This window comes from Sylvia atricapilla, chromosome 2, assembly GCF_009819655.1.
Source record: "Sylvia atricapilla isolate bSylAtr1 chromosome 2, bSylAtr1.pri, whole genome shotgun sequence".
NCBI lineage: Eukaryota > Metazoa > Chordata > Aves > Passeriformes > Sylviidae > Sylvia > Sylvia atricapilla.
The window spans coordinates 53,967,683-54,021,744 of record NC_089141.1 but is presented as its reverse complement, the minus strand read 5'-3'; the positions used below and the strand labels follow the sequence as shown (position 1 = coordinate 54,021,744).

Below are 54,062 nucleotides of genomic sequence, written 5' to 3'. Positions count from 1 at the left end.
AGGCTATACATTAACAGCATCCCACAATTGTTTTGACGAGGAAAAAAAATCACCTAAAAGTGCCAACCACAGGCTGCATCTGTGTGATTCCATTTGTTGCTTGGATGCCTTTTATTTTTGGTGCCTGTCCTAGCAAGCAATCTCCCCCTATCCTATTTCTACCCCAACCTTTCGGCACAAACTGTGAGGACAGTCAGGCCATGAGTACAAACAAGCCTTTACTTAGAATCTGAGATGTGAGCGAGGCCAGGTCACTGGAGAGGCTATATTTTCCTGAAATACTAAAAGATACTTCAGTGGTCCCTGGGACAATCAGGAATTGCCATTTCAGTCCTGCAGGGCTGGGTCTGCAGGTTTGCGCCTCACAGAAGGGCTGGGTGGGGAGACACGTGGCCTCACTGCCACTGGGCACACCTCACCTCCTCTAAGGCAAGCCTGGGCCCCTCAGCTGGGCTCTGCAGGGTACAGGCAACACTGCCTCGTGCTAAATTCAGGTCAGGTCTCTAGTCTTTGCTGTTTCGTCCATTTTGATTTTAGTGGAAATACCCCCATGTTGTTACACTGGTAAAATCGTGTCAGATAACATTCATCATTGTTACTTCCACAGGATTAAAGCATGGGTACTTTCTGTTATTTAAGACTTTTCCATATATTACAATTTGTATAGTTTATCCATTTCTCTTCAGCAATAAAGTAAAACACACACAGACATTAGCAAGACATACCAGGAACAAACTTACTCAGGAGCATTTCTGCAGGCAAAGCACAAGTACCTCCTTTGATTTTAAGTAAATGTATCTTAGAGACATTTTATTGTGTGGGGAAAAAATCTACCTCTTAACCTCTTAGGTTCCATAAGTTCTGTCCATTTCTCATTTGGAGCCATAATCCTTTCCAGTGGCAACTAGCTGGGATGTTACAAACAAAGGATTATATCTTCAGGTGAGGCAGAGCTTCTTATGAGCTTACTGCTTAGCTATTATAGATCCTATTCTCATGCACAAATTACACACACATAAGGACGTGTGCATTATTTAAGATGGAGCAGCAAGACTGCAGATGGATGGCTCTTTGAGCTCAGGAAATTCTGATTATTGTTCCCCCTGTGTAGCCATCCAGCGCTGCAGTGGGGGAAATGATGGCATCAGATGGTCTCACAGACACACTTCTAAAACACATTGCTCAGCAGGGAAGTAGAAGTTATTACCAGGATATATCTCTCATAGTTAAGTGACCAATGCTGGATTTAGGTTGATGTTTTGACAGGTTGCAGCTGTTAACCCCACAGTCAGGTTATTCCATTTGGATATTTCTGGCATGTTGCAAGATTTCAGGAAGAAAGTGCACTTACATTTTTAATGTGCATCCTGCTGACACCCCACCTTTCCCTGTGGGAGAAGAAGTGCTTGAGGAGGGAGGACTAAGAAAGAAAGTAAGTAATTCCTCTCAGTTGGATAACTCATTGATTTCATGTGCACAAGGTTAAAAAAATAAGTTGAAGTCCTTGCTGTAATGTGTTTATTATTTCAACAAGTAGCAAAATATCCTTCTAAAAATAATATCAATTTACCATGGGAAGCCATATCATTTTTATCAGGATAATTGACAAATCAGACCTCTATCTAATGCTTCCCCTCATAGAAAATTATAGCCTTGAAGAAGAACATTTATTGCAGAGAAAGAGTACACACTAAAGAGCTGACATCCCAGGCTGGAGACAGAGATCACTTTTCATGGACAGAACAATGTTTTACCAGCACTAAACTGATTTGAACTGCATGAAAATCAAAGTAACAACTTCAACAGAGCTCAATCTGCCATACAACCCGAAGAGTTACAAGAAGATTGCCCTTTCACCACACTTATCACTGAAACATGTAATATATATATATAAAAACACTAACTTAGAGAGAGTCTCCAATAATCCCTGCTTTTCCATCCTCTCTCTCCTGGATAAGAAGGGTCTGTTGCTCTGACACCAGATGAGCCATTCCTGGCTCTTGTTTTCTTGCATCACCTGGGCAGAAAGCCCACTGCGGCGGGTCTGCAGCCGCTTCCAACAGCCTCGCTCATGGCTCCCGTTTTCCATTTCCTCCCTCCAAAAGGGAAGACAGGCAGCTGTTTAGGCAGCCTTGAAAGAAATCCTGAGCAAAAATTTAAAAGAAGAAGGACACAGTGTGAGAGTGTGATAGTGTGTGTGTGGGGGTGTGTATCCAGGTGTTGGCCCATCTCCAGCTGGCTGACGGTATGGCACTCGCTTTCTTCTTTGTTTCCAAGATGCAACAACAGCCATAAAACCCCCAAAACCTAAATAATGCATTAATGGCTTGATTAATTTAACTTTTGTTCATGTATCCAGTACGTGTGCAGCTCTGGAGATGTTACTCTAAATAAAGGAGTTCTGTAACTGGATGAAAACAGAAGCCCTGGTGTGAGTTCACCACAGCAAATAACACTCTGCTCTTCTACACCTACAGCTTGTAAAAAAAAATAGAGACATTTCATTTCAGGGAGAATTAAGTGTTCTCTGATTTTTTTTTTTTTTTCCTGAGTGCCTGAGAGCAAAGTAAAATGCAAACAAGCATTTCCAGGAACACCTGAGAAAATGAGTATATGCTGCCTTGGATTCCCAAGCACACTCCTGTTTCTTCACAGTCCTGGATGTTGCACAGTAGAAGAAGAGATTAATTTTTACTGTTTCTGTTGATCTTAGGGTAGTCATTCTGAAGGTCAGGACAGCTTTTGAGAAAGTATTTTCTTAAAAAGCAAGTCCCAAGGAAGGCAGTAAGGAGTAGTTTTTGTTTTGCTCCATTGCTTAGCTGAACTCTGTTTAATATTTAAAAAGATCAATCCAGAATCACTCAAAATTAATGTCACTGCTCTTCACAAGGCAACATGAATGTTGTATCTTGTCCTTGACCTGCTACATTGTGAATTCCCCACAAATTTACAAAACTGCATGCACACAGCATTCTCAGTGACACAAGAAGCCACTACCACAACTGTGATAGGCACCACAGGCAAATATCTTTCAATGATGCTTTTATTTCTTCTGCTTGCAAATGATCACTTCTCATGTGCATTCCCTACATCTTACTCATATCCTGTCACCAAGCTGCAAGAAGTCATCTGTCTTCTTTCAGAAGAAGTCTGCAAAGGAAGACAGACAACCTAAATCCTGACTCTGGTCCTCCCACAGAGAGTGGCTGTGTTAAAGAAGTGTGGTCTGACATAGCCTACCATCCAGCTGTATTTTGTGTTTTGCTAGCCTTATTGGTAGTGAAATGTCCATACAGAGGCAAAACACCCTCCCAAGGACTTCATTTACTTTGCTGTTAGTTTTTTATTCTGCAGAAGACCAAATGTAGAGCAATGCTAGATAAGCTCCTCAGTCTTTCTCAAGACATATTCTTAGCACTTCCACTTTCCTAGTCTGCAAGAGCAGCATGATGCCCTTGCCTTTTAATTAGTTCAAGCCAGAGGGAACTAAGATCTGAGGTCTGGGGCTATACCAGAGAGAATGTGAGCTGAAGAGCTGAGGCACAGCTGCTTCCACCTGCCATAACCCTCCCTCACCATCAAGTGCCCATCACTATGAAAATCAATGTGTTTACTTCCCATCAGTGTGTGAATCAGAACCCTCATGTAATTTCTATCAACAACTACTTGATCATCCTATTTTTGTGCAGATCTAGTGATTGTAGTGCTGTCAGGGGAAGGGTGAGAGGTTGGAAGGGATCAACCTATTGTTTAAAAACAGAGTGCAACAGCTTGAACAACTGCATTTTTGCAGAGCTTTTTCATTCACAGACTAAAATTGTTTCACATTAAACAAGCTAGGCTAATAGAGGTGGCAAATTAAATGCTAAGTCAAGCCTGCCTTGACCCGCCACTGCAGCTGTGAATCTGATTTTTGCAGCCACCAGCTTGCTGGGCAGTATGAACACAGTTTGCTGGATGCTCTCATGGCTGGTGGTGCAATGTAAGCACAACACTTGGAATACAATCTACCAGTGTCTCCATGCCAGATCCCAAAACCTACTTCCTAGGCCTGCTGCCAGTGTTGTGCTATGAGTCACGGAGAGAAACAAACACAAGGAATGTCAAATTAAATAGGACGAAACGCTTTCGCAGGATTTAAAAGCAGAGCAGTTGTGCTGTGGAGTACAAACCTCCCTGGACTCCTCTTGGACTGCTTCTCATCTTGGTAATAAGAAACATCCCTTTAATTAGTTCCATCTAATGAAATTCATGAGTCAGGGAGTGGGAGTTTTGCTCCTGGGTAGAAACCGAAAACTTCTCTTCACTTGATCTGCCTATTTTCTGCAGCAGTCATTAGCAAATTTTATCAAATCTCTGCATTAAACAGTAACAACTATTGTTCACTCAGAACACAAGTCCATTTATGAGCTGCAATATGACACATCTTGGAAACCCCAGACTGAAAGGCACTTCTGAAAAAAAAAAAAAAAACAAAGATTAGGACTAGCAAGAAAAAGTAGTTTCAAATTGTCAAGAAGAAACAATAGAGAAACTTCTACCTGATCTTTCTGGCTGCTGAGATCAGAGAAGTTCCTTTACTTTTCTGAGTCTGGGTAAAATAATTTATAAAATTTATTTGTCTTTCCTTACATTTAAGGGGTACCCATTCCCTCTCCAGCTGAACCTCTGGGTGCTTCATTCTCCTTGCACTGGGTTCAAAATAATACTAGGAAGCCTCAAGCTGTTCATTTGCTCCTATGGAAATACTGACCCGCAAACATCTGTTTAAATTCATTTTGGTTATGTGTCTCTCAAGACAAAGCAATATCCATGACAACAAACAATTTCACTGCAGAAGAGGGAGCACATCCAGAAAGAGTGTGTAATCAGCCTGCTTATTGATGACAAGGTTTGGGATCTCAGGCACAACACCAGTACTCTGCAGCAGGCCTGGGCCTTTATCAGGACACTTTTGCAAATGTCTGTCATAGAGGACAGAGGGAAGCTGAAGCCTTGCCTGCTGTTTCATTTTCCAATTTTTTTTGCAAAGAGACATGGCTCACTGTGCAGTTGTTGCAATCGCCCTCTGAGAGGTTTACAGAGGAGAATGAGACAGAGAGAGATGATGCTCTCCTACATTTGGAGACAGCAAAAATGAAAATCACCACCAAGACAAACTGTTAGGGCAGTCTGGATTTTGGTACAAGCTGTTTTCAGCACCTATGGGGGCCCCTTGGTACATCTGTATGTTTTCCTCCAAGTGGCTGCTGACCAATACATTCATCCTGCTACTCCACACTGGGCCCCATAATTACAGAGCTGATTTGCAGGGTTGGTTATAGCTGCTATTACGGGAAGGTACAATGTTGGACACAACTGCAGTGCTGATGGGGGAAGGAAGGAGGAAGGTGGCACGTGGCGGCTCTTGCATGAATGTTTGCTGCACTAGAAAGTGTCAGCAGACAAAAAGGAGGAGGAAGCCACAGCCCTCCTAGGGTCTTCCCAAGAATCCTTCCCACTTATAAAGCTATCTTTGATTTGGGCTGCATGGAGTAGTTTTTTAGTTTAACAGCCCGGGGCAATAGCTTGAACCACTTCTGCTCTCAGGGCCTCCTAGAGAAAGGTGCTGGTGCAGAGTGTACCTTGCTATGGCCCTGCAGGAGCTCATGGACTGCTTTGCAGGCTCAGTGCATTCTAAGCCAGGAGTGTTTTTCCCTGCCCAAATCCCTTCCCCTCCAAATCTGGCTGTCTGATAGCATTCTCTGTTCTCCAATGTCCCCTACCTCGAGAGAAAAACCTCCCACCAGCATTGATCAAGGCCTTCAAGACAGTTTCCTGAGCTTTTGGGATCCTGCTACCTGCAAAGCAGACCCAGCACTCAGTTTTAGCCTTAAACTTCTGTGGAAGGCAATATAAGTGTGCTTGGAAGACACTGCTGTGGAGACACCCAGAAAGAGACCCAAGGATAGATTTTTCAAGCAAAGTCTCAGTGCCATAACCCATGTAAATGCTACACAGCCACTTGCAAATGATGTGATTGATTACAAATCACATCAACACCATCCCATCAGACCTTCTTGTCTACAGTGGTGCTGACAGAGCACTCAGCAGCTTAATTTCTGAGAACCCATAAATGCAAGAGCTCTAAGGTCGTAACACTCACAGGCAAAAGAAGGAACCCTTGTTTTGGGAGCCAAAGTAGCTCTATTAGGAATTCAAGGTCAAGGTACTCAAAGGGGCACACACTGTCCCCTGAAAGTGTATCCGAGCTGAGCATACCTCCCATGGAAAACACAAAGTGTGACACTTGCTTTGCCAGAGAGAAAGGACAAGGCTAATGGTTTCTTTCAGGGAGCTGCCTTCTTACACTGGGGCTTCCTGTCCCAAAGAGAAACAGCTCCTACTTCTGGAGTCCAAACTTCATCCATTGAGGGCAGCAAATTATTTGAAGGTCAATACTGAACTCAGTGTCTCTAGTTGAGATCAGGAGATGATTTTAGGGATTAGCTTCACCTGAGTGAAAAAATTGCAGAGGCACTGCCTCCCCCACCCATGCACTTGCAGGTACCTACAATTCACCCTCCCGTATCTACTTGCCCCCCACCTCCCACCATCCCTGCAGGGGTTTCCATTTCATCTGCAATAGAGGGTGGCCTCTCTCTCTGCAGCAGTGGTGATGTATTACCCACCCAGGTACTGACCAGGCTCCATGCATCAGCTTATCTGCCAAGGTCTGCTGCCATGACCCTTTGTCCCTGTTTGCCTGCTGAATTTATGCTCCTCCTCTGATGTACTGCTACATGTAGCTGAAACAATGATGAAGGAGGTGCAGCTAAAACCATGGGGGAAAAAAAAAAACAACTGTCTCACTTTACCAAGATCAGGTGGGATGCAACCTTACTCTGGTTTTTGGAATGCAGCAAATATCAGTTGATCAAAATGGGTTCAGGCACAGAATTTTAAATACAAATTTGAAAAAGCTATAAGAAAACATCCACACTATCTCAGGAGGATGCTGGCCTGAATTTAAAGAGACCTCCAAGTGAAATGAACTCAGCTACACAGGCCAGAGTGAAACTCTCTTCTTCAGTGACTCTCAGTGGAAAGATACAGAGCCAAGCTAGGGTTTTATTATAGTTAACCCTTTTGATGCTTACTGCTGGAGCTACGGATTCAGACACACATTTAGATGCATCTTCTTGAGTCCAGAAACTGATGGCTGGTCGCACAACTGTCTCTTGGGTCTTTTCTCCCAAGATACAGTGGGTATTTATAAGTCATGGCTCTTCCATTCACTTGCCCTTAACAGGGCAACACATTCCCAAAGCCATCTATCAGAGCTGGACTGGCTCTGGAGACTGTGCCATCTCCTTATCTTCCCTCCCCTCTTCCACATCATGCCCTATAATGCTTCTCTTAGCGGTGGCCAAGATGTTGCTGAAGGTGACCAAATTTCAGGCTAGTCAGCAATCCCAGCTCCCAGGGGAGCACAAGACACAGGCTGGAGAATCATTTTCTGTCATTATTTCCCAGAACTGTTAACAGCCAAGGAGTGTTTTTGCTGGATCTCAGCTCCTCTCCAGTTACATCCCCATCACCCATGACCCTAAACAGAAATCCCAGGCTTATAAAATTAAACAGGCCTTTCCCATGAGTCACCCTGGGACTCCATGCTTGGATGGGATCACAGAAAAGAGCAGAGACACGTCTGCTCTGGGAGCAGTGCAGAAAAAGCAGTGTACAAATACAGACTCCAAGACTCCCTAGTCCCAGTTTTTCTCATAGCTGCAAGTCAAACTGGACACAGATATAGTACAGTGACCTATTGAACCAGATCTTGTTAGCTATCTACAGAGATGTCTATCAGACCATTAAAATTAAACTAAATATAGGCACACATCAAAAAACAGTGACTCTAAAGCTCAGTGCCTAATTCATCAGGGAGCAGAACACCCCAGCACATGGGATGTTCTTCAGATGATGCAACTGCAGCTCTAGTGAGACAGGAAGCTTTAAGCAGATCTCCCCAGGACCACAGGGAGGATGCTGTGCCTCTGCTTTGCTGCCGAGAAGACCCAGCTTCCTGCATGCCTGCTTATTTTCCACACTCAGATGTGTGCAAGTTCACACAGCATCCTAGGGATGTGCTACTCTTTCCACTCTCTGGAGTCTCACTCCTGCTTTCATGGCTGGCTAGCCCAAAGGATAGCCCAAAGGACAGAACAGTTCATTTCCCTGGAGACCAGGTGTGTGTTGGTGGCAGTCAGGGATGAGCAGGATAGGCAGCCATGGACAGCTTTTGAACGGCTGATGTCACCAGGACAACCTGCTGGTCTAACCTTGTGAAGCCACTGATGTCACTCCTGCTTTTGGCTCTCACTGAGGCAGTAAGGACACCTGACTAACAGTGAAGGCATCTTTTAACTGAGAGTGTTGTGCACTGGTCTAAGCACAGGGTTTGGCAGCAAGAGCGTCCCCACCTACAGCTTTTGGCTTTTATCAGGCTCTCATGGGGGCAGAATGAAGGAAGGAGACTGAGGAAAGACTCTACCAGAAATAAAACAGAACCTTCACAGTGGTCCCACGAGGTTAAATTAGTTTGTGTGAAGACTTTGGAATCACAGATAATCTCCTGGTTCAAATCCCCAACATTACACGAGACACAGTGCTTTGACAAAGGCTGAATTACTCCAGGAAACTTCAAAGTCATCAAAGAACTCATGCTTGGTGACATTTGTGTGCAGTGCTTTGAGTGAGTTTTCTCTGTTTTCCCCAGTCACCACGCAACAGTCAATTAAAAGCGCTGCTCTCTTTGTAGCCTTCACTGCAGCACCAGGTTTATTGTCCTATTTATCACCATTGAACTGCCTTGGGCTGAATTATTTATAGCACTGGAGAAGATGAATTAAGTGGTAAATCCAAAGTGGGTCAGAGGGATGTTGACTTGGCCTTGAGACACAGATGGGTCAGTGGGCTGATGTCTTGGGCTGCTTTGCTTAATGGGATGGAGCATCATCATCTGCACTCCCATCAAAACCTTGAACGGCCTGCATGCAGCCAGTGCTCCCATCCCCTTGAACCAGAGAGGCTGGAGGCAGATACCAGTAGCCTGCATTTTCCTCCACAGAGGACTTGCCCTCACTGTTTTTATCTCTGCATGCCGTGGTACTCCAATTAAGAACACCATTGCAGCACCCTCATTGAGAAACTTCAACACAGAGCTGCATTTTTAGCCCTTGATGTGGCACGTCAGTACATCACACTGCCGTTGACGCGATGCAGGGTGAGCCAAAACACTCCAAAAATTCAGAAAGTGGCCCACTAGCCCGAGGGTTTTAGTTTTTAGTGTAGCAACAAAACAGCTACTCAAGCACATGGCTTTTTAAAGGAAATCCTGTGTGTATTTCCGTCCCTAAATCCCAACAGAATCTTGTAATCCTCCACCAAGAACAGCCTGTGCTCCACATTGCCTCTAGCCTTAATGATGACAATGAATCAGTTGTTTCCCAAAGAGGGAACTCAACTTCTCACATTACTGCTGTTTTTATGCCACATCTGATTGTATAGCAGAGGTTCCAGCAAGATGCTTATGCCAGGGTTCCCCCAATATTTTCCATGACAGAAAGTGAGGAGCACTCCTACAGGCAAAGAGGATGGGGATTCCTCTGGGAATGGCATGGCCCTGGAACCACCAATATGAGGATATTAATCTCATAAATATCACAAATTTACATTATTTTACCAATATCTCTGTTCAAATACAATACCCAAACACTATTAATATCTGACTAAAAAAAAAAACAAAACCAAACCATGCAGGAAGAAAAATACTGGTCCCTCCACACACCCTTGTTCTTGGAGAGCACCAGACATTGGTCATCTTGGAGTTTTCTCAGGGGGTGTCACAGGAGCTCAGACACCAGCTCTGAGCTCTCATGTGCGGATGTAAGTCATGGGCTCACAGACACCAAGTTCTCTGAAAGGGTCATCTGAAACTGAAATTGTGCTCTTGGCCATGAAACCAAAGGGCAATAAAAGAAGACACTCTTCCCTGTATTATTTTTTCTCCATGGTGCAGGGGCAGACAAATTTCATTTTCTCTTGTAAGAAAGTATCTAACAGTATCACCTGATAACACAAAAACCCGGATAGGCACCCAAATTCAGAATGGATTTTAGAAGGATGGGGAGAATAGCTCTACTTTTCAAAATCCGCAATAACATTTTTCCACTATATGAGGCAATCAGCTCCCCTCCAATGTTGCCTGATACAATACTGACATCTTGCCCTTGAAAGTCAAAATCTCTTTGCTAAGGGACCAAAAGAAAATAAAGAGGGTTTAGATTTAAGCACAGCAGAATTAAGAGTGCTATAAACAGAAAAGTTGCTGAGGAATGTGGTTTTAAGTAATCCCACAATTATTTTCCAGTTCAGGTTGGGTTTACTTAGTAGCTATAGCAAATGAGAGAGATTGTGGACTACACTCTCCATCCCTGGCAGAAGAGGACCAGGAGGAGGAGGAGGATGTGAAGGAAGCAGACAGCTTTGATTAACAAGAAAATTAACAAAAGTACTTGCTTGGGAGGTGGGCATCTCAATGACATGAAGCCTCCATGTGTCCCTGACCAGGAATACTCCAACCACCACCTTGCCTCTCTCCAGAATCCTCTGGCTTTGATTTTGTAAAATTCCATTTTGCTGAGGTCTAGCCTCCTGGGCAAGAGATGCATCCCCTCAGCAAAGCAGCCTGGTTCTCTCTCCATCAGGAGACAAACTTTCTGGGCCAAGTGGAGCCACAGAGAGGCAGGAGATGGGATCAGCCAGCCCTGCATGCTTCAAGAGGGATGGTCCAAGCAGCCCTCTCTTGGGAGCCTGGGAATGGGGAGTCACCTTCTCCCATGCTAAGGAGGGTCTGCTCTGGTTTCCTCATTTCTGTTTTAATAGAAACAAAATGCTTTTGTCCCAAGTGAAATGAAAGGTTTCACCAACCTAGAACCAATGTTTCATAAATGATATATTCTAGACAAACATAACAAAGAAATCTCTTCTGAAATAGTTACAAACAGGTGCACTTTGGCACGTTTTGGACCATTTCTGGAACTGAAAAAATACCCTTTTTGCCCAGATCCATCCACAAGCCAGCCCAGTGGGAAATCTCTTATTTCACCACAACAATTTTCCAAGGAAACAGAGTTCAAAAGGCACCCAGCTCTGAACAGATATCCACTAGTCAGGAGAGCGTGGATCAGTGCAGACAAATATTGATGTAATTTTCTTTTGACTTCCCCATTATATACAGTATATAATCGGCTTTCCCATTATATACAGTATATAATCCCCAATTATATACTTCCACCATTCAAGCACCTCAGCCCATGTTTAGAAAGCAAGGTGGTGATACTGGAGTGAGGGAAACAGGTTTAACAACTCAGTACGTGGCTTGCTGTGACAAATAGAAAATAAACTTGAAAGTCAACCTGAAAGAAAATTATATCCACATTGGATTTCCCCTCACCCAAAACAACTGCTCCTATGACCATTTAGGGCTTTCGATGTGTCAGATACTCATCAGTACAAGTTTTATTTTACTGAGCTGGTATTGCTTTCATACAAGAGCCCATGCTCATACACAGTCTATACAGCTTCTTTTATGTATACAAAAAAGATGGAAAAATTATGCCCTGCCAAGAAAGCTGTCTTGCCAAACAAGAGCCACCCCCTGAAGGGTATATTTAGAATTCAGAGGACAATTTAGGAAGAGAGTCACACAACATGAGCCAGAAGAGTAATGAAAACTAGGGAGAGTGGGAGTTTCTTTCAGGTACTGAGCACTCCCAGACTACGCCAGTGAATATCCAGACCAACATGACTCTTTTTCACCTCACCAAGTAACAGCAAAACCCAACACTTACACAGCATTTTTCATTCATCCATCTCAAATTGCACTGCAAGCAGAGTTAAAGTGTTGGATTTAGCAACCCTCTCTGCAAATTGATGCACAGAGCTGAAGTTCAAGGTTGCACAAGGGCAAACACTGGGGACAAATGTAGGCCATGAAATCGTGTCAGCTGTCATGGGTGCTGAGTTTGGACCTTCTCTTCAATACTTGATGCAGTTTATCAGCCTTGTGCAGGCAGGCTAGCCTGTGGGGTCTCTCTGCTCTGCCACTTCATTAGGGCCAGTGCCTTCACAGCAAGTGTTTTGCACCAGCAAGTGAATTTGAGCAGCACATCCACGCCAACCTGCAGAGAGTCCCAGTGCAGCTGAGGCTGGTGAGCACCTCTGGAGATCATCCCTCCCAACTCTCACTCACAGCAGCCTGCTCAGGGCTGCATCCTGTCAGGTTTTGAATACCCCCAAGGATGGAAATGCTACATCTCTGGGCAATTTGTGTCAGTGTTTGACTCCTCTCACAGTGAAAACGTTTCTTCTGATATTTAAAAGAAATTTCCTGTATTTTCATTAGGGATGCTTTTCTTAAGTCTTGTCCATGAGCACTACTGAGGAAAACCTGGCTACACCTTTACTTCCCCCATCAGGTGTCTATCCACATGGATAAAAGCCCTCTGAACCTTGTCTTCTCCAGGCACTCTCAGCATCTCCCCATTATGAAGGTGCTCCAATCCCTTCATCACCTTTGTGGCCCTGCACTGGACTTGCAATATATCCGTGTCTCTCCTACACTGTGCAGTCCAGCACTGGACTCAGCGCTCCAGATGGACATCACTAGTGCTGAACAGAGGGAAAGGATCACTTCTTTCAACCTGCGGAGGACTGATCATAACCCTTTGAGACTGGCACTTCAGCAACTGTTCAATCTACCTCATCATCCACCTACCCACACCACACCAATACGCATTTTATAGGACACAGTGTCTAAAGCCTTGCCAAATCTACAGTGAACAATATCCACTGCCCTCTCCTCAGCCAATCAAGCAAATAATCTCTCTCCACAAAGACTAGCCAATTGGTAAAGCATTCCCCCTTTATAAAACACTGCTGACTAAACCCAAACGCTTTCTTGTGTGATAGTAGGAAGAAATTCTTTACTGTGAGGTTGTTGTGAATTAGAATAGTTTGCACAGAAGAGCTGGATGCTGGAAATGCTCAAGACCAGGTTGGATGGTGCTTTGAACAATCTGATGTAGTGGAAGGTGTCCCTGTCTATGGCAGAGGGTTGAACCAGATGAGCTTTAAGGCCCCTTCCAACCTAAACTATTCTATGGTTCTATTACTGTCTCTATTATGTCTGGAAATAGCTTCTAGGCTCAATCTGTTCCACCTTCTGTGGGGTCAAGCTGAAGCTGATGAGCCTGTAGGGCCTGAGATCCTCCTGAACTGATACTTCTTTCTAGTCCTCATGAACTTTCTTCGTCTCATGCTTTCACAGGTAACAGAATGATGCATTATGCCTGATAGACAGCTTGGGGATGCAGCATTCCAGTGCAGACTTCAGCCTTTGACAGAAAAAACAGCCCAAAGAGCCTCTCTTTATTCCTCAGCATTTTTCAAACATCCAACGTCTGCTAGGACTGCATGACTGTCGTTCTGAATAATGACCGCACCACATGACTTGGATTAGCAGTCACAGGAACAAGGGGAAACACGAGGAACACCCAGTTGTGACACAGAGGACCAGAGTGTTGGCAGCAGGGACTGCACCTCCCTCTGCTGCTAATCAAACCACCCCCTCTCCTGTGCTGTCAGTGCAAGGGCTGCAACATAACATGTAAAATCAGCTGCAAAAGCCCTCACTGACCAAGGAGTCACACAGATTTAGAAACGCACACCACTTGTTTCCCTTACCCTCCCAGGAGCAGCTGTGCTGTAGCACAAATGATTTTGTTCACAGACAAGCCTACATTGCCTAAGCTGCACCTCCACAAATGAGTAGTCTTGATTTTTTCTTCCCTCTCTCAACTCCTCTAGCTCAGTAGGTGAGATGGGTTTAAAACAAACAAAAAACCAGCAAAACCCAAGGGAACTGAATTTAAACTAGACGCCTACAACTACATTTTCAGTAGCTAAGATATAAAAGAAGAAAGATAAAAATTTCAAAAGCATGAAGGTTGTCACTGGAATATTTTTATCTAAATTGAGTCACAACGACTCAGCAGTAGGATTCTTTTTTTCTTAATAACACTGCAAAAAAAACTTTAAGAAACTACCACCCCAAATCAAGACAACGACAAAGTTAAAAGCTACACAAAGCTTACTAAAGGCACGGGCTCCAGCAGCATGCCAGAAACAATAGGCTCTTCTTACAGACACAGAGAGGTATTTTATTCGAGTGAACAAAACACACCTCTGCTAACCCAGAGTAGATAAACTGCAGAAATGCCTGCAGGCATTTGACAGTACCAGAGGAGGTCATTATGGCACTTTTCCTATACAAAGGCTGAATCCAAAGTGCTAAGAAAGCATATCCTTGATGAGCAGGAAGGGGTTTGTTCTGGAAGAACAGGAAAGGAAAAGTGGGGGAGAGGAAGGGGCAGGGTCCTGCTACCATTGACCAAGACTGCAATTCAGGGTTTGACATCACTGCAGTGTTCTGTCTCCACATGGCTGCTATGAGTTGGCAGAAATGGCTTGTTATGAGAAAAACAGCAGTTATTTATTTATGCAACAAGTCCTAGATTAAAATTTCTGGTTTATGACATATACAGATCTCCCTAAAAATAAACCTACCTCTATCTGTATGAAACAGACTTTTAAAAAGATTTTTTCTGACAGTTTTTGGTTTTCTGTGAAAATTTAATATTCTTAAGTCATAATGACAACAGTATAAAGAAATCATGGTAAACGTTCTGTCTTTTTAAACACAAGGTCAAAGGTTACAGTCAAAGCTCTGCCATCACCTTGATAGGACACAGGGTTGTTTTAAAGTGCAATTTAATAGCAAATTTAAGACATCCATTTCTTTTTCTACAGCTGTTACTTATGCTTTCAACAGCACTGGTACCACTCCACTCTGAAACCAGGTTCTGCTCGAGTGCCAGATCTCTGTGGCTGAGTGTTCTTCATTGGTATTTTCATTGCAGTAAAACTGTAAGAGCCAGAGGCAAGTCAGTGAGATTGAGATGGCTCGTGAGATCATCATGGGAAGAATGAATCATCTGCCTTGGAAATATAAATGTTTATGATCACTGCTTCTATTCTGCACATATATCCTTGAGACACACAACTTTTACAAGGGTATTGGTATTTATATAATTCCATAAATTTAGACAGTGCATTACAAACACAATATGCAGTTGTAGTTATAAATAGTGGAACAGGAGGATAGAATTTTCAACTACTTCTTGTTTCCTATACTCCACAAATGAGATGTGTGGCACAAGTTAAGGAGCTAAAGGAAAGAAAATACAGCTATAATGCAATTAAAAAACCCATGTGAGTCTCCCTATTTCAGATAGTGGAACAGAAGGCTAGACTTCTACCAAAGAAAAAGAAAATAAAGCCAGTCCCTGAGAGTTAACTGCAACATTTAACCATGGCTAAAAGACAAAGAGCAGATTCTGAAGTGGAGGCTTTGAGAACAAATTATTTTTGTGGCATGCTTTCAGTGTCAGTGTGACAAACTAACACCTGCCCTTGACAAAAAGCATTCTGGCAAACAAATGCACAATATAGTCAAAAGAATAAATTTGTTTCTAAACCTTGGCTTATACTTCCTTTTTACTGCTCACAACACTATGGATGTACGCACAAACCCATGAACAACACCAATCTCTGGGTGCTGTAGGAGCATCGTAACAACGTACCAAGGTATTCTTCCAGAAGGCCAACTAATGAATTCCCAACCTACATGCAAAAGGCAATTAGTAACTCTTGGTAAGCTTTCTAAACTTTGATAATGATATTGAGGGTTTGTTTCAGCAGTTAATTTGTCAGGCAATAACTGTAACAGCAGTTAAAGCTCAGTACTGTGTACCTGAGGTCAACCAGCAACCCAGCACTGACGCAGTTATGGTATCTTCATTTATTTATTTTTTAAATAAATAAAACCTGCACCCTCGTTTCCATTTCTCTGCTCAATTAACAACTTAATTCAGGGAGGAAGAGGCTCCTGGTACAAGCAGTACTTTTTGAGCCAGGTCAGTTATATCTTCCAGTTTAGACTGGATATATTAGATTTATATTGGATAGATCTTATAAGAACTGAAGGAGAAACAATGTATGCGCTTTTTTGAAAAATTGCCATTTTGAAACCACACTGAAATACTTCTGGATGCTCAAGATACTCCCCACACACTGGACCATGACTTCACATGAGGAAGATCCATCCTACTTGGCTCTGGGGATGGACTCACACACGCATAAGGTAAGACACTCAGAACTCTAAAGCCCTAGACCAGGGATCAGCACCTACTCTAGGGAAGATCTGTGCCACTGCTGCCTTTGTGCCATGTGGAAATGGAATTACTTGACGTGTTTTCCAAGGAAATGGCCACCTAGGGCAGAACAGATCAGGAAAGTGGTTTTAACAGCTCTTTGTATGTGCTTTAATGATTTTTTGTTACACTGATGTCTTTCAAAAAACATCAGCTGGGTAGGAAATGTGAGCCTTTGCTTTACTGTCCGTAACAGACATCCTCTATGGTGCTCCTTCACACTGAATCGATGGCGTTTCCCACGTGTCCTCATCTGCCAACTGAGCTGTCTGTGAAGTCTGATCCACAGGTTCTTTCTCACCCTGGGCTATTAATAATGCATCTTCTTGTCCTTCTTCTAACTGAAGGTCAGAGCTACAAGAACAATTAGATTCACTGGGTTTGTCCATGGAAGGCTCTGCTGTAGGTGTAGAGGACTGTTCAGTTTCTGCTTCAGCCTGTGGATCTGTTTTAAGATGAAGTCCAAACATGTTATTTCTGACGAGGTATCGAACACACTGCAAAATCACATTCCTTTCATGTCGGATGTCCTGGGCCAGTAACTGGAAATTGAAAAAAAGAGAAGATGATGCATATTTCCCTCTATTGCTCTGTAGCTGATACGTGCAGAGTAAGATATACTGATCTACTCAGTAATTTCTAACATCTTTCAAGTTAAACAGTTGGCTCTCTCACACAGGTCCTGGACACATGGGGCTGGAGACTGCCATACCAGAGACAGTGATGCTCTCATTCCATGGACTCTAATACCAGGCCATGCATTCCAGTACATCAGGGTAGCAGGTCTATTATAATTTTTCACACTTTCTGAGCTATACTGTATCTGCAATTTAATATCCCATGCATTTTTAATTTAAATCCCCTATGAGTAAAAGATAAATACAAGGAAAGGGCATCTTTCATCAGGTACCAGACCATGGATTTAAACAGCAGTAACTGGTTTGGGCTATAGTACATACACCAATCTCATTCTAGTAGCTTAATCAAAGTGCTAGAGGCCTTCCTCATCAACTTTAACCGCATTGAAGTTCACTTTGGTAGCAGGAAAAAGAAACCTATCAGCCAGAGAGCTGAATGAACCTTTTTCATTGTGAGTGTCAGCAGAACTAGTAGTATGAACAAACACAAAGTCTGAGCCAAGTGGCTAAATCTGTAACTACCTGATCATTTGCAGGAGAGCCGTGTTAGACACTTCAGGAGATTTGGCTAACTTCGGCTCGTAATGTCACCAAGGAGCTTTTTTTTGTGGTTACAATTTTCAATAGTGGTTTAACTGGCCACTTTTAAGTCTGAATATTTCTACTTAGATCAGGGCTAAGAGGTGTTACAAGCAGCTGACACTTAAAGTGAGCCTTCAGGCACCTTCCGTCTGAACCAGGTGATGTACTTCAGGGTAGACAAGGGACAGCATAGTGATGTTCTCTTTGTTCAACTGGGAGAAACTGGTGAACTCCCAAATGGCCAAATTAGGGCCCAGTTGGGCTGCAGAAATCACCTTATCAAAGACTGTACCTTTGTATTTCATTTTTTAATGCAGGGATGGGCATCAGTGGAGTAACAGTAAACAAGGTTTTGATTTGGTCAGCATAGAGAATTACTAAATACATAATAGTCTACAATAAACATGTTTTAGTAGTGCTCATCTCACTGCTGGATGACTGCCAAGAAATACCTGCAGCTACTCTCCTACCTCTCTTTTTTCAAAAAAAAAAAATCATTTCGTTGATACAACCACCTTTTTTTTAGCATTCTAATCCACTTTCTTGATCCATTTTGTAAAATTTCAACCTTGCTCTCTCTCAAGGTTTTTACACACTGACCATTTCTAATGACAGTGGAAGCCCACTTGCAAACCTCAGCCCCTCCTCTGTGATTCACAGCCACAGTACACATTCTCTAAAAACAACTCTGAGCAATTTGAAAAGGCAAAAAAACCTCACTAAAATGCAATTTTAAAAATGGACCATACTGGCAAGCTTCAACTCAGGTTTTCTATGTACTGCCAGCTTCTCTCAGCGTGTGGGACTTCATCTGACTTTCTTCCAGAGTCGTCAGTGCTTTGATCACAAACAACTTTGAAGAGCAAGTGATAAAGGCAACTGCATGCTTAGGGAGCTACACAAAGGACAAACACTTCCTTTTCAGTCCCTAGGAACTTCAATTCTTGGCAGCAATGGTACTATGTGCTAAAAAGACCACAGAGGGATTTCTTCCACTTCGGCAGCTTGGGATGTACCTTATCAGGTATCTCTTGCTGAAGCATCCTGTGCTACTTCAGAGCTCTGATGTCAATGGCACCCTGCTTTCTCCTGTGTTTTACTCACTGCAAGTTCTCCTTTGATGGAGGAGCTTTATGCTATTTATAGAATCACAAGGGTAGTACCACTTTTGAGTAATAAATACAAGCTTCAAGGTTCTGGTGCAGCTTTCTAAAGAAAGACACCAAGCTCTCTGGCCAAGTGGGTTGCTTTGCATTGCTACTGGGAATACCTTGGACTCAACCCTATGAACCTCCTTCTACCTTCTGAGACACCACTGCTCTTCAAGGCGCTGTCCCTTCCTCAGATTGATCTAAACATGCCTAGAGAAGAAACCCCTCTGCAAGCAGGCTGTAGCTCAACACCACTCTGTAGTTTAAGTCACCAACACACTTCTCAACAAGATCTCTTTGCATGTGCAAAAAGAACTGTGTGCTCCTCCAGCAGAGGAAGGTGGCTGAACAGCAAAGCTGGGAGCAAAAAGATCAGATCATGGCTGCAGGGATCATACACAAACAAAACCTACTGGATACTGCCACTGGGAAGGGTAGAGAGAGGAACAAAGGGCTTGTTCCTTGTGCACCTCACTTCAGGCACATGATTCAGTCGTCATCTCTTGTTTACCAAGGTCAGTCATCACCTGAATGCATGCCAGGGTATTTCTATTTGTCTATTAAAGCATCTTTACCTTGTCCAAGTGAAATGCTCACTTTACTATTCCTAAGCCAGGCCCTGTGCTAACAGACTGCTCTAACTTCCTGCAGGGAAGAGGAGAAACACTCACAAATAGTTCTACTCTTGCACAGGAGGCATTATTTTAGCCTCTTACCATTTCCAGCAGAGTTGGACGGCGCTTGGGAAGGCGAGGTAATGTTTTCCTGCCCCGCTTATCAGGCCCTCGGCGGGGACGCGCATTTGAATTCGAGCTCCTTAACGTTGTGCCTGCACACTCCGGGCGGATTTGATTTGGTTTCTGACTCTGAGGAGCTGGAGTAGCTTGAGGTGTATTTCTGAGCACAGCCTGGCTTCTCTCAGCTTTTGTTGCAGTCTTGACAGGGATTTCTTAAAGAAAAAGAACACACTTTCATCTCAAACTTAAAAGTCTCTTCAACGTGCTCATATCCCCATGCACTGGCAGTTTGTTAGTCTTGCTCACACAACCTGATGTGAAGATGTTCAAGGTTTACTTGAAGGAAGGGAGGGCTTTGTTTGGCTTGGGTTTTCTTTTTAAATACAAAGGATAATCTCTAAACATTCACAGAAAAGAAAACAAGGTATTTAAACTCCACAGCACAAAAAAGAAAAATAAAAGGAGTAAGACCTGACCGAGAACACTTAAGTACATTGCTTCACATTATAGCTTTCTGTAAATTTGACTGCTGAGAAAATCATGATACATTTATGGCAGAGGATGCCCAAGTTCAATTCACTGTCTGCTAGATGCTCTCCAACTTTGGATAGGCCAAACAGGACAAGTAAGGCATACTAAATATTCACAAAAACAAGCAGCAGCAGCAATTCCTCATCACACACTGATGCATACACTTGGAGAAGTACAAAATCCAAGTAACAGAGAGTTCAAGTCCTACTGTAACACCCAGCAGCCTTCTATGGAAAAAGGCCTTAAGGATGTGAAAATTAGTTCACGGAGTGACAACAACAACTTTTTTCCTGGCACTATTCAAACACGATTTGAAGCAGGACTGAAAACAGGTTCCTTACTTTCCCCCAACTAGGAGAGAAAAGTCTAGGGAAATTGATGACACACAATCTAATTGAAGACATTTTATGCCTCTCTCTCAAGCCAAGACACGGTGCTGAGAAAAAGACAGCAGAAAAAAGCCAAAGTCCCGCTTGCAGTCCCCAGCACTGCAATGTGACACAGGGTAGAAGGGGAGAGGAGAAGGGCAGAGGTTGTTTGTACACACCTTCGGGCTCGCTGTCGGATCCACTGCCATAGTTGACTGACAGCGCGCTAAGGGCAGAGGTCACCTGCCTGGGGACAACTGTCATTCCCAGTCTCCCATCTTCCTCAGCTGCCTCATCCTTGTCAGATTCTGCAGGGAAAGAAAAAGCAAGAGGGGTTTTTCCCAGCAATCCTGCCAACAGCCAGCCTTGCTGCTAAATCCCCGTCTCAGCAGCACATAGAGCTGATGTTGAGCATCACTGCTCAGTGGGCTGATAGAAAACCCCCCACACTTGCCTGCCCTCTACAGACAGGTGGTGGCAAACCAGTGCCTCCACTGGTTAATAGTCCTGCCAGCAATGCCACTGAAACAAAAGCCTTCCTGAACAAAGCCTGAGCTTTCTGCTTCTTCTTTGCATACCAAATATAATTATAGGTTTTGTTATCAAGTGTAGGTAAAGAGAGAGAATTTCATAATATATTTTGAAGTCTTGCTGGATTTAGAAGCCAATCAGGGGGAATTTAAAAAAAAAAAATGTACCTATACAGTAAAATAATGGATTTGGGCTGTATTTTTTTTTTTTTTAATTCTACTTAGTCATATTGTGATTGCTATTATTTTTTCTGGCTATATTTCTCACTTGTATAAAAAGTTGTAACTAGCTTTAATAATGTGTAATAAGAAAGTACCACGTTCCTTTTCTACCTACTATAACAGAAGTCACTAGCTGTATTTCGGCATAATTAGACCTTTTATCATTAAGTAAAACACAGATGCTGCAGGGAAATACAGATATATTTAAGCATACTCAAGTTTCCCAACATGCAAACATTAATGGAATAAACAAATTGCATAGGGATGCTGAGTTCTTGTTCTGACTAATTGAAGATTATGTTTTCAGGAGGAAAAACTCAGCATCAGACATCTTTCCAGGGAATGTATTTTACCCTTGTTGCTAAAAATAGCCAGTTATATATGTCAGCTTACATGCCATATTCTAGGAGTACTGCATCACTGTTGACTATATTATAAATAATTAGATCTGAAGAACTTATACTGCTGCCAGCATGAGGAAAAAGACAAAAAAAAAAAAAAAAAACCCCAACAAAAAAACAACCCCCAAAAAACCTAAGCAGCAATACTTCAGACACATATGGAGAATGTCAAGAGTAATAATACAGCAAAGAACAGAAATAAAAGTAAAATACTGACATTTTAAGTAATTTACTTATACAAGGAAATCCATTTGTTTTCACTTTCTAAATACTGTTATTTTCAAAACCACAGAGGGATATTTAACAGTCTTTAAAAATAATTTGGCTATTGAAGTACTTCATTCTTCTTCTGGTTTTATAAATATTTTCTTATGTCACATGCTAATTTAGCAACCAAAGCTTGTGCCGCATGCTTTAGACTACTGTATAATATTTACCTCAGAACATGTAAAGCTGCACACAAACTTCATGTCAGACTTACAAAATGGTGACTAGGAAGCACAAAGTCCCAGCATCTAAACTTAAAACAACTATTCAAAATAAAACTTCTTCAAGTTCCTTCATCTTACCAACATCACCATTTGCCAGAAGACCAAGAGGGTCCATGTCTTTTTCATATGCTTGGCCCACCAAAGCATTTTGCTTTCCATTTTCCTTTTCACTTGTGCCATTTTCTGGTCCATTGGCTTCATTTTGAGTTCCATGTCCATGATAATCACCACCATTTTTCCTAAATTTTTTCCAGAACGGGCGCCATTGTCTTCTCCTGTGTCTTCGTTGATGCCCAAGAGCCTCTCCATTTTCTGGAGGCTTCCACATCCCCTTCATTTTGCTGGAGAATAGAAAGAGAAAGCTCACACAGATGATAAGCTATGAGAATAAAAACAACTCATGTAACCAAATGGTTCAGGCCCTTGTTTAAGGTTCAGCAACACAGAACGACGCCAGGACTTACACCAGTTCAGCTGATATGAGGTGACATACCCTAAAATCAGTCACACTTCATATCAGGCAGGGGAACGGGACAAAGCTGGAATCTGAATGAACAGTTCATGACTTCTAGTTTCCAACAAGGCCAAGGGTACATGGGCTAAGAAAGTTTCTCGATAACCAGCAGTGTGAGTACGCGGCGTTTCCATTTCAGATAAAGTCAACAAATACTCTCTTGACTTAAGCATGAAAGTCATTCAAAACAGTGGCAACATGCAGTCAAAAGGAAAGCATCTACTATAAGCATTCTTTCACTCCTGAAGTCTCCTTTTTCTAGTTACAGCTCTGAGACGCATCTTGCTGCACCAAATCCATTCAGCCATCTGACACCATCAGCTGCAATGACTACCTACTCCCGCCTCCAACTAACATGCCATTCATCTTTTCCATTCCAAGGAAAAGGAATAAAAGAAATGTCCATCAGGATAATGCATTTCTTAAAACCTGAAACAAAATAACAAGGGACAACTGAAGCTTCTTGAAAATACTCATTTCCAAGCAACAGAAACTTAATTCAGCAAAACAAGACTGCAACTAACCATCAGTACATTACAACAGCAAAAACTGCACAAGATCTCCTGTCCTGAATGAGCCTCATGGTTGGTTCTGATCAGTCCCCCCTGCCTCAGCCTCACCTACAGCATGGCTGAGGACCTATTATCCCCAGTCAACCACAGGACTCATGATGTGGGATGGTGTGTTCATGTCTGGCATCCCTGAAATCTTGCAGCAAGGTGTTAGTATTTTGTGACAAAGGACCTTTTGTTTGCCTTCGATCTGAGGCTTAAACAAGTCATTTAGTGTCCCATCCTCCTTGAGTTACAAGAAACAGTGTATAATCCCACTTTATTCACCTCTTCTACTTATGCAATTTTTTTAGGCCTCCATCACACAGCCCTTTCAAGCCACCCACTACTCTGCTTGTTCAGAAACGTTCCTGTTACCAGCATTCCTCTCTTCCATGCTTTTCTGGCCTTATTAAGTTCTTCTTGAGAAGAGAAGAAAACAAGGCATGTCACAGCACTCAAAATTACTTTATATCGCAACAAAACAGGTTTAATTTCATTCTCCAGTCATTTCACTCTAGTGTTCAACACTGATTGCTCATCCCTGATGGCATCACCCACCACAGTGCTCCTGTGGCACAAGTGGCAAGCCACTGCCTTCCTGTGCATCAGTCCCTCACCCACAAAAGAAGGCTAATATTATCTCCTATGATTCAACTCCAACAAGAGAGAAAACCACATTTCTGAATTTCCACAACCATGCTCTAAAGTCAGCACATTGTACAACCTAGAAGATATTAAGCAAATACAGGCTCAAATAAAACTGTTGTCCTTAACCTTAAAGCTGTTGTCCTTGACAAAGGGTTAAAAACAACTTTCTAAATTCTCTTGTGCTTCAAACACCCATAAAGAAACCTCGAAGTCAAAAACATGTCCCAACAAATATCAACCTGGCACCTGCCTTCTGCCATTCCCTCGTGGAAGATATCCTGCTCCTCACTCTCTATTCAGAAGGCATGGAGAGCTGTGCACTATTACTCAGTGTTGTGAGACACCAGACAGGCTTCCAAAGCTGTCCTTCTGCATCTCTGATCTCACACACAGGGATGCTGAGACTTAGGAGTTGCAAAGCACTTCAGAGAATCACAAATGGAAAGCACCATGGAAGTGTTAAGCATCTAATCCTTTCTAATATTACTTAGCTATTTGCTTTAATAGCACAGCTTGCAGGGAACAAGCTGTATTCTATTTTTGACTCACACACCAGTAAATTTGCCAGATAAGCTCCAATTCCTGAATCTTTACTGCTGATATACAAAGCAGAAAGGACAGTTTATGGACAGTTCACCAAGTCTAGCATGCTACTAGCTCAGGGAAGGGAGAGGAGAAAAAGAAGAGATTTCCAGAATCAACTAGAATAAGTAGTTGCTATGCAGAAGTAAACAATCTGCAATTTTGAGGGCTTTTTTTTTTCCAAACAGTTTTCCAGATATAAAGCTACTAGGAGCATGTAACAGCATACAATTGCTGATGGACATGTAAGACTACTCCATGCATCTGACTCACAGTCACAGAAAGTTAGCAAATAAAACTGGTAGACATCAAACAGTTTGTTACTGTGACAAAGAAAATCCACCTTTGCTCCTAAGAATCTCCAAACATAATATCATATATGTTTGCAACTTTATAGTTTCAATGCCCAGGTTTAGTTCCTGGGGTGCAAAGCACTTCTGCAATTCTGTATCCTTTGAAGGAAGTTTTACTTCAGTCTTCTATAAATATTTCCTTTCAGTCATGAAAGGCAACTGGTTGGGTGGGGGCAGGCAAGTGCTGGATCTTCTGAAGCATATGCTGCAACAAGGTAACTTCCACTGTTCACATTAAAAAAATTACACTAACTTCTTATTCTGCACTAGCTCAAACATTTTTACCATGGTTCACGTTTTGCGTGCTGTCATCCCCTATACAAAAAGCTAGGCAAACTCCAGCTTCACTTCCATGCAGCAGAAAATGGCATTTAGCAAGAGCCCCTTAGGACTGAGTCTGCTCCTGTCCTCTAGCTCAGTCATTCTAGTCTAAACAAGTGATATTTTAGGAGTGTGGCTCATTATAACTTTTTTTTAAAAAAAACAATCTTCCCACAAGTCCTAAAGCAGAGCTAATGAAGTTAGCTGATTCCACCTAGCTAGATGAGAGAGAAGAACAAAACCATGCTGGAAAACAATTTATAAGGCAGAGAACAGATAAAAATTCAACATGAGTAAGTACTAAGTCAGAACAATGGAAGCAGATAGATTTAACTTTATTTTCATATAGTTTCCATCATAACTTAAGTAGTGCTGCTTCTTTTTTCTACCCTCCACATATTTATCTTTTTCCCCTCTTCACTGATTTATCATCAGAAGGAGAGAGAAAGAATAAAATCTCTGTTGGCCATTTTCAGGCAATAAAGGATTAAACCATGTGGAATCATTACATTCCATGACTTTTGTCCCCATTACTACTCTTTCAGAGACCAAGGTTAAGCTGATCTAATGATCTGCCACTAGAAAGTGGTTTTCTCAAACAAGTAAGAATACCAGATTTTTAATGTAGTTATTGTTGCATTTAACTGAAGTGGACTTTGGAGCACTATGAAGTAAACAAAAGAATATTATATCAGCAGTTTGTCAAATGGCCTGTCCCCTCTTAAAGGGTAGCCAGATTCTGTACACAGGGGATCAGTAAGTGCTGGGAGACCAGAGTAAGAGAGCATACTTTTGACCTCAGTGGGAGGAAAGCAACAAGCTTGGTTCAAAACACTTACCCAAACTGCTGGGTAGTCAGCACTTCTCCCCTTTCCTCCTTCTGCATCTGCACTTCTTTCTTCCTTTCAATATTTGCCAACGTAGGAAAATTTCTAGGAGAAAAAAAATAGTTTCACTGGCTCTTAAATGATTCACTGTAGTTTCCCAATTCCCCCTTTACCAAACCACTTTCCTCTACAAACACTACAGATTTAAAAAAAAAAAAATTCAAGAAAGTTTAACAGACTGTTTCTTTCTTAAAAGGGCATTAGTGAGGAAAAGAAACCTGAGTGCATTTATGATTTCATATCTAGATGCAACATACGCTTACATATCCAGATGCAATGAACAAAACAAACCAAAACAATTTAAAAATCTATCACATTAGCATACTTAGATTTAGCAAACCATCAAGAAAGGTAGAGACAAAGTCTGGAAATAGTCATAGACCCTCTCTTTGCCCCAACACATAATTTAGCATGATTCAGTCCTCCTATTTTATTTCTGTGGAGCTTCAACTGGATTACTTGAATGACGTGCCTTTAGCAAACTAACTGCTAAGTTCTTCTGTAAACTTAAAAAAAGGTTATGTGAACAGTTTCTGAGTGCACAAGATTCCTTTAATGTGACAGGGAAAAGCACACAAGTTCCTTCCTGAGCAGTATTCAGCAATGTGCTTGCACACTGACCTCAAGTTCACCAGAATTACTGCCCGTTTAATTCTAGGTTCAATAAAAATTGCCAAATCATGCAGATGAAAAGAAATTTACTGTTACAACCATCTCCCAAACCATCCAGTCTCTGCCATTCCCCACCTCCCTTAACATCCTTCTCTCCAGACAAATGCCTTGCTGGTTCTAACAAGCAGGCTTTTTACCAGCAAAGCCCAAAAATGGCTACACTACTTGCTCTGCAAATATTAGTTAGCTAAATGCCAGTGCTTTGAGATAAAGGTGGTAAATGAGAAACACAAGCACATGCTCTCCTCCAGCTTCTGGATAGAAACACAAAGCATAAATATTTGATGTCTATTAAAATGGAGTAAAGAGAAACGTAGAACAGCTTCTCACTAAAAATAGCTATCAAAAGACATGTATCTTTCTTTAAATATTTAATCTTATCACATGCATTTCCCCCATATTACAGCATGAATGCTAAGTGTCACATTGATTCAAGACAGCTTCAACCACATACCAAGGGAAAATGAGAAGCATTTTCTACAAGACAAACCTAAACACACTACAGAGCTTGTCTCCTTTAAGAGGATTTGAACATGAGCTGTCAACATCTATTTTCTTTGGATTTCTCCCAGAAATCTGCCATACAGCTCAAGTGAGCATAGGGATATGATCCCTGCTCTTCCCTGTTAGTTAGATTTGTTCATTCATGTTACAACACTCCCAGCACACAGCAAATGTGCAATGAAGTCTTTAAACTCAAAAGCTTCACATTGACAAAGACCCCTGTGCTCTGCAGTTTTAGAAGAAGGTGCTTTCCTTCAAACACAAAGGCTTCCAAGAGGAGAGCAAACTCTAAAACAAGTAGTTATGCTCAAAAAATCCCCAAGCTAATGTAGAGATTGGGGGAGGAGGGGGAGGCGGCGGGGGATGGTGGTGTTTTAAATAGAAGGGAAGACCCTAAATATTAGAGCAAAGGAGCCTTCAAATGCTCCAGCACTTATGCTGATTAAGAACATATTCAGACACGCTCCCACAGCACGATTTGAGACATGAATGCCTCCCACTTTCATTCCTGTGTGTTACCACTCCCTCCACGAGCCACCGTAATGGACTGCACCAAGGCTTTCGGTTCCATTCACTGCCAAGACTGACAGATTCCTCCTAACCCACCCTTCCAGCTGACACAGGCTGTAACTGACAGCTGGCCACAGCTCAAGTCACAAGTCCCAGTATGCCTGCAGAAGCACATCTGAAGGCATCTGTAGTGGCTGTGTTTATTTCCTCCAGCTCTTCTCTAATGTTAAATGGCATTTTACTCACTGCCTTTACCTCATGCCTCTACTGAAGGAGTCTCTCCATATGCTTAAATCCCAGGACCTGACTTGGGTTTGCACCCTTCTAAGATGGCAAGCCCTCCTCTGCTAAGAAAAGGATGTTCCTAAAATGTTACCTACAAACACCACTGAAGTAGCTCAGCACTTATGCCTTGCAAACAACTTGTCAGAGCTTGAATACAAACAGCTTCATCAGCCCCCACAGGGCTTTACAAAGCTAAGCAACTTATTTTAAAATGAAGAGTTAAACCAGGATTGTGATGGTTTGGCACAGCAGACTTCATGAAGCCAGTACAGCCTGAGAAGGCAGCCCTCTTTCACAGCAGCTGTAGTTCCCAACTGTACATACTCCTACAATCCAAAGCTTTTCAAAATAAATTGATAATACCAGAAAACTGCTTTTCAGGCTCAGATGACTATATTAAATATATCCAAACGAAGTTAGACATGCAGGTAAAGGATACCCTAAAACTTCTAGAGACAGGGAACACTGACACTGAGCATAATCAGTAACACATGTGTGTTAGTGAATACATTTTTTTTTCCAATAAATGAGCATATTAGCCAGAGCTATGCATTTTTTTTAAAGACCAACATACCTCATTTTGCTCTCATAAACATTGGAGTAAAGCAGCTCTTAGCAAGCAGTGAAGAAACAGAGCTTTGCCAACATCTAAAAGAGACCTGTTTCTGTAGCAGTTTACACAATGGATTCCTGAGACAAGAGCTACACAAGTTCATCATTTTAATAGGAACAGTACTGTGAGAAAAATGCCTCAATAATTTCTTGAGCTGGTCTTAATAGCATATGCACAGCCAACAGCAAAGGAGACTTGGATAGCCCAAAGGGAATAAAAATGACCCAAGAGAGCTGATAAAATCTTGGCTTAACCTTCCCATATCTGATTTAACCGTATGTTAGCTGAAGCAGTTTCATTGCTAATCTATCCCAGCAGATACAACTTTATTGTATCTATGTTTACCTTGATCTACAACACATCCCTTCTACTTTTCTTTGTCTTCTCTACTTTTACCAAGTTATAAGAAATTATTTTCCATATCACAAACTTCACTACTACAAACACAACACCAGGGAGGATTCCAAACTACTCTAAGATTATCACTATGCAACTAGAAAACTACAGATTATTTAAAAGTGGTGTGGTTAACAGTACTGGACTTCAAGCACTAAGCACATGCTCAGCCTGTGAGATGTACTGCAAGGAAATACAACAGACAATTCCTATCTGAACAAATCAATGCCAAGAGATTAAAGAAAGTGAGGCAGAAAGGGGAGAATTTACAAGCAACACAAAAGCTCAAGAAAAATCTCCCAACGTTATTAGGAGCTAAGCAAAAGTAAGTGTAACTATTCACTTTAACGCTAAAGCAGCCTTGCCACATTCTTACTAACAACCATTGCTCAAGAAATGTTGGTGAGAAACAGATGGGCTGGCAGGACCCAGATCTCACTTGTGGAGTAGGGAAGACAGCAATACCTCATTCTGACACATTAAGGAAATGCATTGCAGATAATTCTCTTTAAGCTCATGTTGAAAAAATATGCTGAAGACAGCACATTTCTCAACACTTGGAAGGGACAGGACAAATCAAAACAAGAAAAGTTGATGTCAGACTTCACAACCATCTGTCTGCAAAACAGGGAAACCCTGAGATCCCATGGAACTTCATCTCTATTGCTCTTTGCTTAATTAGATATCTTGGCTCAGCAGGTTCAACAGGAAAACAGCATTCTGACCCAGCATGCTTCATCCAGAGATACTCCTTACCAGCTCTCCTCCTCCTCTTACTTCTATGAGACTAAGGCTACGCATTAAACACAAGCTCCTTCTTGAAGATTTTAAGCAGGAAACACAATTGAGCAACACAGCAGCTAATTAAGAAGAAAAATCTCAACTCTGCAAGTAATTATTTATAACGGCTGAAAGAACAAGCAAGACAGGATGCAGCATGGAAACACACATATTAAATCACTGCAACCTAATTAGAAACAAACTATTAATGACCTAAAAAGATTCATTCTTAGCTCTGATTGGAGCTTCTAGAAAGAAAAAGGATTCTTCCTGTCACCATAAACCAAAACTGCTTAATAGCTCAGACTCCCTCTGGTGTCCCTTTTTTTCTGTACAATGCAATGTTTACTGTGAGTCAACAACAGACCTTCAGTACTAAACTGATGCTTTGCTGGTGACCCAATTAATGCTGAACAAAAGTTCCAGCTGGCTTTCTCTCATTGCCTGCCTCCCACCCCCTTCCTTTTTTTTTTTAATAAAAAGAAGGATGCTCATAGACGTTCCTTGCTGTACAAAGAGTAACAAAAGCCACCCAGGTAGTCATTCTACACCCATCCATCATGGCTAAATACAATGCTCACGGAAGGCCTGAAGTACCAAGATAAGGCACTACTCCATCTAGTGGCCCTGGCTCAGACAGTCCTAATCCCATTTTGCTTTTTCTGGCTGGTGGCTGTGACCACTCAACTTTATTTCCTTTGATTTTACTGTGCTGCAGCCAATAAAAGCTTTCAGCAATGCTGTATCACAGCCAAATTATATTCATCTGTAAAACCAACATGAGATCCTTCAGAAGCTCAGCAAAACCATCTCAGGCAAAGCATCACCCTTACAATAAAGTGTAGATTAAGGCTGCTGTGATTTGCAGCACCCACTTCCCACACAAACAGTATCTTATCTGTAATTTTACATTCAATTCCCACTTCCCTAATGTTCTAGCAGAGTACATACTGACACATACACCTTAAACATCATCTCAACACTTAAACCTCAGCATCAGCTGCTAGACAGGAACTCTCCTGAACACCTCCCAAAATAGAGAAGTGTATGAAAAGCTGAAGATGAGTAGCAAAGACTCTCTCAGAGACTGTGTATCGCTGAATCTTCTTCCTTGGAGCTATGATTAGAAAATTAGTGACCAAAAAAACACAACAGCAATATGCAGACTGACAGCAAATAAAAACCAAGCCCTCGAGCATCTTTAGAAGAAAAGGAAACCTTCAAATGGAAGCTAATCTAGCAACAAAACTTGCCTAATCTAACACCAAACTTATATTTGCATAGATCATAACCAATTTTTTTCTGGTTAATGGTGGTATTTTAAAAATGGGAGAAAATAACCTCTTGGTTTTGTATCAAAAAAAGCTTCTCTTTTTAAGAACCTATGGATTATTCTCATTTGTAAAAAATGAACAGCAGGTGCAACAGTTCACTGTTGTGATGTGCTGACATAGTGCTAAGATTTCCCTTCGCCTTTCTGAAATTTGTAGAAAAAGATGAAACCATGTCCAAAGAAAACTTAAAACCTCCAAGAATTAATTTACACGGGGAGAAATTTTGCTTCTCCATACAGGAAAAAAACGGATGGGAGGCAGTTAAAAAATTCTACAATAAATTCCATTAGTTTTTCTTTTTCAACAAAAACAGTGAAAAAACCTAATAAGGGAAGTGAAGTTCAAAGCAAGAAGGCATTAACATTGCCTTCTGACATGGAAGCAAGGTGGATACATCAGTAAGATTCCATTCAGACCACTGGGTTTATTGTCACTAAAAATCCCCCATGTAACCAGTAAACTGTCCTAGCTCATCACCACTGATCTCAAAATTAAACTTATCACTTCCCATTCTGCATATAGGACTCTCACTCATGGAAACAAAACTCATGCACTGATAACTTGCAAGACTATATTCTAAATTATGAACAGAAGTGAGGAAAACCTGCAGAATATTTTTCCTGCTGGGAAAGTGTAGATTTTAATCCGTTGAACTCTGAAGGAAAAAAATAAATCTACTTCAATCCCAGTCAACATAAAAAAGTTATACCCTGTATACCCTATTTCTTATTGCAGGATAAGAAATGGTGAGAAATACTGCTTATAGGAGAATTTTACCTTGCCCCCTGCATACAATGTAAGTTAGACTGCCTGAGAACGTATCATTTGTGCTTTCTGTTCTCTTTCACTAGAAAAGCATCAAGCAACACAGAAAGCCCTTAAAAAATTAAGCAAACTCCCTGGTGTGGTCTGCTGGTACAACTTAAGCTGGGGAAATCTGCACACATTATTACAATTACAGTCAGTACAACAGTTCCAGATATTTAAGCTACTAAAAAATCCCACACAAACATTTCTGACCCAAAGTGTGATGAGGTTAAAAAGAATGAAACATTCACCTAACCTGGGGTACCACATCAAGCATCTGGGAAAGCTATTTCCTTTCTCAGCTGATACCTTGCCTGCTATTATAATCTTCTAAATTATTATAGTCTCTCCAGCTCACATTCTCCTGGCTCAGGCCAGTGACACAGATCACTGCTACAGGAGTTTTGCAGGGTCAATGGCACAACAGAAACAACAAGTTATGTGCTGCTCCTGCTCTTCAGCTAATGTCATCTAATGCTCCCAATAGGGAAAATACAGTAAAATAAATCCATAGGCCACAAGTCTTACCTTTTTCTTTCTTCTCTCCATTTAGCAATCTCTTCTGGACTATCTAATTTTATTCTTTTAGCACCAGGTGCATGTGCCTAAGGAAAAAGTATTTCACAGGTGTTTAAAAGAGGAAGGAAAAAGAACATATGCTAAAAAAGAAAACATCATTTTGTCAGGTATAGTGGTATCACACCCTTTTCATCTCCAAAACTGGTGAGACTGTACAAAGAGATGATAAAATAATTCATTTAGAAAACTCCATAGAATTTAACGTATTTTCATGCACAATATTGTCTTGAAACAAATTCTCCTCAGAGGTGATACATTTTCTTTCCAGATTAATGAAAGGAAACCACTGAAGCATGAGAAAAGGGGCTATGGTAAAGATGGCATATTGAGTCCAGAGGGTTACCTACATTCTTCCAGTGTATCTGAACGATCTTCTCATGTGCACTGAAACTACAACCTTCTTCTGAGCACTGCAAGATAAGAGGGTGAACTTAAAATGTACCAATTTTATACACAAACTATAAACAAGCTTTTGAGCACACATCAAATAAACTCACTGCCAGCTGTCTGTACAGTTTGTTGCATAGGCTATGTAAGCTACCCAGCTTGCTAAGAAAGGTGATTCTAAAAATAGCAAGCAGAGATAACGCACTTCTTAATGTCATCTGGTTTTAGAATAACCAGTGTAGGCAATGTATCCAATAACTGAAGAGAAGTTCACCTAAGATAAAAATTTGAAGACTTCAATTTCAAATTTTGATACTTCCAATTTTTGATAATTTTCAATAAAAGGACATTTCTGAAATGTTTCCACACAAAACTGTACATGCTATAGTGGTGTCAATGAATTAATTCCTATGACTTAGCAATACTTTGCAAGAAAAACAATTTAAAAGGCTTCAGTAATACAATCAAAAATAGAACTAAAGCCACCTCTACACACAGCATTCAGAAAAAAATCCCCCACTAATACTTGACATAGCTCTGGAATCGCTTTCCTATGTCTTCTGTTCAAAGAGTGCCTACAGCTAACTGCTTGCCAGGCACAAAGGAAATAACCAAAATGTGAAAAAAAGAAGCCAAATTCATTAACCTGTTTATGCTGTGAAATGTGTTCATCATACTTCTCTTGGTTTTTATAGCCACGGTCACAGGTATCACAGTAATGAGTGAAAACTGGCTCTTTTTTCTTTTTGGTCTGAAAAAAAGAAAAGAAGAAGAAAAAATAATCTCTGGATTGCAGTTACAAGATATCCCTGTATTTAGTTAGTCATTAAATACTATTAGTATTTTTGTTAATAAAGCAGTTATGTGTTTCAAAAGTTTCAATGATAAGCTAACATAATACATAAGTTAAGTTCAAATTATGGATCTTCTAAACAACATGCCATGCACCCAGCTCTTCCCACTACCACCTTTCAATCAATTATTGCTTCTGCAAACACACCAGCCTGCTGGCACAGACTTCCCAAGGGCTGTGAGATCTAGGCTAAAGCCTCATGTCTCTTCCCTACCACGACAGATCATGACTGCTGTCCCATGACATGTACAAGTTCAGAGGCTGGCAGCACAGACCCTGCCTTCTCCCACTACACACATCAGTGTCATCTGGCTGGCTGGTCTGGACCACGCACAGAGCTAATGTAATTTAGGCAGCTGGGCATCACCACAGTAAGGTGACATAAACCTGTGTAAGAATTTGGTTGACCTGTATCTTTCAAGGGTTACAGACTGTCACGTATTTGTTCTCTTCTAAGGGCAAGCATGTGAGACAGGAGAACGGGATCTCTGTAGTGCCTTGGGCCAAGTCCCATGAGACTGACACCATCACCGAATGGTTTGGGTGGGAAGGGACCTTCCAAGACCATCTGGTTTAATCTCCACCACCACAGGCAGGGACAATCTGTGACTAGATCAGGCTGTTCAAAGCCCCGTTCAATCTGGCCTTCAACACTTCCAGGGATGGGCCAGTCACAGCTTCTCTGGGCAATCTGTGCCAGCATCTCATGCCCTTCATAGTAAAAAAAGTCTTCCTTATGTCCAACCTAAATCTACTCTGCTTCAATCTAAAACCATTACTCCTTGTTCTATCCTTACAGGCTGTGCTAAAAATAAAGTCTGTCCCCTAAGTTCCCCTGAAGTACTGAAAGGATGCTGCAGGGTTCTACCTGAAGCCTTCTCTTCCCCAGGCTGAACAACCGCAGCTCTCTCAGCCTTCACAAGAGAGATGCTCTCCCTGTCCCCGACCATTCTCGTGGCCTTTCCCTGGACCCACTCCAATACGTACACGTCCCTCTCGCACTGGGGACCGCACTCCATACCTTTGGCTTGTTATTTTCTTCTGGACAATGTTTACTAAACGCAGGCACTTGCTTGCCCTGCCACTTCTGGGAGAAATTACCATCTCCACCTTCAGAACAGAGAAAAAAAAAAACAAACGAGATGAGCCATTCACACATACAGCTGGTAAAACACCCCCCTCCCACCTCGGTGGGCAGCAGAGAAGGATCTAGGGAAGAGGGTTGCACGACCGACATGCTCGGAGGAGAGTCCTGCAGCCCCAAGGGCTCAGGACAGCCCCGGGGCCCCTGCCTGCGGGGGAAGGGAAGGAGTCCCTGGGCCCAAGAGACGGCTTCTCCCTGCCCCTCACCAGCGTGCGGGCCCTGCGGTCGCGCTCCGTAGGGCGGCGGGAACCAGGCGGCAGGCGAGGCGTAGCCGTGAGGGGGAAGGAAGCCGTGGGCCGGCGGGTAGCCCTCGGAGGGCTGGGGGTAGCTCTCGGCGGGAGGAACGCTCTCGGCGGGATCCGAGTAGCTCTCGGCGGGATGCGAGTAGCTCTCAGCGGGCGGGTAGCTGTCGGCGGGTTGCGAGTAGGACTCGGCGGGCTGGGAGTAGCTCTTGGGCTGCGAGTAGGTGTCGGCGGGCGCGTAGCTGCTGTCGGGCGGAGGGAAGCGGCCGGGCGGGGGGTAGGGCACCGGGGCAGCCCAGAAGCTCGTGTCCCAGGAGGGCGGCGGGCAGAAGAAGGGTGGGGGGATGCCCGGGGGAGGCAGCCCCGGCGGCGGCGGCGGGTACCAGGCGAAGGGGTTCATGTCGGGCGCGGAGAGGCGTTCGGCTGCAGACGCGCTCCGCGCCGCGCTCGCACCACCACGTGGGGCCCTGCGGCGGCCGCTGAACGCGTCACGTCCGGGCCGAGCGGGGCGAGCCCTCCCTCCCGGCCGGCCTCCTTCCCGGCCTCCTTGCCGGCGGGCGTGGCGTCATCCGGGAGCGCCGCAGGGGCGGGAGCAGGGAAGCGGAGCGGGCCGGGGAGAGCGGCCGGGCTGCCCCCGGAGCCGGCTTCGCCATGGCCCGGCAGCTCATCGGGCCCGCGCTGCCGCCCGGCTTCCCGCGCCGCGCCGAGGCCGAGCCGGGCGAGGACTTCAGCCAGGGTGAGAGCCCGGGGACGGCCCGGCCGTGGGATAGCCGGGCTCTGCGGCCCTTCTGCCACAGCGCGGGAAGCTCCGTGGGTGGGAGAGCGGGGCCTGCAGGCGGTGTGTTATAGCCTGGATGCCATGTGAGTGGGACAGAGCGGCTCTGCAGCCCGTGTTCCACAGCGCGGGGTGCTCCGTGCTGGGAGAGCGGGGCCCCGCAGCCCAGCGCGGGGTGTACACCGCCAGCGCGGCACCGGCATGGAGCTAAACCTCCCGGGAGGGGCATTACAGGGGCTTTTCCACGGGAAAAAAAAAAAAACCAAACAAATGACAAAAAAGCTCCATATGCGATGGAATGCTACAGATATGAAACGCTCTAAAACTCGTTTTAGAAAAATAGCGCTTTGAGTCACTTTTGTCCCTCTCGAGTCTCGCGTGCGCTTTGAAGCCTGTGCTCTTCAGCAGTTCCAGGTGTGAATTTAGTGAGTAGAAAAGGAGGAGGCTGGGCCTGTGCCAAGCCAAACCACTTCATCAGCTGTGTTTTCCCAGGCAGTGTAGCTCAGGATGTGGAGCCGGCCAGAGGGGCTGTGGTGCCTCGCCTGCCAGGGTCTCTCGTTATCTCGATCCCACCGAGACCATCTGACTGCCAGGCCGGCTCTTCTGCAGTGAAGCTCAGTTCCCTCGCTAACATTCTTGCATGTTTTCTATCAGTAATGTCTCTGGAAGCAGCACTTGGAGTGTTTGCACTCCTTGCCTTTAATCGAGGTTCAAGGCACTAGTACATATATTCAGTTTCTAGCAATGTGTCACTGACCATTCGGTTACTCCAAAGAGAGCAGCTCTGGTGAGAAAGGTTTGTTATGCTTGTCTGCTGTCTATTTGTTTAATCCAGAAGAGGGAGCAATAGCAAGAGGCGTAAAGCTGCTGCTTTAGCTGACACCATGGCAACATCAAGCTCTGGTTCTGGATCTGAGCTTTGTGTGGAAGCCCTGACTACAGGAGCTGGTGCTGCCTTTCCTGGCCATATCTATGTTAGTGGCTTATTCACTTTCCATCAACACACTGATGCATGCTGCACGTGTCTGTATCATGTATGAACAAAGCGAGTTAAACTCATCCTTAGGCTATGGGTTTGAGACGTCGGGTGTTTCAGCAGGGTCTAGTCTGGGTTACTCAGCTGAGTTTGTCCCCTCTTTGTCCCAGCATAAATCAGTTCTGTGGTGTTACAGTTGCACTGGCAGCTGACCCAAAATTTGCTTGGAAATTTCTGTGTGAAGTGGATGAAGGAAATTATTTGCCTTTGAAAATAAACAAACAAAAACTCCAAACTCCAGCTACTGGCAGGTTGTTTGTTTTTATCATTTTGACAAACTTTTCCTGACTTTGACTTACAGCAGCTAAGTGTCCCTGCTCACCACATGAGGCAGACTGCTGCAGTGCAGAGGAAGAAAGGAGAGCAAGTACTTTGGCATAACACACTTTGCTGTACAGAACTACAGCTCCATCTGGAGCCCTGCACCTGGAGTGACAAAAATCACATGGTGGGGCTGCCACCAGCACCTTCTGTGCTGCAACACTTGCTGGGTCTTGAGTCAAATGGGCCTAGAATTTGTTCAGTAACAGTTTCCCTTGTGTTTTCTAACTATTTTAAGAGATGCTTCACCTTTTAAAGCTAAACAACTTTTCCAATATTTTTCCTATTGTAGCAGTCTCACTGGTATTTGAGCTGCTCTTTTCTTTTCTTGAAGAGCACTTGTTTTTTAGTCTACTTTCATAGTTTCTGTCTCCCAACAGCAACAAAGTAGGACTTCGAGCAGCCTGTGGCAGAGAAGACTCTCAGGCACAAGAGAAGGCTCTCAGACAGACACAAGAAACAGGAGAGTGATTATGTATGATTAGATTTATTGCTACTACATTTCTTCTGGGGGCAATCCACCTGGGAGCTGTCTGCAGACTAGTTGGCCCAGTTTCCATCAGTGTTTTATACCCTTGTGCAGGCTGATGTGCACCACAGTCAGTAGCAAATATCTCAGCCCCCTTGAGCCCCACCACCCCTCTGGATACTAGCATCCAGACATTTTCTCCTGCAATAACCACTGGTGTTCTTACCATGGGACAAACCACATTGCCCGTGGACTACCTCTGGTGTCAGAAAAGTGATGATAATGATACTTCTGTGACCCTTAATCAGGAACAGGATGGAAGCAGATGGTAGCTGGACATACCCAAAGTTCCCTGCTAAATCCTTTACCTTCTTTACCTGCATCCTGTGGGATGCACTCATTTCCTGATTCTTCATTTTGTGACAGTGCTTTGAAGCTGGATGGACTGTGTTCCTGCTGGAAGAATCATACTTCCTTTGGCCCGTTTGTCCCTGCCTCTGGGCTGTCCTTGTACCAGCAGGAGAGAAGTGCTAGGGAATGGCTAAAAATAACCAGAGATGCAGAAGGGAGTTTTGTCTGTGTCAGCATTGAGGCCACATTTGTTAAAATACAGGTGTGTTGATGTGTCTGGGTTGATCTACCACTATGCTGGAGCTGAAAGGCCTTGTCTTTCCTTCAGAGCTTCCCAGTAGATAGTGGTAGATTCTAACCAATCTCCAAATACAACAGAAATAACCCTAGCAAAACAAAACGTAGCTTTTAATTTCTGAATAGCTTTTAGTTTCTGAATGGAATTGACTTCATTTTCAGGCAGATAGTCACCAGAGCCAGCTCATGAGTAGGATGGTCACTTGTAGTAGCTGTGAAACATTCATTTCAGTCTCACTTGGTCCTGTTTCTCTCCTCACTATCCCCAAAGTTTTCTTCTCATACTTTTTTATCCCATTGTCCTGCTCCGAATTGCTCCGAGCTCTGGTTACTTTGTCACTTTCCTGTTGCTCAGCCATTGCTACATCCTTTTATCCCCCTCACCTCGTTAGGTTTAGTTTCCTGACTCTTTGAGTTCTCTGCTTTTCCTCCTTTCATCTGTATTTTTCCACTTTTCCATGGCTTTGGGGGAATTTCACAGACTTCCAATTAGATCTTGGCCTCCCTCCTCACCCTTGTCTTTCTTTGCTCACAGAATTTGCACTTAGCAATTTCAATTCCTACCTTTCTGCTCTTTCTTGTGGCTCCCCAAACAATCCTGATTGTTAGTCTCAGTCAGTACCATGATGGTATTAATTTTTAATCCCAAGTCTCTTTCCCCTCCATTTCTTTTCACCATGTCCAATAACTTTTTCTTCCTCAGGCTTTAAATGCCATTTTCCCTTCATTAGTCAGTCTCGGTCTCTATTTAATTTCTGGTTGTCCTGCTTAGGCTGCAGTTCCATGAACAAACAGTTCTTTCAGGGGAGGGCTGTGGTTTGCAGTGATTCTTTTATGCACTTTCCCTGATCCAGCTTATTGCATAGCCCATGCAAACAGTTTTGCCAACATAAGGAGAGGAATTGGGATCGAAGTATGTGGGTTACACCTGGTGCTGAACAACATGCCAATGGGACCAGTCACCTTCCTTAAATAGTTTACTAGTAAAAACTAGTTCTGTGCAGCTCACAAAACTGCTCCTAATTTCTCTCTTCCTCTCTTTTATTAGACTCATCAAATTGTATCTGAGTTTGTTCCTTCCATTCCAAGTCTTTTCTTTTGCATTTAGAGCAGGTGAAGTCTGCATAATGTCAGGGTACCAGGTGGCTGGAGAAAGCAGTTTGTGCAGGTTTTATCTGGGTTTTAAGTGCTTTTATTCAAGTGGTGCTTTTTGTACTGAAAGACGAGACTTGATAGCAGTTTTTGTTCCTACTTATCATTCATCTGTTTCCTTTCATCTTGAACTTATTTTACCTTTATAGGCTAGGGAGTTGTGTTTAGGGTTTTTTGGGTCAAGCGAAGTGGTTTGTTGGTTGGTTTTTTTTCCTTCCTAGTGCTGAAATTTGTATGTCCCAGTTAATGACTTTTCCATTCAAACAGGAAAAAAAGAAGTGGCAGATCTGCCTGGATTTTTGTAACTAGTGGACTGTCCTTATGTTTTGTGCTAAAGATGATTAAATGCTTTGTGAAGCTCACTTGAAGGACATGATTTCTGCCTAGCCTTTGTCAGCTAACAGTGGAACCATAATATGCATCAGGTTGTATTGTACTATCAAAAAGTTGTAGTTCTTCAACTGGAGATCTAATTTCCTGGTACCCTTTATCTCTTCATCTGACCCTTGACTATTCATAAAGGGAACAATGTCTTTTCCTCACTAAAACACCTCTCTGTCCTGCAAGTCTTGTACTCAGTGCTTGAGATATTAAGAGGAGGAACGGTGTCTGTGTCTCAGATGCTAAATCATCAGCAGAATCAAATCTCCATTACAAGGGAACATGGGCTGATTGTACTGTGTTTGTGTAAATGGGTGCCTTGCCGTGGATTGGGAAGGCTTCTTGCCTTGGGACCATTGCTGATTTTTGCTTGCTCCAGCTGACTCCTTGTTGATCGAGCCTGTGAGGGTATCTGTGTTTGGGGAGCATTTGCTGTTAGGATCAATGGCTGAGCTGCTTTTGGACCCACTGCACATGGTAGGATAGCCAAATAAATCTAGAAAGATCAGTGTCTGCTGGTGGGCACAGTGCCAGAAGCATCTCAGGCCTCTTAGCAGTGTTAATGTCTGAATGTTAATTTTGCTGAGATATTACCCCAGAGGGTGAAGGTTTGAGTGGAGCATGAGAGCTCTATCCAATACCCTGGCCTTCTGACAGCAACAATTCTTTGAATTCATTCTCTGAATGCTTAAATCATCCCTTTTTCAGCAGAGTGCTTAAATCTGTCCCTGCTGTTCACATTTAGCTGAACTGGAAATAACTTCAATCATTAAACCATTCCTAAAGCAGGCTGACAATTAGTTTAATACTTTATGATCACAAATGCTCCCATCTAAGGAATTAATGGTCTCCTACACTGTGTCTAGATGATGGGTTTCCTCACCAGTAAGCTTCAAATGCTTTATTAAAGGTGATAGTTTCCTTAAAATATACTGGTTTATGCCACACCCATTGTACATTAGTTGTTATATTAAAAAAGGGCTTTCTAGTCCTGCTCCAGAAGATGCTCATGTAGTAATGGATTTGTGGTGTCCTTCAGGTCTGCAGAAACTCTCCTAAGTTGGAACAGTTCAGGATAGGTTGTTGATGGAAATATGCTGCTGAAAGAAGTAACATCTAGAAGCTTGTTTAGATGCCTTCTCTAAATGCTAGAGAGAGCAGTGATTGAATAAACTTAATTCCAAGTAAATATGTGTTTTAGAAATGCTGTCATAGATCATACTCATTTGAAACATTTAGTAGGTGTCCTTATTAAACCTAGTAAGTTTAATAGAAGTTTCTAGTAGAAGGTTCCCTGCCCATGGCAGGGAGATTGGAACTAGATAATCTTTAAGGCCCCTTTGAATCCAAACCATTCTGTGATTTTATGATCCCCAAATAACTCTGGATGTTCAGTTGCAGGACCAGCACTGCCTCCAGACTACAAAAGCAGCTGTGGCTCAGAAACTCCTGACAGCGATGACGACTCAGAATCTCTTCCTCTACACAGAGACGCAAACAGAGATTCTGAAGAGGAGACAGAAGGAGATCCAGCACCCAAGTGAGTATGATTTCGTGTTATTTGTATATTTACAAATAGTACTGCAAATGTAATGTGTCTAACTTATGAAAAAGGGACAATGTTGAATAAAAAAAGGTAAACTCAGTACCTGTGTAAAACTTTGGATTATATGTTCTGCGTGTTCTTCATGGCCAAAAATGTTCTTTCAGCTGAACTGTTTGACACCCCGTGGTGGAATTAAGTTATTTGGGGCAATCAGATTTCTGCACTTATATGTTTTATTTTAGTTCTGCAAATTTGCATATTTATGCTAAGGACAGACACCGCTTACCATTTACATAAGTATTTGGTACTTGAGTTTTGCCCTGGTTTTGGTATACTAGCTCTCTTTGAGAGGCTGTAATACCTGTTTATGGACATGAATTTATGCATTCAATCAAGTTACCTCTAATGAAAAACACTGAATTGTTTAGCAAGTAACAGATACTATCATTTGTTGGGTTGATTACTCACAATTGCTGTGTTAAGAATTTGTGTGTGTTTGCTCTGAGCCTTGTATAAGAGACTTGAAGGCCATTATGCCATCCTAATGAGTGCTAGAGTAATTATCATTCAATTTTTTTCTTGTTTTCTTAGTCAATAGTTTTCCAGCTAATTAGAATTGAACAGGAAAAATACTACTCAAAATGCAGACAGCGTATAAAAATGGAGAAACAAGTGTACTGAATTTTAAATTATTTTGTGACTAGAAAATGGTATTTCAACATTACACTAAACTTCTTTCTACACCAAAAGCATTCTAATGTTGTTCTTTATGTTTTTTTCTTTTTTTAAATGTCAGAGCGTTTTTGAAGTGAATCTTATACTCCCCAATTTTAATTGCTTCAAATAATTTTGGATCCTTTTGCACTGTTTCCTTGGTAACAGCAGGATATTTAGTACAGAAGACCCTATGAAATAATTTTATGTGGGTTTTTTTTTCCTTTTTAAAATGTAGATAATTGCTGTGCATGTCAAGGTAATAATTAAGTGAAATCTGTATTTGCAGAAAGCCAAAAAGAATTCATGAAGACGATGATGATGGCTTTTTTGGGCCAGCTCTTCCTCCTGGATTTAAAAAACAGGATGATTCTCCAGAGAGGTAATTAAAATGGAGTTATATTCAGATTGTTTTCCTTAAAACACAATTATTTTAGATTAAATATTTTGTATCACTATTACAGAACATTTCAGTTGTGCACTTGAGATTCAGATGATTCGAGGTAATGCTTCCTCCATGTTCTGAGAAAAAGAACATCATTCCATTGAAACAGCACATTGCCCTCCTAGACCAGGTTGGAAGGAGAATAAAAGAACTAATGTAAATTTTCTGAGATGTATTTTGGATGTAAAATTTCCTCCATTTCTTTTGATAGGTCTTGGATCAGCGGAGAAAAAATAAATTACACAGGGACCCATAGTTCTGTAGTTCATTCTGGTCTGTGAGGGACTGGGGCAGTCTCTTTGCGTGAGGTGCAATACCATGTCCTTTGCTAATGCATCAAGGATTATTGTTTGTATGTCTTCAGGTACAAAACTACTCTGAACGCTGTAGGTTTCTAGAAAAGAGACTGTCAGGTCTACAGAAATAAGCATTATTATAGTCTCTCTCAGGAAGCTTTCCATTTGATTGCTTACAGTAATAAAATACTTTCCCCCCAGAATATTGTATGGATTTTCTATACAGAACTCAACAGCCTGTTGAGTCTCACAACCTTTTAATCTTCATAACAATTTGTGCACTTCTTTCTATAGTTTGAAATTATAGACCATAGGAAAATTGCTGTTTCCAAGGGGATACTTCCTGATGAGAAGTATAAGTAAAGTTGGGGTCCCTTTTTGAGAGGTCGGGCCGAGCTACGACATTCACACCGAGACCATGTTTCATGCCGCACTGGCGTTTATTGTTTGTCTCTTCCTATTTATTCTCTTGCAACTTTATTGACATTACAAGGCACTTAAAAAATGTACACATTTTCTGCCTTAAGGAGGCCTCTGTATTAACACTATAAAACTACATATGAACACTTGTTAGAACCTGGAACACCTTAAGGGAGAGAGGTGAATTTTTTGCTGCGCCACAAAGGCTCACAGGCTCTGCAGGCCAAGGGCCCAGTCTGGAATTGCTCACCTTATTCCAAATATTTCTGCAACATATAAGAGTCCCTTGATCACTTTTATCTTCTCCAGAGCAATAGAGAGTTGGTAGATAAAATATTTGCCTGTCAGGTGTTAGTTTTCAGTTCCAGGAAAGTGACTCAATCTACTATTGAGCTGTGTGTATAATGTACCACCTCGAAAGAAATTTTAAAGTTAATTTTTGTTTGTTTTGTTTGCATAATTTTTTATGGTGCTTGGCAGCATAAAATATATAACTAAGAAATAATTTATGTAACTAAGGTTATTTGGAACTATCTTTCTTGTGTACATTTGGTTACACTTTTCTGTAATAAAAAACTCTTTCGCAGTTGTGGGTATCATGCTCAGTGGCATCATTTGGTGCTTTGATGGTCCCGCAAACAATTTTTTTTTCTTTTTCTTGTGTTCTGTATGCATAAAGTATTATTTTAATTATAAAATTTAGCAGGTCATTAAAAATAATATATTCTCTGTTAAAAAAATATAAATGCTTGTGCCTTCTAATATCAGCAGAGGTAGCCTTCTTGATTTTTGACATGAATACTTGTGGTAAAATGGAAGAGGAAGGGGCCATTCACTCAAGAGTTGGACTTGATTCTTGTGGGTCCTTTCTAACTCAGAATATTCTGTGGTTCTATGACATTGAGGCAAGAGTCTGCTCTGTGTCTGTGATAGATTAAAGCAGTAGAAGGCACTTGGCACTCGCTCTATTGTTTTTTCCTACCTCACCATACAATTGCTCCTAGCACCCACTGAGAAAGCAGACTGAGGAGAGCTGTTTTGCACCCAGCCTGATTCCCTGAATAGGTGGGAACGGTGTGATGTGTGGGAAGAGCCTTGTCTGTCTTCCACGCCCGCACACCTGGGAGTCTGGGAGGCGTGTAAGCTGTGCAGGGCACAGACAGGGTGCTGCTGTCTGCCTGCTGCATTGCCCTTAAGCCTTGAGCAGATTGCCAGCTGCCAACTGAGCCATGAATAATTGAAACAAATGCAGGTCGTTTGTTTCAGTGTATGGACAGGCTGTTTATCAGTTCTGTGTGACACACTCATTCTTTTATAAAGCTTTTGTTCTCTTACATCTTTTCCAGACTTGTCAAAGCAACATGTTCATGATTAGGGGCAGCTCGTGTGGCAATCTACAGCTTGTTGAAAATGGTTTGAATCATTCCAGCATAAAATATATGTGTGAAAAGATTTCCTTCAATTTTGAAGATTATATTACTGTTTATCAATATTAGACAGAAGTGCAGCACTCATAAATGTTTCTGAAGTGTTCACACATCAAGGTAAAGAGCAAGGGTGATCTTAAAAAATTTTATGTTATACATCAGAAGAATGCTGAAACACCCAACTTGAAATATGCATTAGCAAGGACTTCCAAGTTCAACAACAGGAGAATGTTCTTTGCCATATGTGAAATGCAATAGTCCTTAAATGAAAGCTTAGTCCATGAGTTTGGGGGTATTTTTGAACACGTATAGGGTACTGAAGTTGCCTACAGCAGTAAAATGTGTTTACCAGGTTTTTATTAGTAGTTAATATGTTATTAGAATCAATATATTATCAGAGTTAAAGTATTACTAGTATTTAGATTCACTTCACCTATTAAGAGACCCTTTGGACATTCAGGAAATTGTTAAGGATCATGTCACTTGTGTACTGCTGAGGAAAGACCAAAGAGGTGTTAATGTGGGGGAGAAAAAAAAGCATAAGTGGAAAGCATGGGAAAGATGAATATGAGAAGTACTTTTCTATTCCCTGAAGAGTCTTTGAGCTGTGACAGAATCAAACAGGGCATTTGAGACTGGTTCTTTTTTACAGGTTGCACAGATACAGCCCATAACAGAGATGTTCATATATATTTTAGTAGAGAGCTTTTTTTATAGTTTGGTTAATCTGTCTCTCCATGCAGAATAAATGTATACTAAAACAAAAGATTTTTTTGCTGTATCTGTGTAAGTTTAAGTTCTTTAAATTACATTAGGAATTTAAAACATGGTCTTAACAAGAAAATAGGAAGGAAGGAAGATAAAACTGCAACAGCTAGGTGGGGGTGGAACTTCAAAATTAACCCAGACTTCTTGGCTGGCTTTAAAATCTCACCAGTGTCCTTGTCCTGGTCTAAGGTCATATATTTATTGTTCATATCTGTATATCTGTGGCTGGCTCTTCAGTGAGAATTTGTGTCTTGTATTTCCCCTCTTTAAAGCCTGACAATAATATCACTACAGCAGGGCTGTACTTGATTAGATTATGTGGGATTGAGTAAAGGCCATAATTAGCAAATTTAATTCAGGTGTTGTTACTTTTGATAACCTCAAGCTCACAAGTGAAGGTCGTACTAAATGAAGTCTGCTCTTAAATTGGAAGGGTGCTATCACTTGGTTATGTCTTCAGGTGACAGCTGTTGGGGTTTTTAATTAGGTTTTGTTAGCTTTAAAGAATATTTTGTTGGATTATTAAGAGGAACCCGCATTCAAAAGACTTCTAATACAGCAAGCACAGTTTCTTTGAGCACAGTTTGTAGTATTCTTTTTGCCACTGAAAAGAGATTCTCACCTTTCTGTGTTTGTGGAGACAACTGAGTTGCATTGCTTAGAGAGCTGCTGCTTAAAAACGGATCAGTGAACTTAGCCAGAGTCACAAAACTGTTCTTCTCTCTTTCCCACTCCAAGGTAAAATAAAATCAGAGCAGTTCACTGTTTCCGCTTATCGAAGGACAGTGAAACTGAGGTGCAAGACAAGAATAATAAAATGGGGTTTGTTGATTGAGAAGGAGTGTATATTTATTCTACCAGCTTTCATTGCTCTTGAATCTGGTGAAGGAAGCTAGAGGAGGAAAAAGTGGATTTCCTTGACTGCATGCTGCTACTTTCCTGGTTTTTTGCATCAAAACTGTCTGCACAGGTCTTCATGGAAAATGGAGACACTCCTACTCATTTCTACAGTATGTGTGCAAAGGGGCACACTTGTCATGGCGAGGAAGGAAAGTCCTACTTCACATCACTGTTTGAGTTTTATTGTTATATTGTTCAGTTATATTTTTCCCCTTCAATTAAAAAAAAACAAGATGATTGTTTTTTTTCTTTTTTTTCTCCCACTGTCAAGGCCCATTATAGGTCCTGCATTACCACCTGGCTTCAGGAAACCTTCAGAGGACACCAGGAGTAGCAGATGTTTCATAGGACCATCTGTTTCATCAGAATCCGGTTCCCAGGTTTGTGAAAAGAGAAGCCTTTTGTTTTAGTAAAAACTATCTGAAATGGTTAAACAAGTTGCAGCCTGAAAGAGACTACCAGACATACTTCTCAGAATGACAGTGTAATTTTGGACCAGAAAGTGTCTGGCATATTTTTTCTGGAGTCAAATACTGGAGCATAAATAAGCCTTAAAAAACCCAAAGAAACCAAAAAGACTGGTCTGGTTTGTGGTGCTTTTCCTGTTAAATAGATGGTGCACTCACTGAACACAACCATTCTTGGCACCCTAAACTGCAAGCAGAAAACACATCTTTACCTCCTTGAAGATGCTTACTGGTGGCTACAACCAAGTGTATGCAAAAGAATACAATCAAGAATGGCATTACAGTGTCACTGAATTGTTCTTAGCAATTGCAGGATGATACCTGTACCTGGGAGTGAGGTACAGGACAGTGACACTGACACACTTTTTTTGGTGTGTGTGTTTTTTGACTTTTCTGGTCATGTTAGGCAAAAACTAGCTAGGAAGTTCTGTAGTCTGCCATCCCTGCTTGCAAAATAATGCATGTACTACTAAAGAACATTCGGGAACATGATGTGTAATAAAATACAGCTATGGGGAAGCTTGAACTCCCTAAACGTGGGCTTCCAGTACCATTCTGAGGGATCCTAATTGCCTGTGGGAGGGTCTGGCAGGTAGGGAGTAGCACTTTTAGAGAAGGTGGTGTCCTTCTTGAGCAGCACCTCCTAAGCCAAGCAGGTGACCCTAAGACACCAAAAATGGTGCTGGAAACCAGTGCTTAAGCAAGTGAATCTCTCTCATGCTATGATAAACTGAATATTAATTCTTTGGGAGAATTAATGGTTATTTTGTTTATTTTTAAAATACTTATATTTTTACATTGGACTCCCAGACACTATGGGAGATGCTAGACACCCTAGGAAGGAAGGATACAAAGGCTGCTCAGAAACCTCCCTTTTTTGTTAGTAGTTGCAAAGCATATAATTCTCCAGCCTCCTACGATGAGTGGTGTTGTAATTCATCGTGCAGAAAGATTATCTGACATTTCTGAGATACTCATAGTCTTATAACTCCAAATAACGATTAAGCAATTTATCATAGTGACAAATCTCTTGAGGCAGAGATGTCAAACCTGGTCTGCTTTTATATTTTGCAAACAAAAATGTCTCTCTTCTCATAAATACATCTTCTAGCATCAGCTTTTTTGCAGATATTACAGAACTTACCTCTTTTCTCTTCCAAACAATTATCTTTTTATTACATCTTCCTAATAATACTCTTTCTTATTTTTGAATATGAGTAATTTCTTGTTGGCTTTTGTAAAAAATTATTTCATTATTTTGTATTCAGGTACATCTTTAGGGGTATGCTGACTCTTCACTTTGCTTTAGTGAATCTAATGACTCACCACCTTGTGTGTTCTCAAGTAATGCTTTGTGCTTCTTGGCTACACAGCCTTGTCATCCTACTCCTGTTGCTTTATCACGCACAGTCAGACTGTAGTGAAATCTTTGCACTTTAATAGATACTGGGCACCTTAGCTTTGCTCCCAGGGCACTGTGGCATGACCATTTTCTGTCTAGTTCTGCTTCCATCCACATCTGTACTGTTTTTACTTGGAGGGAGGACCAGTGAGCTTTCTGTACAACCCCTGGCAACTAGGAAGATTTTTGTTGGCATCTAGTCCCTAACAAACTTATTTTTTTAGCCCTTCTCCAAAAAATTTTTGAGAATGCGGTATCAGAATCATGGAAACATTAAGCTGGAAAAGACTTGCAGGATCATTGAGTCTAGCCTTGGACCCATCACCACCTTGTCAACTAGACCCTGGTACTAAGGGCCAAACGCAGTCATTTTCCAAACACTTCCAGGAATGGTGACTGCACCAGCTGCTGGCAGCCTGTTCCAATGCTTGATAACCCTTGCAGTGAAGAAATTATTCCTGAAGGGATCCACGAGGGATTGAAGAAGTGAATGACAGAGCCAAGGGATTAGTTGGACATGCTGTACACGCAGGGGTGTGGTACCGTGTGTGCCACTGGTGCCTACCTTGCACTTCAGTCTTTCAGGCATCCTTACAGAATCTGAGCTCGAGACAGTTCTTGCAGTGTGGGATTGTGATCCTTGTTAGAGAAATGCATCCAAACGTTGCTAGTGATGGTAAAGCCCAAAATATGGAAGTTGTATGCTTGTGTGTTCCAAATTTGCCCACGGCCACAGAGGCTGCATGGCTGCATGCAGAGCAATGTAAAGCAGCAGGGCTTTGTGTGCTGCCACTGCCTTTACCAGCCGTCTTGCCTCAGAAAAGAGATGCTGCTTTTGGCAAAGTGGAGACGAAGCATCTCTGTTCAAGTGCTAGAACAGGTCTAATCTTGAGTTCTAATCCAGGTTTTTGTTGTCTGGGAGATGCCTTGCATTAGGTTTATATGCTCTTCTAGACAAAGTCATTCTAATTCTGTAAAGCTAAAGTGTTTCTTGGTGGTCTTAACACATATTTGAAAGAAATGTTTTGTTTTTGGAAGCTGACAGATAGTAGCGAGGACGAAGACAGTTTTATAGGCCCCATGCCTGCGAAAGGACCAGTGGAGTCTGATGTGGCTAAAGAGTTTGAACGCAGAGCTCAGAGAATGAAAGAAAAGCTTACTTCAGCAGACAGTGTAAGTTGGATTTCTTAATTTCCAGTATTTTGTTGCTGGAGTGTATTTGTCTTTGTCTTTGCCTGTTTCCATGCAAACCTGGTTGCAGTTCTCCTTGGGATGCCACGTGTTTGCAGGTGTTAACACGAAGAAAAAAAGTCTATGATTTCTGCTGGAAGCCAAGAAATTTAGACAGTAATTTTTGATAATGCTTTTTTCACTCTCCCCTCCACCCCTTCTTCTTTTGCAAAGGATGAACCCAAACAAGTTACCAGGGAATCATGGATGACAGAGCTTCCACCTGAGTTGAAAAGCTTTGGATTTGGCCCAAGAACATTCAAGAGACGAACTGATGACAAATCAGGTGATAGATCTATTTGGACAGATACTCCAGCTGACAGAGAGAGAAAAGCCAAGGTGAGCATTTATTTATTCATTCATATGCACTTGCAGGCAGTAGGTGTTACTGATGTTCTGTGAAAACAAAGTAAAGATACTGTGGGTTGTTCAGTGAAATTTTCTTTGCCAGATTTTTCTTTGTTATCAAAATTTACTAATTCAGGCTTAAAGATAAAGACAATGAAGTAGCAATATTAAATATCATTGATACGCATTTATTTCTACTCCCTTTTTGCAGTAGTCAGACATTCTGTATCAGTTCATTGATTTTCCAATTAGCATGTCCAGTTTCTTCTTCTATCAAGCTGAGCAGAAAATATCTGATGGCCTCTGTCGTGGCTTTTACCCTCTAGATTTAATTAAAGTAGATATAGATTTGCTTGCTTTTTACTTCAGACATTCTGATTACTATAGCATGTGATTTTCTTCTACTCATCAGGAAAGAGAAGAGGCAAAAAAGTCAAGCAGTAAGGATAATGAAGAAATGGTAATATCTGAGAGAGACAAGAGGCTTACTGAGCAGGTGACTTCATACAATGTAAGTGTAATCACAAAATACTTTCTCTATCTCGTTTAGTTCTTCATTCTTTTTCTGGTTCTCATTTCTGGTGCTGCTAGTTTCCATGGTGATGCCACTACAATTTTCCCTTTTAGTGCCCAAACCCACTTCTGTTTTAAGTCCTTAGACCACTTGGCATTAACATCAACAAGAGGATGTGGGGCCCTCTCCAACGTGGCAGAATTTGGATTTGTGTCTATTGCCTCAGTTTTAGATGATGCTTTCTTTCAATCATCCTCATGTCAGGACATAGTTGCTGGGATCATAATTCAAATATTAGCTTCCTTCACCCAATTCTGACATTCCAAGAATAAAACAATAGTGCACATTTAACTTTTCGGCCAACATATGCACTAACCTAAAAGAGGCTTGATGGGCTAAGCAGGTCACCGATTAATTACCCTCTGTCATTAATCACATTAAGTATTCATTACAGTAACTTCATTACATGTAGTTTTTCTCAACCTCTATGGGTGCAGATAATGTTCACAGGCAAATGTTGATTACTAGAAATCTGAACTCCATGTCAAATTCCCTCGCACTTTTCTGTCTGTCAGCCCTGTCCATCAGAATATGTGGACCACTGCCTGCCTTACAGCTCCTACTTCCAGTTCTTCCTGATGTGTAGCCTGAACTCTTTTGGTAGGTAGTCTTGTCTCTTGAGAGGACAGTTAACTTGAGAATCACATCTTTGGCTTATTTTACGTGTTTATCTGGCACTACTGATAATTCATTTGTAGTTTATTAAATCACACGTTTCTCCTGACTTAGACACTTGCAAATCCAGACCAATTAGCATTCTGTCTTAAGGTTCTTCTTTGGTGTCTGTTTCTATGTCGCTTTGAATATAGGAGAATAATTTTCATGGTAAACTATGGGGTTTGCTCTCTGCCTTTGCTAGAATGGAACATACACAGGCTTTTATTGTTTCTAAGGTTTGTGGAGTTGTCTGAAAGTTTAAGAATAATGTTTCTTGGGTTGTTTTGTTGTTGTTTTTTCTTTACGTTAAATCAGCTCTTTTCTGATTTTCAGGTGGTTGTTGTGGGTATTTTTCTTTAAAAGCTTTTTCCTCTATTCTTTCCTATTTCTTTCTCTACTGACATTTACCAAGGATACTTCACTAGAACAGATTTCATTCTGAAAGTAATTTCTTCTTTTGATGCTGATGGGACATACATTCTCTGGTGCAATTTTGTCAACACTGACAGTTACATCATGAATAAGTATTGTTTATTTTCCATGAGAACCTTTTCTTAACTCATGCATAAGCTATTATTTGCATGTGTGATGTAGTAAGTGTTTGCACAGGAAGTGAAGGAAAATCAGTGGAAAACAGAGCTGCTCAACTTTTGTTCTTTTTTGATGAGAGATTGGTTTAGATACACAGATGCACTGTATCTGAGTAAATGAGGAGCTTTCCTGGTCTTGTGAGAGCTAATACTGCTCCTGTGTGAAATCAGAAGTTTTATGTTGTATTTGAGCTGGATCATACTCTCTAAGAAATGCAGCTAAATGCAGAAATTTTACCTTGAATTGGCAAAACACATGCTCCAGCTCAAACCTATGACTTTGTCCTGTGGGCTTTCAACAGATGATCCAAAGTTAGGAGAACACGTTTTAAAACCCACTGTAGTGCATGAAAGATTAAAAGGATGTCTAGTTTGTTCCTGCCTCTAGCAGTGACCAAATCCAGGTGCTACGGAGATGTGTATAGGAAACTAGGCTGTACTTTGAGATATTTCTTTGAAAATGGTGTCTTCATTCTGCCAATAATGTCAGAGCAACTTTTGTATTTCCTTTGCATTATTTTTATAATTTATCTGCATTGTCTTCAGAGATTCAACAACATCATGGCTATCTACAACAGTGGATTATTACTAGTTTAGCCTAGACAAGATTGCTCACACTTTCTACTCCTTGTATGCTAAATATACCCTTCTATATCCGGTTACTGAGTTGTCTTCTTTTTCTGGAATTTTTAGCCTTCATGACTTCAGTCTTTCCATTTGGATTTTCTGTATGTCATTGTTGATATTCTTTGATACTTTACTTCCTCTTCCTCCTTGTTTTTTCCAGGAGTCAAAGAGGTCAGAGTCTCTCATGGACATCCACCAGAAAAAGCTGAAGAGCAAAGCATCTGAAGAAAAGAGCAAACCTCAGGAAAGAAGGCCGTTTGACCGAGAGCAGGATCTCAAAGTCAATCGCTTTGATGAAGCACAAAAGAAAGCTCTTATAAGAAAATCCAGAGATCTGAATAGTAAATTTGAGCACAGTAAAGGCAACATGTTTTTATAAGATGAAAGCATTAAGCTTTTTTGAAGTGAAGTCAATTAAAATTTGAATACTTAATTTTTTGTAAGTATTTTTCTGTAAATATTTGTATGCAAAATAAATATCATGATGTTTAACTATTTTTCCTTGTCTGTAAATACTCTCTTAGGGAGGATCATGTGTACTAAAACTAAACTAGTAGAGGAATGTCCCGGTATTAAAAAAAATAAATTTGCTACTTTAAAACGTTGAAACTCATATTTTTTTGTTGTTAGCGTAAAAATAATTAAAATGGGTGGGGTTTTAAGGAGTTCTGGATTTAATCTTGCAAGGAGTTGGCAGTTTTCCTTTTTGTCCTGCCATGCTGAAGATACTCTTTCTGAGCCTGACCTGAAAGCCATGGAAAAATTGCTTTTAGATTTGTGTGCAGAACATTGTTTGACTGGAGTTCCTGCTGGTGAGCATAAACTCAAATGGCAGCTTCTACATTTGCCTAGTGCTTTTATTTCTGTGATTCTGTGTCTGTACATGAATACAGGTGTATATGTATGCAGTGTAGTTTCCATACTCTAACAGGAAGAGCTAGAGGTAGCAGGACTAGTATAACCTCAAGGTTTTTAGAGTTAGCTGTAAAATGGTAGTATATGAGAAGAGAAAATCTAATTTGAGTTTCAATTTGCAGGGATTGTCATCAGAAATCCCTATTTTTTTAAGCACGTACAATGTGAAAATCAAAATGAGGCTTATTTTGTCCATTAATTTGCAGACCAGAACAGCTCTTCTGTAAGGAAGGAAATAAATCTGACATTTTAAAATGTCTACATTCATGCTTGGAGTTCTTTACGTCTTCTGTGGGTTAGCAGCAGAAAGGGTTGTTAAACCTTGCAATGTGCTGCCCAGGGAGGTGGTGCAGTCGCATCCCTGAAGGTATTCAACCGACAACTGGATATGGCGCTCGATGCTTTGGTCATCAGTCCAAGGTTGGACTCAATGATTTAGAAGTCTTTTCCAACCTAAATGATTCTGTGTTGATTATTTAAAATTACAGACCTGTGCTTTCGCCGTTTGTCTCAAATGTTTGGGATCCTTCTTAAGCAGTTACTGAAAGTATCTACACACGAAACAATTTTATGTATAAATGCTGGTAATTTGTTTGGAGGTATAATACTGTGTATATTATGAATAAATAGCTGTAATTTGAAAAAAAAAATCCTCCAATTTGGAAAAAGGTTACCCTGAGAGATGGTGTCTTGGTTACTTCATGTTTAATGGAGCAGTGACCTAACAAGCTCCAGAAATTAACAGTTAATAACTTGGTCTTTGTGCATTTGTGTGTGAACTGGAGACACGGGCTTCATATGCTGAGACTTGGAGAGTTTCCAGTGTTGCAAATGAATCCTTACATGGAATGTATTTAGATAGCACTTTTTATTTTAATGGACAATGTGTTTTGCCAGCTGAAAAATCAGTTACCTTCAGGAGAAAGGGAGACTGATTTTGTATTGTGTTTGCTTTTTATCAG

The 54,062-nt window shown here is 41.7% G+C and overlaps 2 protein-coding genes across 2 annotated transcripts; one reads left to right on the top strand and one right to left on the bottom strand.

Annotated features, from left to right (window-relative positions):
• Window positions 1-16,473: 16,473 nt before the first annotated feature.
• Window positions 16,474-35,452, bottom strand: NUFIP1 (nuclear FMR1 interacting protein 1). The gene is made up of 10 exons (XM_066313315.1): window positions 34,957-35,452; window positions 34,628-34,716; window positions 33,400-33,504; window positions 32,714-32,776; window positions 32,316-32,392; window positions 25,839-25,931; window positions 22,106-22,368; window positions 20,563-20,691; window positions 19,464-19,696; window positions 16,474-16,918 (listed from the first exon to the last, which is right to left on the bottom strand). Exons 1-10 carry the CDS (start codon window positions 35,390-35,392, stop codon window positions 16,580-16,582), a joined length of 1,827 nt encoding a protein of 608 aa, XP_066169412.1. The 5' UTR covers window positions 35,393-35,452; the 3' UTR covers window positions 16,474-16,579.
• A 97-nt stretch (window positions 35,453-35,549) lies between these two features.
• On the top strand, window positions 35,550-52,677 carry GPALPP1 (GPALPP motifs containing 1). Its single transcript, XM_066313314.1, has 8 exons — window positions 35,550-35,728; window positions 41,170-41,314; window positions 42,324-42,416; window positions 46,562-46,670; window positions 49,198-49,332; window positions 49,564-49,728; window positions 50,150-50,248; window positions 52,346-52,677. Exons 1-8 carry the CDS (start codon window positions 35,644-35,646, stop codon window positions 52,562-52,564), a joined length of 1,050 nt encoding a protein of 349 aa, XP_066169411.1. The 5' UTR covers window positions 35,550-35,643; the 3' UTR covers window positions 52,565-52,677.
• Window positions 52,678-54,062: the final 1,385 nt, after the last annotated feature.

What these genes read in the sequence shown, in the direction of transcription:
- NUFIP1 (XM_066313315.1), bottom strand. Translation starts at nt 35,392, where the DNA reads ATGAACCCCTTCGCCTGGTACCCGCCGCCGCCGCCGGGGCTGCCTCCC. An exon ending in ACATTTCACAGCATAAACAG is followed by an intron (nt 32,777 to 33,399) that starts GTTAATGAATTT and finishes CTTATCTTGCAG; the next exon opens with TGCTCAGAAGAAGGTTGTAG. An exon ending in TCTGGCAAATGGTGATGTTG is followed by an intron (nt 20,692 to 22,105) that starts GTAAGATGAAGG and finishes CTTTCCCTGCAG; the next exon opens with AATCTGACAAGGATGAGGCA.
- GPALPP1 (XM_066313314.1), top strand. Translation starts at nt 35,644, where the DNA reads ATGGCCCGGCAGCTCATCGGGCCCGCGCTGCCGCCCGGCTTCCCGCGC. An exon ending in CAGGATGATTCTCCAGAGAG is followed by an intron (nt 42,417 to 46,561) that starts GTAATTAAAATG and finishes CCCACTGTCAAG; the next exon opens with GCCCATTATAGGTCCTGCAT. An exon ending in AGCTTACTTCAGCAGACAGT is followed by an intron (nt 49,333 to 49,563) that starts GTAAGTTGGATT and finishes TCTTTTGCAAAG; the next exon opens with GATGAACCCAAACAAGTTAC.